This window comes from Sminthopsis crassicaudata, chromosome 3 (genome assembly GCF_048593235.1).
Source record: "Sminthopsis crassicaudata isolate SCR6 chromosome 3, ASM4859323v1, whole genome shotgun sequence".
In the NCBI taxonomy this organism is placed as follows: domain Eukaryota; kingdom Metazoa; phylum Chordata; class Mammalia; order Dasyuromorphia; family Dasyuridae; genus Sminthopsis; species Sminthopsis crassicaudata.
The window spans coordinates 457522995-457585247 of NC_133619.1; the positions used below are offsets into that span (position 1 = coordinate 457522995).

Genomic DNA, 62253 nt, shown 5'->3' on the forward strand with positions numbered 1-62253 from the left:
TCATCTTGATATCTAAGGTGGCCTTAAGCTCAACATACCTAGTGTAAAAGTCAATCATTAGAAGTTGTTTCTACTTAACAAAGTTGCAGCTTATCAGTAAACTTGCCCTTCATTAGGACCTATGTAACTCAAACAAATTATTCCTCAGGGATAATAACCTTACTCACAAAATAGTTTAAAGAAGCCTAACAAACTTACAATTTAAGAGGAATTCCAGAAAATGACTTCTCTTCACTTCTTGTCTATTTACTTTCTGTGATTGACATCTGGTTTCTTTTTTTTTTTTTTTTTGCCTCCCCCCAATTCAGAGCTGCATGCTTTCAGGTCTCCAGGCATTTAAAATACAAATCTGATCTAGATAAGGCTTGATTTTTTTGTTTTTCTTCCCAGATACAAACATTTAGTTACAAGCTAAATCTCAGTTCTACATTTTTAGAAAGAAACCATTACTTTTTGATTGTTTTTGCCAATCCACACAAATCTTTTTCTCTCTTATCTGTGAATCAGAAAAGGCTTGTGGACTAGTCTGTTTGCTGAGTTTTTAAAAGCAGTTAACTGCTTTTCTGTTTTCCCTAAAATTCCCAAACTGTTAAATCTTCTGCTAACACAGTCATTATAAAGAGATGACAATTTACATATAATTACTTTTACTATCATATCTCAAATAACAAATCTCACTGAACTGATTGAGTATATTTTCTTTTTATCCCTTTCTCTTTTCTCTATGCACTATCCTCCTTATAGAGGCCCTAATTAGCTGAATTTGCTTCCAGATTACTTTACACACACACACACAATCATTTATCTCAATAATGCATTGTATGTTGGTCATATCTAAAAACCCATATAAACTTATCAAATATGAAGCAATTAAATCCAATAGTGTTAATACTCATATAGCATTTGTTTTATGCTAAGCACTTTTGCAATCTTGAAATGAACAAATTCTCCAATCATTACTCTGAAAAATTAACTTTATTTCTGTAGCCCCCAACTTCCCCAAAGCTGGGGTCCACAGGAAAAAAGTCAGGCTTTTTTTTTTTTCCTTCTAAGGTGGGAGTCAAGGATGTTAAGAACTCTTTCCCGGTGTTTTAACTACAGCATAAAAGTTTTTCTTTTTTCTGACTGCATTTTAAATTTTCCCAGGTAACAAAATATAGCTCACAGAACAGACATAACACAGACGGACATTCTGCACAAAGACACAGACATAGACAAAAAGTACAAGGAAGAGGTCCATCCCTTCTGCACACAAAACAACAATATCTCATCAAGTGCACTCTGTGGAGGTATTTTAGGTTTTTGCTCCAAAGATTTGGGTTTGTATTGCTCCTTTCTCTTTCCCTTCTGGGGAGAGCAGCTCCAATCTCATGACTTATGATTCTGTTTTGGCTTGGATCCCCAAGCCCTGAGGGGTTGTCCCCATCCAGCAGTCATTCAGAGCAATCTTGCTGTTTATCAAGACTTCCTTCTGGCTTACTAGGCGGCATCCCTTACCTTGAATCACCAAGCCTTGGTGATCCCAGGGTCCTCTTCAGCCTAAGAACATCCCAAGGGCACAGGCAGTGCCCTTACCTCTGGATTATGTGTACACAAGTTACCTGTCTTGCTCTCAGGTTTCTTTGGACACTTCTGCTTCTGTTTCTATCTGGACATCTGTCTTCAAGCCCATACTTCACAGAGACAGAGGCTGAAAGTCTGATCTCAAGGTCAGTTAGAGAAAACCCAACCTGGTACCTCCCTTGCATCAGAAACCCAGCCATCTCTCTGGGAAGTCACAGATCCTGGACGACCCCCCTAAACGCTGTGGGATAGATGCTAGACCCCTTCACCCAAACTGACCCTTAAGAAGCTTCTTCAGATACAATCAGGAAGCATTTATTCAGTCCTTGCAAAACATATCAACTGAGCAGCCCAGCCTGGTGTGTGGCCCCAGGCCAGAAACGGGGGATAAATTAAAAAAGCAAAAGACTTGGGTTCATTAGATAGACTGAAAAGGAAGTAACCATTGACCAATGGTCAGCAATGCTGTCTACTTCCCATGGGTCACATAACTTCCTGAAGCTTAGACCTTTTCTGCCCTACAACCATCTGAGAATAGGGCTCACGTGACTTCTTAAAACTTAGGTCTAAAGTCCTACAGCTTCTAAGAAACCTTCACCTGCTTCCATTCATATTGAATATCTATTGTGTTAAGAAGTTCATTCATTAAATATTCATTCAACAAATATATATTAAATACTTCCTGTATTCTATGCAGGAGAAATATGACCGTTAGCTAAAATGTGGTCCTTCTCTCTTGGATATCATAGATTTTTGGTTCTATAATCTGAGAGAGAAAATATGAGGCATATAACTATAACATAAAATAATTCATGGAGTCTAGAGTTGAAAGTGACCTCATGGGCCATGAAGTCCAAACCTCCATTTTACAAGATCTACGGGGATAACTGAGTTGCCCAAATTTATGAAGGGCAGTAACAATTGCAAGATTTAAACCTGGTCTTTTAACTGTAGGACCAGTACTCTTTTCATTGTACTACATTGCATGAGAGACCGCATGGTCTAGTAGAGAGGTCATGCCCTCAAAACCAGGAAGATCTAAGTTGAAGTCATAGCAAAGTCCTTAATGACTCTACTTTGAGCAACTATCCAAAACTGATTGACTCAGAGAGAATGTAAATAGCAGTCATTTCTGTTTTGCCCCAAACCCCTGAGATCTCCCCCTCCTAGATTTATTTATTTAGATTTTCTTTTTTTTTGACTAGGTGAAAGAAGCCATTCTTTGCTTCAATTTCTACTTAGCCTTAATGGCTGTAGCCTCAGTCAAACTGAGACCTACTCAATACCTTAGCTTAAAAAGGCCAGGGTCTCCCATTGTCTCCAGGGCCATCCCTCCCTGGATGTCCTCCCAATCTGGCCACTGGACCCAGGTGGCTCTGGAGTGGAAAATGAGGCAGATGGCCTTGCACACCCTCCCTCACTTAAATCTGGTTCACTTGCATGTCATGACATTTCCTCCCTGGTATCATGGTCATCTTAGAGAACTAAAGACAAATAACAATACAGAGAAGGTACTAGCCTGCCATAGAAGAGTTTCCTCATCCTCATTCACTAAATCAATGAAATCACCCATCTGGTCCCTATTCCTAATAGAAGAGGCAAGAAAAATGCAAACAAAATGTGTTGTAGGTTCAAAGACGGTAAAGGTTTTTACTTTTAGAGAGACTTCTGGAAACTCAAAGAGATAAGTTCAGGGGACTCCTTAACAGTCCTTAACAAGTTGTACTTCAAAGGATGGACTTTTAGTAGGTAGGGGCCAAGAGGTGATGGGAGGATCTAGAAACTGGCTGTGGTAGGAACAAAGTCAGGCAGGAGTCCAGGAAAGGAGCTGGGGTGCTTATGGCTCTGCAGTATAGGAAGCTATTAAACTTTTAGCAAATTTGTCTGCAGAGGCTTCAATACTGACAAAGCAGCTTGCGTGTTGCAGAAGGCCCACCAAAGAAGAAACCCTTCTCTGCTGGTGGCCTATTGAATTTACACTTAACAGAAGGCAAGAGGGCCCTCTCTGAAATATTTTCTAGATGCCCCACGGTGTAAACCTATACCACCAATCCCATGAGCTTTAGGCTCCTGATTCCTAATTAGCAAAGCAGGAAAGGAAAAAAGATCCCATTTGTCTCATTTGAAATGATTCATTGTTTATTTTGGCTGGCTCTTTTGAAAACTCTTACCTTCTTGTACTACCGTTTTCTCACATTTGTTTCTCTCTCCTCACCTGCCCTTAAACGTTCCAGAAATAAGAAACAAAGGTTCAGTTTTTGGTGCTTCTGGCCTTGTGTCAGTATTAACACTCATACACTTAAAAAAAAATCCCTATAAAATGTTTTATTCATATTTGTTTCATATGAAAGCATTTCATGAATAATAATTCCTTGTGAGCCATTGTGATGAATTCTAGACTCTTGAGCACACAATCCTTTTTCTGGTCTTGAAGTCAGAGAATCTGGATTTAAATCCAAGCCTCAGTTTCTCCATTTGTAAAATGAGGGATTTGAGCTAGATGGGAAAAACTGTAGAGAAGGAAGATAGTGATAGAGATGTATTTTGAAGATAGTGATGGATTTTATGAGGGATTTTATTACCTTGGACACTTTTAGGAGTGATCTGAGATCTCTTGCCTACAGTCAAATCTTAGTTGTCAATAGTAACAGAAAATAGGGTCCACATTTTAGTATGTGAAAGACAGAGTTTACCAGAAATGAGGCCCCTTTGGGTCTTGTGCCTATTCTGTATTAATAATAGCTAAGCAATTAAAAAGCTTTTTTACTAATTTGCAAAACTTTTATTTATTTTATGTCCTTTGATCCTTACAACAACCCTGCAAGATGGAGTTGTTAGTCCCCATTTTACAGATGTGGAGTCTAAAAGAGATTAAATGACTTGCATAGCATCAGACCATTATTAAGTAGTTGAGTAAAGATTTGAATTCAGATTTCCTCAGGTACAAGTCTAGAACATTATCCCCTGGGTTATCTATATGCCACTTCCTGATTTAAATATGTTAAGGTGTGGGGGCTATAGGAAGAAGTTATGAAATGATACTGTTCCGAAACAGATTTTTTCTTTCATTTTTAAAAAATGGTTCACCATGAATTTGGATATATCATGGCATAAGTATCATGCTAATCTTGGTTTTTTCCTTTCTTTCTTTCTTTCTTTCTTTCTTTCTTTCTTTCTTTCTTTCTTTCTTTCTTTCTTTCTTTCTTTCTTTCTTTCTTTCTTTCTTTCTTTCTTTCTTTCTTTCTTTCTTTCTTTCTTTCTTTCTTTCTTTCTTCTCTCCCTTCCCTCCCTACTTCTCTCTCTCTCTCAATATACATTATTGCACATCTACTCTGTGCCAGGTACTGTTTTAATCCCCAGGGATTCAAAGAAAGTAAAAAAAAAAAAAACAAAAAAAAAACAACCCATTTGCACTCTCAAAAAACTCACAGTAGACTAAAAAAAAAAAAAACAAAAAAAAAAACTCAAAAAACTTCACACTGTAGAAGTGTAAATCTTGAAGCTGTTCTTGGGGGACTTTCAAGCCAGCCAACATCTGGAAAAGTGTAATAACCACATTATCAATTTCAACATTGAATGTGGTGATGAGTCCAGAGACATTCTGCAGCAGCCAGTCTGAGCTTTCACCTTTCTCTCAGACTATGCACAAATATTTAGTTACCATTCTCAAGCTGCATAAGTTGATTTTTGGCTTGTTTGACAGAACTTTGGGCCAGGTGCTGAAAGTCGTAAAAAAGAAGAGAGCTCACTGTGCATAGATTCACTAGCAATCAACATAGATATTATGCTGTATGTCTTCCACAGACTACTGTAGAAGGAAAAAAAAATATTCATTTGTGATTGACTGGATAGTTCAAGGAGTACATCTGCTTTCCTGGTATGGTCTGATTTCTTTCTTTCATGGACATTCCATTTGACTCAGAATAAATGTAAACAAGATTTAAAAATTTTGTTCCTGCTTATTATTTTCTACTGGGGACTTAAAAAACTAGACTACTGGTACCAAAAAAATAAATAAATAAATAAATTAAATCTCCCAAATTTTCATCTGAAAAACCAACCAAAATCAAACAAAAATGTTCCAATCGGCAGTTTACAACCACCTCCACCTGTTTAAAAATAAACTTTCCAAAGGCACCATTTGTTATTGTGTTTGCTGTGAAATAAGAGAGTGAAAAGATAGGTAGGTGAATTTATTAGAAAATCTAGAAGCATAATAGAAACATATTTAATGCTGTGGTCTTAAATTTCAGGACATTTCAGAAACATAATGAAATATGATCAACGTGCAGTATTTAGCATATGTTGGGTCTTGTATCACATTCACATGTCCTATATTTGGAGTTTGGGTGGAGAGACAGCTTAGTATGCTAGGTAGTGTGATAAACTTGGAGGCATGAGGGACTGGGCTCAAATCTTGCCTTTGATATTTATTATCTGGTGGTTATGGCTAAGTCACTTAACTTCTCTGAGTATGAATTTCCTTTTCTGTAAATTGGTTGGACTAGACTTGCTTGAAGGCCCCTCCAACTCTAAATCTATGACTCTATGACTAAATAATTGTAAGATCCTTATCCATGCCAAATTTCTTCTCTTATCAATCCTATTAGTGTGTCAAGTCTTCCACCTACCTGACGTGTAGATGCTCTGGGTTTATAAAAGTTACACTAACCACATGTAAAGACACTGAGTACTAACCTCGTGTGTATATGCATGTGTGTGGGTGTGGGTGTGTGTACCTGTGCATATGCATGTATACATTTATTTTGCTTGCTAAGTTTAGAAAGACTCATCACCAAAAGATGGACCAAAAAATGACTTTTCTTTTCTGTCAATGGCAATTCATGAATATCATCTATCCAAAAATAAAGGGATTACCACTATTGATGAAAAAGGTAATTTAATATATTTATTCTTATATATAAGATAACAGGTTTAGATCTGGGGGGACCTTAGAGATCGGAAACCACTTTTCACTTATGAGAAAATTGATGTTCAGTGACTTGCCAAAGTTCATATAAGGAACAAGTGGAGGAGTTGAGATTTTAAACCAAATCTTCTGGCTCCCAAATCAATATTCTTTTCACTATACTACCCTGCCACTAGTTGCCTATTTTGTTACAGAGCTCCATTTGTGCAAACCAGAAAACCCTCCAGGTTTCATTCCAAGTATATTGAGCTCCCTATGGGCAAGAAAATAGCAAGGTGTCCTGGCCCACAGCCTGATCTATCTGCCCATCCATCGGTGGCTCACCTGCCTTCAGGCTCCCACCCTGATCATACAAGACAGACTGACAAGAAGGGGCAAACATTCTGTTTTTATTCAGTCATACTCTCAGTGGGGGTAGCAAGTGGGGTTCTGCTCAAGGCTGTCTATTTATGCTGCTTCTCCTCTGGGATTGCCCTGCCCAGCCCACTCAGAAATGAGTAGGTAGAGCCCCAGGCAGGAGGCTTCTGGAGTTAGTGCTGCATCACAGGAGGAGATCTAGCAAGAGGATGCGCCCCTCGCCAGCTCAAGAAACCTATAGCAGTTCCTTTAACTCCTGCCAGACACAACCTCCTGCCTCAGAGGCCCAGCCCCTTTTTACCTCCTGGGCCCGCCCTACCAGCTGACATACAGGTTCCATGGCACATATGAAAGAGAGAGCAGTGCTCATTGTCCCTAACAACTCCCCCCCTTTTATTAATAATTCCCAGTGTTCTCATGTTGATGAATGAGAAGTTCTTCTGTAAGTACCTCTCTGGAATTTTTAAGCACTTATATAAAGCATCCTAGCAAAGTAGGCAAAAGCAAAAGAAGCAACAATCCAGAATTGCTACATAGAGCTCATGGGATACAATAGAAGGGGATGGGAGAGGAAGTATGTTGGGTCCAATCACTAAGCTGGTCCAGCAAGGGTAGTTATCTCCCCACTATGGCGCTGTTTCAGGCATTTCTTGGGTCATCTCCTTCTCTCTTTCTTTGACCCTTGTTTTAATAGGGGAAACTTTCCTTCTTCTTTCTGTAATCCAGTGGCCATCCCCATCAGGACCTGCAAGACATAAATATCCTGGTCCTCTCCAAAGTACTAAGGATGGATTTTGCCAATGTCCTTCCTCATCCTTCCAAAGGTCCTTTTGAATGTTTTCTGATGCTTGAAGCGCTGTCTTTATGGGGCCTAGTTTTATGTCCTAAGATTGTGCCAAATGTATCCTTCCTGGAAAGAGGCCGGTATCCCTATCCAGGCACAAAAATTATAAATATATAAGGCTTTATCCACATCCTCCTGTGTGGGCTATTGGGGATTCCATCTATTTCCTCCCCCTTTCTGTTTAATAACAGTAGCCTGCAAAATATGATGGGCCTGTTCCACTAGGGCCTGACCCTATGGATTATAAGGAATCCATGTAACATGTTTAATGGCAAATGTAGTGAAGAAGGTAGCCATCTGCTTAGAGGTATAAGCTGGACCAATGTCAGTCTGTAAAATCAGTTGCAATTCAGCAAGAAGGTTAGCAATTGAAGAATTCTGAGATTGTAGGACAGCATCCTCAATGCCTCTGAGCACTCAGACAGCATATAAGCTGTCTGATATATTGTTAATGGGCTCAGGGTATCTCTTACAGGCCTGAAGGACAGTGAAAAGCTCGTTTTTCTAGGTGTATTCATAAGGAGTCTCTAACACCAGACTCTCTTTTGAGCACTCATGATAAATTGAGGCCTTGCAGTTCTTAGTGGTGTCAGTAAAGACATTTGTGCCTTGCACAGGCTCATCAACCATTGTTTTACAAGGAGGCTGTACCAGAATATGGGGCAGCAAGGGAAGGAGCAAGCATGTAGAATGCTGGGTTAATGTAGCCCATTGAGCACAATACACCCTTGGTCAGTAAGCTTGCATCATGACTTCTCTAGCTCTTGGTTTAAAGGGTTAGACAACAAGCTCATTTTACTGCTTCAAAGGCAAGTTCTCCCAGCATTTCTTTATGGTTTGGTAATACTTTTTGTGCTCTTGTCATGTACATATATTTCAAAATTGTACTACCTTGATGTAATACTACAAAAGGACTTTTTTTGTCTACTAAAGAGACCTCTATGGGACATATGGAGTTCCATCTTGCTGTTCCAGATTTAGAAGTGAGAACAATGATCTTATAAATCACATCTTTCATGGAGGAGTCTATTTACGAGGGGAGTTAAGATCAGACTCTCCTTTCAAGATGTCATATAAAGGCTGCATCAAAGAAATAGAAATAGGGGCACGAGGCCTTAATCATTGTCCAACTACAAATTCAATAATTAAGGCCTCGTGCCCCTATTCAGAGTATTCACCTTGTCTAATTGTAAGTTAGGTATCTGATTAGTAACTGCAGAAGTCCCCATGCGGAGCCCCAGATAAATGATGGGATAGTTATGTCGGATCTTTTCTGGGGCTACCGCCAGTCCATGTTGAGTGAGTGCCTATGATCTCTTTAAGCAGGGCAAAAAGATCTTTTCCACTGCTCGCTGGTAACAGTATATCATCCATGTAATGCAGTATCATGGCATGAAGCCTCACCTTCCTAATTGGTTCTAGCACTTGCACTATGTATGCTTGACACAAAGTGGGGCTACAACACATCCCTTGTGGAAGAACTTTCCATTGGTAGTGCAGATCAGATCCTGCATTGTTCATAGAGGGAATGGTAAAAGCAAATATTTTCTTATCTTCTGGAGCCAGAGGGAGGGAGAAGAAACAATCTTATTTACTGTAACTGGCCAGCTGGTGGGTACTAAATTAGGAGATGGCATGCCAGGCTGTAGGGCTCCCATAGGTTCAATAGTAGCATTAACAGCCCTAAGGTCCACTAGCATTCTGAATTTCCCAGATTTTTTCTTTATAACAAATACAGGACTATTCCATGGGCCAGACGTTGGTTCTATATGTTCCGCCTTCAATTGTTTCCAATTTCACATAAGGCTTGGGCTTTCTCTTCACTCATGGACCTCTCAACAACTGCTTTTAGACAGGCCACAAAATCAGGAAAAGGTTCATTTGGGCCCTGTTTAATTGTAGTCATTGAGGGCTTCTGCTTTCCAGAAGCCTGAATGTTGTTAAATGCTCCTTGGGCGCATTGGCACATAGCTGCGTATACTGCTGCATCATATTGCATTTGAACCTCACTTCTCTCATACCTTCCAGCTCCTACTATTTTTTGGAAATATCTTGAGGAGTGTGGCTCTGAATATCCCTCACAAAGTTTTTTGCCAAGTCTGCAAGCAGAGTCATCCACTGCAGAGACTCCCCAGGTTCAAGGCAGACTTTAACCATAGTCTTCCAGTCATATGGGGTTAGTATATTGCTAGAGTCAACAACTCCTTAACATACCCCATAAGTATTCATTGTTTCAGTTCCTTAAATTTTCCTGTCCTTCTCTGTGGGCCTTCAAACACGGGGCAAACATCTAGCCAAGTTTTTGCTTCCTCGTCTCCTTCATCCACTGCTTTCTGTATTATTTGCCCTAAACTTGTCTGGGAATCTCCAAAGCCTCCATAAGGGGGTGCAGAGGGAGCATTTGAGAAATGTACCTCCTCAAAAAAGGTGGGGGATGGGGAAGAAGGCCATGCCTTGGAGACAGAGGCAACTTCTTTCTGTTCACTTTTTCCTTCCTCGTCTAATCACCATCTTTTCCTAAGGTCATAGTCCCTTTGTTTACTTCCTCGTTACTCATCTTATCCTTGCCTCCTCCTGTTTCATCCACTTCCTGCTTCTTCCACACCACAACCTCTTCCTTTTTCCTCACATCTACCTTGTCATTTTCTTGTTTACTTCCTGATTCTTTCCCACAGTTAACTTCCACCTGCTCCATTTTATGGGTACAGTTGGTCCCAGTGAGTGCTGGTTTATGGCCCTCATTTGTTTTGACTCTCCCTTTGCACTTCATTATCTACTTCTAATGGATTGTGAATTGCCTCTCTTAAAGTGCTTCTAATCACTTGATAAATGAAAGCCATTCTGGGATGGCTCCTGTCGTTTCCTTATCATAGGAAGCCATCTGATAACCTACTACCTCCCACTTAGCTAAATCAATTTCCAATCCTGCTTGCTTTAGTATTCTATAAACTTCTTTCCAAGTACCTCCTGGTTTGAGACCTTGACTATTGTTTGTCCCATACCAAACATTCCACTCACTAGAGCAGAGTTCTGTCTTCCTTCTCACTCTGTAGACCTGCTACACAGTGAGGTCCTAGCTGCATTGTCCCGGCTCATAGCCTGATCTATCTGCCTACCCATCAGTGGCTGCCACTCGGCCTGCCTTCAGGCTCCCACCCGGATCATACAGAGACAGACTGACCAGGAGGGGCAAAGATTCTGTCTTTATTCAGTCATCCTCTCAGTGGGGGTAGCAGGAAGCAAGAGAGCAAGAGAGGGAGTTCTGCTCAGGGCTGTCTATTCATGCTGCCTTCCTCTGGGATTGCCCTGCCCAGGCACTCAGAAATGAGTAGGTAGATCTATAGGGAGGAGGCTTCTGGAGTTAATGCTGCATCCCAGGAGGAGATCTAGCAAGAGGACGCACCCCTCGCCATCTCAAGAAACCTGCTAGTTCCTTTAACTCCTGCTAGACACAACCTTCTGCCTCAGAGGCCAAGCCCCTTTCTACCTCCTGGGCCCGCCCTACCAGCTGATGTGGTGTCCAGGCTTTGTGGCCCATCTCAAAGAGAGAGCAGTGCTCATTGCCTCTAACATCAAGGCTTTAATCTTGAAGACTTTGAGGCATTTTAATCCTTTAGTTAATAATTCCTTAAAATTTTATAATGTTTTAGACATTTAAGAACTCTTCAATCAATTAAATGTCATTTATTTAGGGCCTACTTTGTGCTATGTACAAAGATAGGACAATCCCTCAAGGGTGTTCATATTCTACAGGGGGAATATGACATGGCTACAGAGAACTGAATTCAGAATATATTCAAAATATATATGATAGGTACTGTAAATCTGGGAGATACAGTACTCCCCAGATACCATTCCTGCTTCCAGCTCATCGGGGGAACCAACTCTAATGGAAATGGGACCAGCCATGCCCACCAAATGCTAACTACCTTCACATACAGAGCAGGTGAGTTAACCTATCTGAAGCAGCAATGTACCCTAAAGGAGACTAGGAAGTAATGTGATCTTCCTTCAATATAAATGAGGACAGCCAAGAGTGGGAGCCCAAGAGCTTTGGGAATAGAAACGTTTTTCTTCTAGTGCTTTCAGTCCTTATTCTGGGAAGATGCAACCATGTGGAGACATAGCTTGGCCAAGGTTCTTGAAATACTATGCCACAACTACTGAAAAAAAAGTTCTGTCACCAAAGTCATTAGTTCCATCAAATGGCTCAATGTTGGAAAATGATAGATTTTTTTTCCCCAAGGGAAATAATATGAAAGAAGAGGCGTTGCCATCTGCTTTGTCGTTGTACCCTAACTGGGACTTTTCCATCTAACTTGAAGCTGAAATCTTCCATATTTGCTGACTCCCTCATTAGAATGTGAACTCCTTGAGATCAGGGACTGTCTTAATTTTTTATGTAAATACTAAGTAAATACTTATTTTTGATGTATTTAATAAGACAGTATTGTGCATAGCAAGTGTTAATAAACATTTTATTCATTCATTCGTATAAATATACAATACTGGGGGAGAGACATTAAAAGCAGGATAAATTTGAAAAGGCCTCTTATAGAAACTGACACTTGATCTAAAAAACTAAACAAAACAAAAAACAAAACTCCAAGAGGTAAGGCAAAGGAGGGAAAAATGTCTATGTGTAGATTCTGCCTCTGCAAAAGCAAGTAGCAAGACATGAAATGTTATGGGTGTACAGAAGATAGTATGCCATTTTGGACAGAATAAAAAGTAAGTGAGAATAACATGTAATTAACTTGTAAAACAACCTGAATTTGAAAGATTTTAAGTTTTAGAAAAGTTTATGCTTTATCCTAAAGGCAATGGGAAACCATTGAAGCTTGCTTCTTGAGTAGGAGAGTGACTTGGCTAGATTTGTACTTTAGAATTATCAGTTTGGTTGCTGTGTCAATGATAAATGCTGGGAAGAAGAGACTGTATAAAGGAGAAGAATTAGTAGGTTATTCAATTATTCAAGCAAGAGGTGATCATGTCCTGGGTAAGAGTGGCTATTACAATGTGAATAGAGAGGAGGGAGTAGATGCAAAAGATGGAGCGTCAATAAATGGAGTAAACAAGTCTTGACAACTTAGTGGATATATGAGGTGAGTGAGAGGGAAGTTGAAGATGACTTTTAGGTTGCAAACTTGGATCAGTAGGAGAGTGGTGATACTCTCAACAAAAATATAGATGTTAGGAGAGGGGAGGATTTGTGGAGCAAGATAATTAACTCAAATTGGATGTGTGGATTTGGAGATGACTATGGACATCCAAGTAGAGAGATCCTATAGGCCGCTGGAAATTCAGGCCTGAAGATCAGGAAAGAGAAGAGGGTGAGTCATCTGAAGAGTAGTGATAGTTGACTTTATGAGAGCAGATGAATTCACTGAAGAAAGCATATAGAGTGAAAAGAGAAGGAAGCCAAGAAGAGAGTCATGGCATATATTCACATATAAGGAGTGGGATATGGAGGAGCATCTTGTAGCTGAGACAAGAAAAGTCAGTGTAATAGATAAGAACATACAATATATGAGTGTCATGAAAGTCTAAGGAGGAGAAAATTTACAGAAAAAGGGAAAATGTAGGAATGCTCCCTACCCCCAAAATATGTCATCATGCCTACCCTATGTGTATATGCATGTTCATGGTGGCTCAATAGATATCATGTTACAAGGGGTTGAGAAGCAAATGATGGGTGAAAAGATGGAGGGAACTAAAGGTGCCAGCTACACATTTTATGTTCTTTAAAAGTGCTGGGGTAAAGGAAAAAAAAGAAATTTTACCTCCCCCCAATTTATTATTTTAAGAACAAGTAATGAAAAGCTAAATACCAACCCTCTCTGTCATTAGTCTTTTGAGGAGAAATAAAAAGTCATTGAAGTCACCTTTCTTTGTACTTCAAACCCACTAAAACTATTTTAGGAAGCAAATATGCCTTCTGAACTTCATCTTTAAAAATCTGGAGAATTGTGACTTTTTAGTCAAGTACAAAATATAAATAAAAATTGTTTTTAATTTGAACCCAGACTAAAGTAATAGCTTCAGGTGCAATTCTGCTCTTCCCACTTCCATTTCCATTTTTGTGAAATGAATCAGGAAAGGCAGCTGCTATGCCCACCTCTTTATCTGAATAAGCAAAAGCTTCCCTAAAATGATGACAGAAGGACACTAATAACTCTTAAGTTTATTACCCAGCCCTCTGAGAAAAGGCTCTCAGTTCTGAGCAAAAAGATTTCCTCTACAGAAACAAGGATGAAAAGTCAGGCTAATCTTAATAAGGAAGAGAGTTTCTCCCATTAAAATTGCTGGTTATCATATTCACAGCAAAGCAGCTAGAGGGAGAAAGAGCATTAGCTCTTCCAAGCAGGTTGCTTTTTCATTCTCCACCTTAAAATAGGTCTTTTTAAAATCCCCTTGTGGTTGGATTCCTCTAAAACGTACAAGGCAATTTATGGTCATACTCACCTGTGTTAAGATTCTAAATAATTTGGGGTGATAGTATGACTTATGATGCATGCTTCCATTGTATGGCTTTTGGATTTAGAACTACAAGGAATTATTTAGTTCGGTTTCTTCAATTTATAGATGAAGAAATTGAGAACTTGAGATGTTAAATGTCTTGCCTTAGGTTTATAGTAGGTAAGTAGTGGATCCTATCAGTTTCTCCCTCCAGCTGCCTTGGTATGAATAAGATAGTCAGGCAATTCCAAAGGGAGAAGCTTCCTTGGGCCTGGTAAATACAAAAATGCAAACGAAATGCATATATCTGGTAATACTGAGGATCCAAAAACAGAAGCAGCTCCCCCCAAATAAAATCATGTTGGACACGGCCCTGCCTTTACAACTTTTCAAACCATATAGATTAGGAGTAATACTCAGAATTTCTTTATCACATTCATTGATGTTAATCTACCATGAAAGTTTGGTTGAGAATGAAAAGCCCTGGTGAAGCTGGGGGGAATAGTTGAACTTCTGGGCTTTTGGCTTTTATGCCATTTGGATGTTGATTTGGTGAATGAAGATCTTTGTTAGGATTAGCAAAAATAAGGTAAAATAAGGATTATGGAAAAGTATAGGCTGGATGGACATCCAGATAGTTACTTGCTATGATTCGTTTCTACTATGTCTACTATGTCTATAGATATGTCTTTGTGAGCCCATTCATAGAAGCACAGAGGTATGAAGAGACAAAAGGAAGAACAAATAGGATGTGGGTGGAGCCATGATTTAATTTATGGAAATACCAAATCATTTCATAGGCAAGAATGTTAACACCATTCACAAAAAGCAGAATTCAAGGATGATCCAAGGAGAAATGACAACTACGTGTTCTGAGAGTCACAGGGAGTGTGTTTCTTATGAAAAAGCATTCTGGGTTGTTGAATAGTATGCACGAACATTCAAAAGATCACCTCCTACCTAGGACTGATTTTGGAACAGAAACAGTAGTCACACAGTGTGCTTTCACCGTTACAACATTTATTAATGATGGAACTCATTTGACACATGGACCTGAAAATTTGCCTCACAGAATTCTTTTCACCCTTCAGCTGTGTGTTTCAATAAGGGTGCTTCCATCTCATTTCCATTTACTATTGTGTAGGTCTCAATAAAAGGTCTTCCATTTGCTCACTGTTTGTGGCATTTGAATCATTGCCCAGGGGAGGTTCTTCATCTGCTCAAATCAGGCTGAAATTGAATCAAGCTGTTCATTTCTAAAAACCAACAGCTTCCATGCAGCGTTAGGGAACAGTTTCTGAGCCACCAAGGATTTGGTCGTGTTCTCCACGATCTGCGGTGGATCATCAGTACAGGGAGCATATTTTCTAACCCCAAACTGGGATGGTTTTTTTTTTTTTTTTCCAAAAAAATTTTTTTTCAAAGTCATCTTGAAATCAGAACTGTCTCTAAAAAAGAGGGATTTGGGACCACTTGAGAATGTTAATGGAAGACATGTTCTAATAAGAACATTTCCTGTTTTTAATCATATGGCTACAACCTTCTGGCCATTGACTATAAACAGCTTGCATAGAGAAGAGAGAGGAAAGGAGTGGGGTAGGGAGTGAATTTCAGGGGGCTAATCTTGTTTTCCCATAGTTAGGACAACCTCTCATTTCACTGGAGAAATGCCTCAGGCAAGATGGTGTCCAGCATGGATCCATTTTGGGGGAGCTGCTTCTATTTCTGGATCTTCAATATATCAGATGTATGCATTTCATTTGCATTTATGTACTTACCAGGTCCAAGGAAGTTTCTCCCATTGGAATTGCCTGGTTATCTCATTTATACCAAGGCAGCTCCAGGGAGAACCTGACAAGATTCACTATTTACTACTTGTGTAACCTAGGGCAAGACATTTAACATCCCAAGACTTCAGTTTCCTCAACTGTAAATTGAAAAGATGAAACTAAATAATGCCTTCCAGCTCTAAATCCAAAACTATGTGATGGAAACATGCATAAGATATTCTTATGAACTGAAGCTGGCTGTCACTCCAAGTTATTCAGGACCTCAACACATACTGAAATTCCTATTTCAACATTTTGGTCACTCAGTTTGCTTTTTATATATGTGGTCTCACCCACTAAATTATGTGTTCCTTCATCCTCTGGTTGGTATATTACAATAGTGCTCTCACAGCCCCTTTCTGTCTTATCTATAATTCAAATCTTAAAGAGTTGCTAGAACAATGAAAAATTAAGTGGTCTGCCTAAGGTCACACAGTCAGATGTCAGACAGAGGTGAGATCTTCCTGTCGGAAGTCAACCCTTTAACCATTATGCCATGCTACCACTCTTTAGATAATTTTCTAAGAAACAAAGTTTTTGTCAGTACTTTAATCTTCAACTTCATCTTTTCCATGCATATTCTAGTATATTTACCTAAATTGAGCTTTTATTCTTCCTTAACCTTTTCCTTTTTCTGTTACTTTTATTCAGTTTATACAAACTTGTTCTTAAAAATTCTCATTTTTTTCCTTGCATTTCTGCTCAAATTTCTTCACTTCTGTTATACCTTGCCCTCTCCATTAGTTACTTTTGCAGCTGGGAACATCTATTTTCTTGCTTAAAATGTTTGGCTTTGATCCTTCCCTGGAGAGCTTTCTTTATAGAATCTTCTTTAACATGTCCCATTACACTGACATCTTGAAAGCAGGATTTTCCTTCCCTTGATCATTCCTCTCACATTTTTAATTTGTTCTCATTTTAACAAGAATTTTTAAATTCTCCTTAGGCCTTTGCTAAATTTCTGAGATTTGAGAAATTAATTCTAGATATTATCAGAGTGTTAAAAAAAGAATATTTCTTCCATTTCATATGTCACAGCTTCTCTTTTTTTTATTTCATTTGATTCCTAGCCAATGCTTCTTTTTTTGATAAATATAAGAACAATTTCTTTTTTATATAAAAACTTTTTATTTTTCAAAATACATGCAAACATAGTTTTCAACATTCATCCTTGCAAAGCCTTGCATTCCATATTTTTTCCTTTCCCTTCCTATCTCTCCCCTTCCCTAGTAAGTAATCCAATAAAGGTTAAACATATGCAATCCTTCTAAACATATGTCCACATTTGTCATGCTATGTAAGAAAAATCAGAACAAAAAGAAAAAAAAGAGAGAAAAAACAAACAAGCAAACAACATTAACAACAAAAAAGTGAAAATATTATGTTGTGATTCACATTCAGTTCCTGTAGTTTTCTCTCCAGATAATAACTCTCTCCATCACAAGTCTATTAGAATTGGCCTGAATCACTTCATTGTTGAAAAGAGCCAAGTCCATCACAGTTGATCATCACATAATCTTCTTGTTGCTGTAAAAATGTTCTCTTGGTTCTACTCATTTCACTCAGCATTAGTTCATATAAGTCTCTCCAGATCTTTCTGAAATCTTTGTGCTTATCATTCCTTTAGAAAAATAATATTCTATAACATTCATATACTGTAACTTATTCAGCCATTCCCCAACTGATGGACATCTACTCAATTTCCAGTTCTTTGACACTACAAAAAGAACTCCTACAAACATTTTTGCACATGTGGATTTATTTCCCTTCTTTATGATTTCCTACAGATCCAGTTAGTAACACTGCTAGATCAAAGGATATACACTGCTTGATAACTTTTTGAGCATAGTTCCAAATCGCTCTCCAGAATGGTTGGATGAGTTCCCAACTCCAACAGCATATCAGTGTCCCAGTTTTCAGACAAGTCTTCAAACATTCCTCATTATCTTTTCCTGTCATTTTAGCCAATCTGACAGGTGTGAGGTGGTACCTCAGAGCAGTCTTAATTTGCATTTCTCTAATCGATGACAATTTCTTGATAGGAATAAACTCCATGCTTTTTTTTTTCTTCTTCTGAGTAATACTATTCCCACAATACTAAGGGGCCCAGAAAGCTAAGCTCTTTTAAAGAGGGTTCTAAATGTCATATCCCAGAGGGTCATGTAGGAGCCCACAGCAATGAGAGGTCTGAACATGGGAAGTATTGATGGAGGCTTGGAGGATATGAGTAGCTAATCCTTTCTGTCATGAGTGGAAGGAGCAACAAAGGCTTGTGAAAGATAGTAAGATGTGAGTGTAACGGGGAAACTGAGGACCAGAAGATTCCAGGTATATGGAAGGGAACGATGAACAGTATGGCTAGAATAGAATTGGTGGCTCACTAAGGGACATAATTCTTTTTTTTTTGGTTTTTAAAAATTTTTATTATTATCCCTTGTATTCATTTTTCCAAATTATCCCCTCCCTCCCTCCACTCCCTCCCCCAATGGCAGGTAATCCCATACATTTTACATGTGTTACAATATAACCTAGATACAATATATGTGTGTAAATACCATTTTCTTGTTGCACATTAAGTATTAGATTCTGAAGGTATAAGTAACCTGGGTAGATGGACAGTAGTGCTAACAATTTACATTCACTTCCCAGTGTTCCTTCTCTGGGTGTAGTTATTTCTGTCCATCATTGATCAACTGGAAGTGAGTTGGATCTTCTTTATGTTGAAGATTTCCACTTCCATCAGAATACATCTTCATACATCATTGAAGTGTACAACGATCTTCTGGTTCTGCTCATTTCACTCAGCATCAGTTGATTTAAGTCTCTCCAAACCTCTCTGTATTCCTCCTGCTGGTCATTTCTTACAGAGCAATAATATTCCCTCACCTTCATAGTATTAAGATTTTCAATGGACTCTAATAGCAGCCACAAGTTTTCTTACGACTTGCCATAAGGATTGTGCTATTCTCACAATGTTGGGGAGACAGGAAGACTATCCAATGTAAACCCCAATAAATCATTTTGGTCCTTCTATTGTGAAAAGTCAGCAAGAATGCATAGGAACTGTGAGGTATTCTGCAGGGGAGGTGGTTTGCTATAGGAATCTGTGGAGAAGTATACTTTTATGTATATGAAGAGAATTACCTTTTCTATCTACTTTGCTATGTAGCTGATATATTTGTTCTAAACTAATGTGTTCTCTTGCAATCTAGTAAAAGAAACATTGGTGGAGGGTTTTGAGTTGTGAGTTGGAGTGCATCCTCTCACAAAGTGTGCTTTGAACCTGGGGCAGCATGTGTTTCCAAACAAATAGAATCCTCTTAAACAGATTCTCAATACCATACTGCAGCTTTCTGAACTTCCCCAAAATGAAGGTGAAGTTCTGTCCCAACACTATCAATCTTGTTCTATTTGGGTAAAACATTCTATCTTCCATAAAAATCTTAATAAAAAGTGTCAGCATGGTATGGAGCTGATAACTGGTTCTTTCAGGCCATGTTCTGGGTTAGAAACTGGCAACTTCTGCCAAGCTATAAAGGCTTGATGTACAAATTTTGGATAATGTGTCTACCCTTTTATATATGACTGAATAGGTATAGTTTTTGGAATTTAAACCAGATATCTTCTCTGAATCTATTACTTTTGATATTTCTTATGGTACAATAATATTCTGTTTTATTGATATATCAAAATTTGTTCTCTCATTCCAGAATGAATACATATCTACTTTGTTTTCAGTTCTTCACTGAAACAGTGTCATGATTTATGCACTCTGAATATTTTTCAACATATGAATCCTTTCTTTCTATCTCTGATCTCTTTGGGTGGTATATGCGTAGTGATGGTATTGTCACTACTAATGGGGAAAAGCATGCATAATTTAGTGACTTTGGGCATAGTTCCAAATTGCATTCCATAATGATTCGATCAATCACAGCTCCATCAACAGTGCATGAGTGTATTTCTTCTACAGCCTCTCCAATATCTATCATTTCCTCTTTTTTGTTGTGTTTGGCAAAAAATAAAATGGGAGTGAAGTTTATATTACTTTCTACATTTAGTGGCAATTGTTCTTTAAACAAATGATTTGTGATAAATTAACTGGCAGCTAGGGGAGAAAGAAATAGGTCACAGGAATGGAAGTTGAGAAGTTAAGAGATTTGTTGAAGGATATTCTTTGTAGCAAATAGATGTTTTAGATGGGTGGAGATTAGATAGACATTCTTTAGGTCTGTATTTTGACCTGAATTTCCACCAGGTATCTGGAAACACAGGGTGTTAGATAAGCTAATAAAGGAAAAGGGATGTGAAAATGAAAAAATGGGTAGTTTTCCATACTGCTAGATGGGAAAGAAGAGGGATGGTGACCCTGAAGTTTTTAAAGAGTTCAGGACTAGATATTGATTTTCATTGGCTGCATGCAGATCAACTAGTGGGGTAGGAATGGGGAGACGAGAGGAAGATATCAGCTCCAAATTCCAACTTGTGATAGTAACACAGATAGTACCACAGATAGAGGAGGGTAGGATGGAGTACAGGTTCAGTGGTGTATAGAATCTCGGAACTCATTCACCAAGATGGCTTGCAAGTTTCCCCTCTTTATACCCCTTATATCAGAGATTTCTAAGGATTCTAGGCCAGTGACTGGCTAAGTGAGATGGGTCCAAGGAGCTCAACCTTTTTCTATCTTCTCAGGTTGCAAAACCAATTATTTATGAGAAGTAGGATGCATCAATCTCCCCAGAAATACAATTTTGGAAGCAGGGGATTTTCTCCATGGTTTAGGGATGCAAGGTGAGATAATGAATTGTTACAGGTAAATGGAAACAAATAAAATATCCTAATGAAATTTTTATAACCAATCTTTAGACTAAATTGAACCAAGGCAAAAGTCTTAGAACTTGCTTCTGCAGTATACATATATTTAATTTATACTTTAGCATATTTAACATGTATTGGTCAACCTGCCATCTGGGGGGGGAGGGGAAAAATTAGAACAAAAGGTTTGGCAATTGTCAATGTTGTAAAATTACCCATGCATATATCTGGTAAATAAAAACTATTAAAAGAAAAAAAAAAGAACTTGCTTCTCTAGGGAGAGCAATAGAGTCTTTGCTTTAAGGAATTAATGCTTTCTCCTTGGATCCTACAACTGAATAAGAAGGGGAAAGAGGATTCTAAAGTTAGGAAACAATAGGTCTCTATTTACTAATATAGTTTCATTTATACATACATCTTTTCTAACAAACAATATAATTTACATGCTTATAGGATTATGTTGGAAGGTTGGCACTTTTGTCATTGCAAGTGCCTACCTTCCATCAACCCTGTAAGCATGTGATTTATATATATATATGAAAGTTTGTTTTATTTTTATATATATTTACACATATATTATATACATGTATACACACAAACATATATATATATGTATATATATATATATATATACACATATATATATGTATATATATATATATATATATATATACACACATATATATATACACATGCATACATACACATTACCAGAGTGGTAGAGAACAACAGAGATCAAAAGTTATAGAAAGCATTGCAGCGATTAAAAACTCTTGGCTCTGCTGGCATGAGTAGGCAATGACCTCCCTTTCACCCTGGTCTCCCCTCTTCGCCATTCTTCATTTCCCTAAAGGGTTCATGTTGTGATACAGGAACCACCTGCCAGTGGCTACTGGAGATCTAACTCAGACCTGTAGAATGGATCTTTTCATGTGAGAAGAAGATGATGATGATACAAGGAGACTGAGAGGCAGTTCTATTCTCTGACCTCCCTCCTCTTCCTTCTTGTCTCCAATTTATTTCATTCCCAATCCACAAGGAACATCTGCATTAGTCAAGGCTGCTTTGCAACTCCTTCAAGTGTTATGATCCACAGCTGTGGAGGCTCTCAGAGAATTGACCTGCCCCTTCCCTTAGGTATGGTCCTTAACAGGTTCACCCTTGGGTTTTGGCTCAAGCAATGTCAGTTTGCTAAGATGAATAAAGATTTCCAGCCTTTTAAAAATGAAACAAACAAAAATAAGGACCCTTGTCCTTAAAGCTTATCTAGCTCTTATCTCACCCAAATGGACTGTCTGATGGGCAAAAGTCAGCCAGCCTCATAACAACGTTGAGCATTGATAACAACCCTTTCTTCTCCTTGGACATCCATAGGAATGTTAGCCCATACTTTCTCACAAGGGCAGTCCAATGTAACTGGTTGTGACAACTTCCCTGCTTTTCTTCAGCATTAATAGGTTTTTTAAAAATAATTTTTAAAAAATTTACACTTAAATACAAAAAGAGAGAAGGAAAAAACCATGCCGTGTACACAGCAGACCCTAAGAGATTCAATATAAAACAATAGATTTCTATTTCAAGAAAACCTATATAATAATACACATTGTTTTCAAATGTGTCCTGGTTTTCTTTGCTTCCTTGTCAGTTTTCTTTTGTTCTTATTGTGCACTTTTTACTTTTTTCCCCTCCTCCCCACCCCCATCCTAGAGAAGCCTGCAATTGAGCATGTATATAGGTATACACACATATACACATAAATAGATATCTATAAACATGCACACATATACTCATTTATATATAAGATCTTATTATGTTTATTTCCTCCTATCCCTTGTTTTTCTGAAGATGGATAACATCTTCCTTCATAAATCCAAGTCTTTCCATGTTTTTCTAAATCAACCAGTTCATCATTTCCCATACCATAGCAATATTCTTTTCTGGATTCAGACAGCATCTTCTTTCATAGGATCTTTGAGATTAATTTGGGTATTTATAATTGTCAGAATTACTTGGTTGCTTAAAGTTGGTCTTAAAACAATGCTGCTGTTTTTGTATAGAATATTCTCTTGCCTTTGCTCATTTTGTTCTTTATTAGTTCATGGAGGTCCCTAGATGCATTTCTTCAGCATTAGTCTTGATTCTAGCCCTACCTGATACAGTGGACAGAGCATTAGGTCTAGAGTCAAGAATATTTGAGTTCAAATGTGGCCTTAGACACCTTTAGCTGTAACAACAAGAAGAAAGGAAGTCTTAAAAGGAGAATACTATTCATGCAGATTATTTTTTTGTTTTGATTAAAAAAAGTTGTGTTCAAATCTTTGTGATCTCATTTGGGGTTTTCTTGGCAAACATACTGATGTGGTTGGTCATTTCCTTCTCCAGCTCCAGACACAGAGTTTAGTGACTTGCCCAGGGACACACAGCTGGTAAGTTTCTGCTGGGTTTGAACTCAGAAAAGATGAATTTTCCTGACTTCAAGTCCTGTACTCTATTCATTCTAAAATATAACTGCCCGTGTGTGTGTGTGTGTGTGTGTGTGTGTGTGTGTGTGTGTGTGTGAATGAATGAGTGATTTGTCTTTGTGTGAACCTAGAGAAAACTAGTTGACATTTGCCAGGCCGCAGTATTACTTCATAATACATCTGCACTGGCTGGTCCCTATTTATGGAATGTGCTTTTTCTTTACCTCTTGCTGTTTTTGCTTTCCTTCAAATCCTAGTTAAAACCCCACTTTTTTGATCTCTTTAAAACTGTGCCTTCCCTTTGTTGATTATCTCCAATTTATTCTGTACATAACTTGTTTGTTGTAGTTTGAATCTTGTCTCTCCCATTAGATTGTGAAATCCTTGAAGAGAGGGACTGTTTTTCGCCTTTCTTTGTATCTCCAGAGCTTAGTACAGTGCCTGATATAGGCACTGACATAGTAGGTGCTTAATAAATGCTTTTTGATTTGGTTTGACTTGTTATACCATATGCCTGTGTTTCTAAAATAGCTATTTATTGGTTAAATATTGATATCTATAGTAATTTTGAATGTCTCAATGTTTCCACATCAAACTCTCCCTCTCTTTAGCTTTTCCTTCTGGTCCTTGACTGATGCTAATAGTCACTCTCATTATGTACTAGATCCACTGATATTTCAGGATTCTGACAAAAGAGGTGCCTTTTCCCATCTCCCCACTTTTTTGCTATACTTTTTCTACCTGAGATGGAATCTTGAATTTTAAAAGTTCCATACTTCAAGGATTTTTAATCCTCCATTATAAAGAAGATTCCCAGAACTGTGTTTGAGAAGCAATAATCAGGTAAGTAGGATGGTGGATAGAGTGCTGGATCTGGAGTTGGGAAGGTTCATCTTCCTGACTTCAAATCTGGCCTCAGAACTTTACAAGCTGTGTGACCCTGGGAAAGTCACTTAACCCTGTTTGCCTCAGTTTCTAGAATGTAAGCTAGAGAAGGAAATGGCAAGCCACTTCAGTTTCGTTGCCAAGAAAACCCCAAATGGAATCATAAAGTGTTAGACATGACTGAAAAATGATTGAATGACAAAATAGATAGTAGTATCCAAAGCAGACTTTGAACCCAAATCTTCTAGACTCCATCTGTAGTGCACCATCAACTTGTGTTGGAACCAATCCTGACTTGTTAAGGAAAGCCTTCATATGCTTTACAATGTATTTAAAAAACACTCATTCTAGTTTCCCTATTGTCTAGATTTATTCTCTTCCTGAAGAACATTATTTGAGAATACATTCATGAATATGTGCAAGATAGATGAGAGAAGATGGAGGCTCATTGCTATTTACTCTTGGCCAAGTCCTTGGGCTTCTAAGAATTATGAACACTGGACATCATGTCTTCTCTCTTTATAGTACTGGGCTTTCTATCTCTGTAATTTGAATGTGCAGAGTGTGTAAGGAATGAAAATGAGTACTTAGCCATTATTTTCCATTCTCTACTGAATAAGAGGGCAGGTTAGACATCTGATTGTGACCTGACCATAGATGACCATGATATTTGAGTTGGAACGTATCCTAAATGGTATCTGGCCCAAACTTCTCATTTTATAGATGAAGAAACTGAGATGTACAGAGATTGTGGTTTGCTCAAGATCATATAGTAGCTGGCAGACTTAGATTATGAACCCAGGTCTTCTAATTTCAAATCACTGCTCTTTCCAATTCATTGCATTCTCTTAATCTCTGGCCACTAACTCTATATCTACATGGCATATACCTCTATGTAGACTCAAAACTGGTAGCAACTGAAGGGAGAAGAATTATGTTCTCTGTTCTGATTCAAATGAGACTTTACACCATCTTTGCCATGGATAATGTAAGCTGCTAACCCATATTCTATGGCAAGCTCCAGCATCATGGAGCCTGTAATGCCAGAGTAATAAATTTTCTATAGTTCCTGAGTAAATGGCCTGATGCCACTATAATTCTTTCCTAAGTCCTTGCATGATTTGAAGGTGAAGGAAAAAAAAAACCTGTTAACCTCACTCTTTAGTCTTTCCTGGAGAAAAGTTGAATGACATTTGTTTGGGAAACTGGAAAGATCCATCTCATTAACTTAAGCAATTAAGGATGCCTGCCATAACAATAATACTTTGTATATTTGTGGAATAATATATACATTGGAAAGAATAACCTACTCTTCTTTTTAATTTCTTTCTCTCAATTTCTGTGTAGTCCCTTAATCTGTAAAAAAAAGAAGATGAAATTGGACATAATAAAAAATTTTAATTGTCACAAAAATGAAATTATAACATTATAAAAAGCATATTATAACAATGGAAAATGTTTTATTAGAGTACAAAACTATGACATAGTCAAAATACACAAAAAAAGAATTGGATTTACATTTACAAATACTTTGTTGTCTAAAGTCAAAAGGGAAATTCCAAAAAACACTTTTGTATGCTTAAATCTGTGGGAAGGTTTATTTATTTTTTTATTTTTATTTTTTTTAGGTGAGATACCTGTGAGCTTTGAGTACAAATGCTCCATGCTGATAGAAAGACATAAATATTTTACTTCACAACTCAGCATTTTCGAGGCTGTTGAATAATATAGATCCTTTTCGGTGGGACGGTTTTTTCCAGGCCAGGTCTCGGCTTTTGATGAGCCACTTGAACTGCAGCTGGAAATTTGTGGCTGATCTACAAGGTAGGAACAAAAAGAAAAATGAAATGAAAGAATAATCCAAACTGAATTTTTCTCTGCCTTGGTCTTTGGGGAAAAGTTTTTTGACTATAAAAAATGTCAAAACAAGTAGAAACTCATCAGGTCACATGAACCAGCACTGTTGAGTTTGGCTGCATTTTCAGTAGCTTCCCCTTATAAGCACCAGAATATGTATAAGTCTGAGTCTTCCTTATGACCTCCACCCTGTGCAACTTTTTTTAAAGACATGGATGACCAGTCATGCCAGAAATTAGTCAGTTGTGCCATTAATGAACTTGACTGTAATAATTTTATGACTGTGAATCTTTTTGAAAAGGAATGTGAAAACAGAAAAGTATTTTGAGAATAAAAACCAGAATGGATAGGATCTTTGAAGAAAGATTAAGACATTTTAGATTATTTAGTTAAAGAGAACATCAAGGGATGATTTAATAATTTAAGCACAGAGAAAATAACTATAAGAAGGGTGATGGCCATCTTGAATAAAGAAAGAACTAGAGGAAATGAGCTTGAGTGGTATTAGGGCAAAGAACAACTTGTTGGTAGGAAATTCAACCCTAGATCAACTAAGGTATATTACACAATTTCCATCTTTTAAAATACCACCAATGATGTCAAATAATTTAGATCAACAGTTCCCCAACTTTTTGGTCTTTGGTTCCCTTTATAGTCTTAAAAATTATGGAGAATACCCTCAAATTTTTTCTTATTTTTGTGGGGTTTTATCTATTGATACTTATCTTGTTGGAAATGAAAATATCTTAGTATTATTATTATGAAAGCGATTTTGACCTCCTGGATCTTTTGCAAAAGTTCTAGGGGCCCTCAGTGGATCCTGGAGTATGATTTCAAAGCATTTCAAGTTTAGATAATTTTTTTTTCTAGAATTAAGAGGTTATATGAGCTATATATCAAGAGGCAATTTGATGGGGCAGCTAGATGGCAAGTGGATAGAACAGCGGACTTGAATCAGGAGGACCAGAATTCAGATTGGACCTGAGATACTTAACACTTAATAGCTGTGTGACCCTGAGCAACTCACTTAACCTCAATTACCTTGTTAAAAAAAAAAAGTGGGAGACAATTTGATATGATGGAAAGAGCACCAGATTGGAATCAAAGGACCTGGATTCAAATCCTATTTTGGGATGCTTGCTTCCTATGTCACTATGGACAAGTCACTTAACTTGGATGGCCTGTTTCCACATTTGTAAAAAGAAGGGATTATACTTGGCTGTTGAGATCCTCCTGACTTGATCTATAATTACTGGATTTGGAAAAAAAAACCTTCAAGGTTACTTAGTCTAACTGTCACTTCTTACAGACTAGAGAACTTGGGTCAATGTTCAGCTCTCCAGTATCCTTTCAGTTTCAGGATCCCAAGCATCATAAATAAAATATTGATGGTGCCTAAGGGCACCTTCATCTCCCAAAAAGTAAGGCATTCTCCAAATGTTAGGGAATTTCTCTAGTGATATTCATTGTAAAATTCTAAATCAAAGAGGGAAGAGGAAAAAAAGGATTCTTTTTGAATCTCAATATTAAACTACTTTGGAACCAAAGCATGAGAATTGTCTGGGGTATTTGGGGGCCATTCAAAATCACTGCAAACATATGGGTAACCTATCTACTAATTAATGTTTTGTTTTTGGTTCTTGGAACAGAAAATTCTCTATCCTGGGAACTTCACTCAGGGGGAAAAAAAGTTTCCTCCCATTCTTAACAAATGAAGCCCAAATGATGAGTCCTTGCTCAATGTTGGCAGAATTGTTTTAATGTAATTGAGGAAAAGACTGAATTTCTAGGTCCTCTTGACCTCCTAAAGAGAAAAAAAAATGAACACCAGCATTTTCATTATTCCAGTTGGGATCAATTATTATCAGAAGAGTAATGTAATACCAGAGATTTGGATTGACCCTAAGAAGTCGCCTACTTTGGTCGGTTCAGTGGCTGAGCAAATTCTGCTTTGAGAAAACCCTTTTGAATTAACTTCATATTAGATTCATAGCTTGCTTGGGGGTGATGGGGAGGCCAAACAGGAAAAAAAAAGAATAAAGTAAATAAGGTGTGCATCAGAGAACAAAAGAAAGATTTACAAGAAAGTAAAGAAAAAAATGAACATTCATTAATATAATTTCTTCTACTAATACACACACACACACACACACACATACACATATATACACACACATACTTTTTTAATCTGGTAATGTGTTATATATTTTAAATCCTCCCTAATATTCTGCTAGGCACACGACAATGTTCTCTTTTGTTTTATTTTGGTTTTGTATTCCTTTTCTGTTTTTCTTTTTTTCTTATTTTTTTTAATAAAATAAATATAAATAAAACATGTTTTCTATAAAATTAAAAAAAAAACTTTATATTAGATTTAAGGAGTAATAAACAGGAGACAATTTGACAGGTTATCTCACCAGTTTTAGGAGATAAAGTTATGAAAACTTTCTCCAAGGTAGATTATCTATTCCATAATAATTAATAGCTTTAGAAAATTTCCTGGGAGGTTAAGTAACTTGGCCAGGATCACACGGCTAAGGCCCAGATTTGATCCAAAGTCTTCCTGACTCTTGAGGCTGGTTCCCTATCACTAGACAGCCAAGGTCCAACTTAAGGTTAATAAAATTATTTTTAAAACAAACAAACCCCAAACCACAGTTATGTAACTGAAATCCGGGCAGTTAGCCAGAGGAGAGTTGGTACAACATGCAAGAACTAGAAAGGGAAAAGGACCACAGGTAATATCATATTTAATTGTGGAATTGGAGGAGGGGAAAGGAGGTAAAAGCTGAGAATCTGAAAAGGCAAAGATAGAAAGAAGGGGAAAAAACCTAAGTTGGAAGCATATATTGCTCAATATTATTATAATAATTGTTTTCCATTTGTGAAGCCTCAGTATTATGTGGGAAACCTATAAACTGGTAGGTATTGTTAAGTAACTAAGGAAATGTTATCATAATATTATTCAACCCCTTATCTAGTTATTAAACTAAGAGGCTGAGTCAACTTCCCTATGCTTCTGTCAAGACAACAACCTGACCAGAAAAAAAAAAAAATCATCAGGATTCAGAAGGAAGTGGAAATAACTTCATTTAGGAAAACAGCTTAATAATCCCGAGCAGGTTTGGGAAACTGAAGTTTTAGTTCACATATAGGATTTTTAATGCCAGATCTCCACTGGAAGGTGCACAGCAGGCTTCAGTGTTCCTTGTCCTATTTTCTATCTAAACTCCATCTTGAAATTGCTTGGTGGAGTCTAAGAAGCTCAGGATAGAACTAAATTGAATATAAATTGAGAAGACTATTATAAAGCAATTATGAAGTAGGTTCAGAGAAACCTTGGAAAACTTATATGATCTGATACAGAATGAAGTAAGCAGAACCAGACAAAGAGTTTGATATTAAAAAGATTTTAAAAAAATAAATTACTTTAAAAAACTTAAGAACCTTGGTCAGTGTAATGATCAGCCATAATTCTAGAGGAAAAATGGTGAAGCTACTGACTTAGATGATGGACTCAAGATGAAGGATGAGACATGATGTTTTAGCCTTGGCCAAAATGAGAATTTATTTTGTTTGATCATGCAATTTATTACAAGGGTCTTTTTCTTCCCATTTTTAAAAAGTAGAGATGGAGAATGGAAGGAGAAAAAATACTTGATAATTTAAAAAATAAAAGTTTAAAAAAATTACATTTTTAAAAGAACACAAATTGAAATGACCTACATATGTGTCGGTAGAATGGAGCAGAGGCCAGAGAAAATCTATTCACTAAAGGCTGACCAAACAATAAGAACAGAGAATATGCAAACATATAATTCACAGAGAAAGACAATATGTGTGTTCTATAGGCAGAATTTGTTTTTCAGTGGGTATTTGGCATCTAATCTAATCAGTGGGAGCTCTCAATTATTCATTATCATCCCTTGCAAAATAATAGAATCATTGGCAATTAAGGTTTTTTTTTTCCCTTCCACACCTGGTCTTAGGATAAGACAGTCTTGATTTTTGGTGGCTAAATTTATAAAGCAGAGATATACTTTTGATTCCATGTGAAAAAGGAGTTCACGGTAAGAACTAAATGTATACCATTCAGCCTCTATGACAGAAGACAATGATCTTGACATTTCAAAGCAAATCAACAGGAAAAAAATTATCTTTTAATTTTTTTTCTTTTGGGGACTTAATAGTCTTAATTAATAGAATGCTTTAAGATTCATGGTTACAAACTCTGAGAGGCAGTCTCAGGGTTAGAAAGACAGGGGTTCAAGTTTCATTCTAATACACATTGTCTGGACAAACCAGGACATATTGCTGAATTCCGCAGTGCTCTTGGCAACTCAGACCAAACTGCAAGCCATTTGCAGACTCTACAGTGGTAAAGACAGCACCCTCTAACAAATAAATCTAGCCCAGAAAGAAACAAAACAAAATCGTCTAACTCACAGAGTTTTGGGAGAGAAAAGCCCTTTGTAAATGTCAAATGTTAGGAAAAATATGAGTTGTTAAACCAGTTTGGCCCTGTTTTGGGGGGACTAAGATTGATACCTATGGCTTCATCCATGTAGAAAATTCCCAGGAAGGCAAGTCCCTCCAGAGATGTCTCTCCAAAACCTGATTTTAATTAATCATCTTAATGCCTAGAGCTTCTTGTTCAGGAGCAGCACTTAAACTCAGGTTTTCTTGCCTTAAAGACCAAGACTCCATCTACTCTGCCATACAGCTTTTCTGGTTATAACTAGCCTATTCAAAAGAGAAAACTGGGAAGAGTAAAAGTCTTCCTGGTTTTGGTTGTGAAAGCCACTTTGGAGGCATGAAGACAGCTTAGTTCTCTCCTTTAGAGCCCAAATTTGGATGATAGCACCAGACAGTTATTTTTTCTTATTCATCTTTACAGGGTGTTTAACTTCAAAGTCTACTGTTGGCACTTCAATTTCTACACACGGTTAAGTAAAGTGCTTACAACAAAACATCCAGACAAAGTCAGTGAAACTCAAAGATACTCCCATGACAGGACCCTCATCTATAAAACAACAAAAAGCTTTCTCTTGAGAGCTTTCTGCCAATTCCATTTCACAAAGAACTCACTGACCTGTCTGGTAACTTGGAAAATGGGCACAACTTTATCCTCAATTCTACCCACATTCCTATATATAAATAATGCCTAGCATTTATTTAACACACTATCTCTTTTTTTTAATCATTTATTTTTAATATCCTTTTTAAAAATTTTTGAATTTTGAATATCCATTGAGAAGACAAGCAATATAATATCAATAATATAACACATTTACTTTTCAAGTAGATTATTTAAGGTCATTGATGTAGAAAAAATTTTAGTATTCCCTTACATTTTACAGAAAATTGAAGTTCATGGAGATTAAAGGACCTGCTTAATGTCACAGAAGTATTGAAGCATCAAAGTGAAATTTGAATCCATGACTTCAGACTCCAGAATCAGTGTTCTTTCCATTGTGCCTAGCTTCACAAGCAAGCCATTGAGTTAATAAATCAGGTATTATTGTGCTTAAAAACTGAATTATGTTTTTATATTCTTAAATAAGTGAGGACTAAGAATTGGCAATTGATGTTTCTTTTTTTCATTTCCAGAAAGAGGACTATGGAGACCAAATATGGATCACAGAATAGTATTTTCACCATTTTTGTTGTTATTGTTTGCTTGCTTGTTTTTTTTTTTCTTTCTAATTTCTCCCTCTTTGATCTTATTTTTCTTGTGTAGCATGATAAATGTGGAAATATGTTGAAAGAACTGCATATGTTTAATTTATATTGGATTATTTGCTGTCCAGGAGATGAGGGAGAAGGAAGAAAAATTTGGAACACAAAGTTTTGCAAAGGTAAATGTTGAAAGCTATCTTTGCATATATTTTGAAAAATAAGAAGCTATTTTTATGAAATTAAAAAAAAAATTTAGATGACTTCTTCAAGGCAAAAACAATAATAGGAAGCATTTATGTTATGTTTTAAGGATTGTAAAGCACTTTATAGTTATTATCTCATTTAATCCTTACAACAAGCCTGTGAGGAAGGTGCTATGTTCCCCATTTTTATCAGTGAGGAAACTGAGGCAGAAGCTAAATGCCTTACTCAGCATCACACAAGCTGGTAAGTGTTTAAGGATGGATTTGAACTTGTTTTCTTAATGCCAGGAATAATCTTGATGTGCTATTAGCAAACAACAAATATATATGGGAGGTGGATTTGATTTCTAACCCAGTCATAATGTATTTTCTAAAGAGATATATTGTTATTGTTGTTCAGTCATTTTTCATCTGTGTTCAACTATTCATGACCCATTTGGGGTTTTCTTGGCAAATCTGGAGTTGTTTGCCATTTCCTTTTCCAGCTTATTTTATAGGTGAGGAACTAAAGCAAACAGGGTAACACAGCTAGTAAGGATCTGAACTCACAAAAATGAGCCTTCCTAACTCAAAGCCTAGCACCCTGTACCACTTAGCAGCCTAGATATGAAGATAATCACTAACCCTAAAGGCTGGGAGATAAGATCATACAGCCTGAGGGCTATAGACATGAATTAGGCCCGAATTCCCCATTTCATGGCACTAGCTGTTCTCTACTACAAGGATTGGTAGTATAAATCCATTTTATCCTCATCCTTTAGGGATGTACAGACAGTATCTGTTAGAGGGTGAAATTAGATATGTAACGAATATACAGGATGGGACAGAACACTCTGCACAATTCAAAGGCCATAGTCTGGACTCTAGACTCTGCCACATACTAGTTGGATGATCATGGAAGAACATGTTACTTATTCTGAGACTCAGTTTCTTTATCTACAAAATGAGGATAAACATACTTGTATTGACTGACAGGATCGTGATGTGGAAGTGCTTTGTGAAACAACATAATAAATACAATAATGGACTTAGAAAGATTAAATGGCTTTTTCTTGTTCATACAGCTAGTTAGTTTTAGAGGTAAAGATTTGAATCCAGTCTCTTCCTAACTGTCCAACACTGAACCCACTGCATTTTGCTAAAAAGACAATCAGTGAACAGAGAAAAAAATGTATGATTGGAAGAAGAAATGAAGGCTATGTTATCTGGGCTGGACCACTGAAACTCTGCACTACTGGGAAAAGAAAGAGGAATGTTTGACATGGCAAATAAGAATGTTGCTATCATAAAATATTTGAAGGGCTGTGGTGCAGAAGAGGGAGTTGACTTGTTTTGGTCCAGAGAGCAGGAATAGGAACAATGGGTGGAAATTGCTGAGAGGCAGATTTCTATCTGATATAGGGATTTACTTTTAGAGTTGTCAAAAAATTGAATGGGTTACATAGAGAGGGAACTCTTCCAGGGTTATCAAAGGAGCAGGTACTTGATAACCAATCACCATTCTTCCTGTGTTACAAAAGAGATCCCAGATCAGGTTTGGGTTACAACAGATGACCTCTGAGGATTCACACAGCTTAGAAATTCTATGGTTCTATTTGAGGGATCTAAATGAGTTGTCAAAATTGGAAGGCTGTTCTTTGTATCCAAAGCCTATGTTTTTCTCCTTTTAATATTCCAGATGGTGTTAGCACATTTTCATTTTATTGCTACAGGAGAAAAAAACCCCCAACAAAACCCAGAACAAAACAGTTGAACAGACCCAGAAATTATAGCCAATAAATGGATGATGTTTTAGAGGGGAGCAGGGAGATGGAGCAGTGGAGACTCATTTCATTCAATTTGACAGTAATGTCTTGTAGACTACCTATTTAGGTCTCTTGTCATTGATTTATGGAGACCATAGGGCCCTTAAACAAGGAAGGAGAGCAGTTACTGTAGGACTTTCTATTATAAAATTGAGAAGTCTTCCTCAGCCCTTCTCCCCTTGGTTGATAGTAAGTACCTAATAAGTGTTTGTTGACTTGACTATAAATGTAAGAACAGGAGGAGAAGTAGCTCATTAATATCTGTGATAGTTATTTAGGATGAGAGATTTAGTACAAAAAAGACCCCAGAAGCCCTTTAGCCCAACTCTCTCATTATGAGTCTAGAGAGATCATAGTGACATTAAAGTGGAAAAGCCAGGTGTCCTTATATTTAAGGTCACTAGATGGTGCAATGAATAGATCACTGGTCCTGGAACTAGAAAGACCTAAGTTTAAATCCAGCCTGAGACACTTACTAGTTGTGTAACCATAACCATAACCATAACCACAGGCAAATCACTTACTCCTTCTTTCCTCATGTATAAAATGAGCTGGAGAATGAATCCATTCCAGTGTCTTTCCCAAGAGAAACCCTCTAAAAGGTCACAAAGAGATAGACATGATCAACAACAAAGCTTCTTACTTTAGTGCGTATGTAATTTCTACTCTACACTTTGTAGGAGGATGATAAGGAACACTTATTACCAACATTTAAAAATATTAATACTAGCTAATATTTATGTGGAATTTACTATGTGCCAAGAATTGTGAAATGCTTCACAATTATTCTCATTTGATCCTCACAACAATCCTGGGAGAAAAGTACTATTATTAGTGCCATTTTGCATTTGAAGAAACTGAGGCAAACAGGTTAAATAATTTGTCCAGAATCCTACAGCAATTGAGTGTCTGTGACTGCATTTGAACTCAGGTCTTCATTTATTCCAAGTCCAGGTTCTCTATTCACTGTGCAACTTAGCTGTTCATATCAGATTTATGTTGTCAGGTAAGAGCTTATAAAGGTCTTTGGAAGAACTAAAGGATATTAGAATAACATTGTACAAGGACTATTGTACAAGCCCTGAATTTGAAGAGGGGACCCCAGAACTCTGAAAATCCTTGAAGGAGAAAATCTCCTTCAACTCTGCCTCAATAAGGGACACTGCCCCAAGTCTTTTTCCTTTAAATGAATTTAAGTTTTGACTGCTTGAGGGGAGAACGAAGAGGGAACCCCAAAACTGAAAATCCTTAAAGGAGAAAATCTCCTTCAACTCTGCCTCAGGGAGGGGACTCCACCCAAAGCACAAACAGTTTCATCTTTGTTACCTGGATGGGGACCGCTCAGCCATGAAACTCATTGAATTCAATTCAAATTCTAGCCCTAGCTGAAACCCAGAGAGGAGCCACCTGGGACTCCACCCACAAGCCCCCTTCAGCTTATAGCCAAAACCCTTTATTATAAAAGACCCAAACTAAAACCCTCTCTTTGCAGAGGTTCCAAACATGCCAGCCCTACGCTTGCACGCCAAGGGTCTCTGCCCACTGGAATACTGTTTCCAGTGTCCTCTTCTCTTTACCTATATCTATTTCCTTAATTAGACTTTAACTTTACTTCCAATCCCCATAATAAACCTCTTTTATCAATTTAGGTTTTTGGTTCTGTAAATTCCTTTATAGAGAACTGCTTGTGCCACTAAAAGGGAATCCTCAGAACTCCCTACCCTTGTACCACCACTAAACCTTATTTAACTCCCTGATCACCAGAAACCCTAATTTTATTTGGGTACCCCAAATCTAAACCTCATCAAATTGACCTGAGTTGGATCACTTCCCCCAGTCTAAATTCCCAGATCTCAGCTCAGTCTCAAACCTCAACTCCTATTTTCCTTTCTGCAGTGAATTTGGAAAACAGTTTGAATCAACAAGAAAATCGGGGGGAAATTCCTTTATTTCTAGGGGACAAAGAACACACTTTTTCTTTCTTTCTTTAAAAAAAGATAAATATTCTTAGGGATGAATTTGAATTGTAGAGGTCTGTTTTGTGAAGTCTGCTACATGGTTTTGCTTTTGCTTTCCATTCTATTTTCAAAGGGATTTATTAAGCACCCATTTTAGGAATTTGACCTTGAAAAGTGACCTCTCTTAGCTAAATTGTTCTGTGTTTCATTGTCATTAATGGAAAATGATTTTTTTTCCCCTAAATGCTGATTCCTTTGTTAGGTGAGCCAGAGATGTGGCTACCAATTTTGGTGCCTGGAGCAAATAGGGCAGAACATACACCAAAGCAACTGTTTTCTTTTTTTTTTTTTTTTTAACACAAATTTTGGAGAGGAAGAGGAGAGACTTTGAGACACAAGTGCCAATGAGTGAAAAAAGGAACACATTCAGGGCCAAGCTGGAGCTTACCAAAGGTGCAACTAAGAGACAATACGAGGACCACAGAGTAGTGTTCAATTTTAACTTGTCTTACTAAGTAGATGGTAAGCAAATTTGTTTCTAGATGTTGAAGGGGTATACATTATTTTTTTCTTTAGGGGGTATACATTCTGCAGCCTCCCTCTAATTTTTAGTGATCTGGGAAAAGTCCCAATTGCCCTGTCCTGCTTAGATCTCTGAGGTAAATGTTTTTGTCCCTCTGTGTGTATTCCTTCCCCACACTTACCTTCTCTAGAGTATCATTCAATATAATCATACTTTGCATTTTAGCAACATTGGCAAGAGTACTGAAAAACAAACAAAAAAAAATTTCATGTGAGATTTTTGTTTTCTTCCTTTCCCCTCTAAAATGTTCGCATATGGTATGTGGACTTCATTTCCTGCTTTGGCAATGTCTGATACAACTTTCTGCTTTGCATGCCTAAGTGATATGGGAGAGAGAATCAGAAGGAATCGAGTTCAAGTTCTGACTCAGACATTCATTAGCTATTTGATTCTAGGAAAGTCACTTCATATCTGCCTCAGTTTCCTCAACTTATAATAATATTACCTACCTTGTTTTGAAGATAAAATGAGATATTTGTAAAGCACTTAGCACAATACCTGGCACCTAGTAGGTGATATATAAATACTCATTTCTTTTCTTTTTTGTTTCATGCCTATAAGGCTAAGAATCCTGTCTCTTGGTGGCCAGGTAGCCAGCCACGCTTTGTAAGCAGAATTTTGGGTTGTAGGGCAGTTTGTCATATCACATCCTAGTATAATCTGACAGTACAATTTCCTGAGGGAGACCATGCATTTGGCATCTGAAGGGCTCATATTTGTTAGCCTAGTCACTAGGATTAAAGACAACGATTTATTACATTTAGTTATTTATTTACTCTAAAGCACTCTCCATTTTTTTTAAAAGGCAATTTTCCTAGAAAATGTAATGAGAGTTGTTCACCCACGAAAATGCTGCATTGGAGTGATTAAATACATTCATTCGAGAAGTGAAGGTAGGTCTGTAAGTGCTGAGCTACTGACATACCGCTCTCTGAGATTTCCAAACCAATTCCTGTTTTTTAATAATCATTATTCCTGTACTTTAGCTAAAGTTATTTCAGTTACCATTTTCTCCCTCATTTCAATATTCCTGTAGCACAAATCAGTTTTAATATTGTGTCTCCATTTTCCTGAGGTCCAGAGAAAGAAATATTTTGGAAACTGAGAACAGGGGAGGCTTCAGACTGTATGGAGTTCCCTAGGCACTGAGAGAGATTTCTAGGCCTGTGCAGGAGTCTCTGGGAGTCAGCTGCAACTGAGCTGAATGTTAAATTTCCAATATGAGCATTTATATTTTGTAAAGTGGCAAACACTACAAATCAGAGCTTGATTTATTGTTTTATTGATTGTCTAGACTTAAGAAAGTGATGGAGAAAATGTTAATAAGACATATTAGATTTAAGGAGGTGTCATGTCTACATTTTATTTATTTTATTTTATTTTTTGCAGAGAGCAGGTTGTCAAACATTTACCCGAACACTTTTAAGATAAATCTTGAAAGATCTTTCAAGATTTATCTTATCAAAGACAATAATAATAATTAGAATTTTTAGTGCTTTAAAGTTTGCAAAGTACATTACATGCAATTATCTCATTTGATCCTCATAACAGTCCTGGAATGTGGGTCCTATTATTATTACCATTTTACAGGTAAGGAAATTGAGAGACAGAAAGGTTAAACAACTTACCCAGAGTCACACATTTAATAATTTTCTGAGGTTAAATTAAATCTCAGGCCTTCCAGACTCCAATTCTAGCACTTTATGTACTGTGTAATCTAACTACCTAGATTCAACCTAGTATCCCAGAGAAAAAAAATATATATGTATAATACACACATACACACATATACATCTTACAAAATTTAGAAAAAGGAAAACATACTTTAAAAAATTATATATATATGAAATAATCTTAATAATCTTAAGATTTAAAAATATAAAAAGTAAGCTAATAAATATAATAATATGGCTTTATTTTTAGGCCATCATAAGGTCTTAACAAAATTATAAAAGAAAATCTGGATTCAGAAAATGAAACTGACTATAAACCAAATAAAGCATATATACATACACACACACACACACACACACACAAATATATATATATATATATATATATATATATATATATATATATATATACATATATATATATATAAAACTAAAGAAAAAAATTTGAGGAAAGATAAGTATTAAATTTTTAAAATCTTGGTGAAATAGCATATTTTTCCAAATAATATGAGAATAGTATATTCATATATTAACTATAACTAGACAATAAAAGAAAGACAAAGTGTATAATTATGAGTTTATTAAAGGCAATTCTGGACATCATGTTTTTCAATGGTTTCTGAGAGCAAGTGAAGTTTTCTCAAAAAGTCTATGAGATGAAGGCCTAAGTCATGTGATTCCTATCCCCAGAGGTCTGCAGAGCTGGAAGACCGGCCTTGGACTCCAGGTTACAGGAAATCACACTATCGTTAGGCCTAGGGGGTCTCTAAAGGTCAGACCCTAGGTCAACTTTAGGAAGTGACATTACCCACAGGAAGCAGATAACAATGGTGACCATTGGTCAGTAATAATTACTTCCTTTTTAGTCCATCCAATGAAAAGACTTGGGTTTTGCGGTTTAATTAGCATTACTACTTCTTGCTTGCCAGGTCAGGTACATGTTGGGAGCTGACATACTTCCCAGGTGTGTGAGGGCCTCTCCCTAAAGAGACTAAATAAATGCTTTCTCTTTGTAACTGAAAATGTCTCTGATTAGTTAGTTTGGGAATGGGGGTCTAGCACCCGTCCCACCCATCTTCATGATACCATCTGTAGTTTTCTTGGCAAAGATACTGGAGTGGTCTATCATTTCCTTCCCTTTCTCATTTTACAGATGAGAAAACTAAAGCACACAAGATAAAGTGACTTGCCTAAAGTCACACAGCTACTAAGTATCTGACACAGCTACTAAGTATCTGAGGCTGGTTTTGGACTCATGAAGATAAGTCTTTCTAACTCTAGGCACTCCATCCCCTGCACCATTTGGCTGCCCTGATAAAGAGAAATATAGTAGAAAGAACACTAGCTCGGAGGGAATCTAGGTTCAGATCTTACATTTGATGTTTACTGGATATGTGATCTTGGGCAAGTCATTTAAACTCTCTAGGTATAAAAATGAGGGTATGTGGGATAGACTAAGTTTACTCTAAAGTTTTTTCCAAATCCAAAGTCTGTGATTCAATTTTATAATTAGGAAATTGGAGGGGGAGGCACCCTAAGAGCTATTCCATATGACATGGGTGGGGAGGGTAAACATAAAAAATGATTATTTAGGTACATGTAAGTACTGTTTATATTTTCTACATAGATTTCAAAGAGAAAAATATTTCCTTCTTTTGGATTAGTTAAAATCTCTTCAATTATCAGAGCAGCCTCAGCTCTTGGGAAAGAAACAACTCCACTGGAATCAAAGCTTCTAGTGATTCTGAAGGAGGTGCCAGCAAGATAAGCTTGAGGACAAATAAGGGAGGTGCCAGAAACAAAGCCAGTGTCAACAGGAGAGTCAGTGAAGAAAAATAAGGAAGTGCTTATGTTGCATTTGGGTCACTAGAGTGGAAGGATACCCAAGCATTTTCCAGCAGGACTAGACAAGAACAATGAGTTTGCACTGCAGGGTGTCAAAAGGGCTTCAGAGCTTATCCAAACCATATCTGGTTAGGCTGAAAAGAGTTTTGATTTCTCTTTCTGACTCAGTTGCCTGGGATTGATTATGTTTTTAAAAATGTATGTATGCTTTCTGTGTCTTATATTCCTGTACTATCCCAGGTATCACTCTGTGCTTCCCTCTCTAAGAGCCATTCTATATTACAAATAGGAAGTTGGTTTTCTTGTGGTCATTTTATTTTTTTTTTTGGTCTGTGTGTGCGTTTCTATTTTTCTAGAGTCAAAAAAAAAGTCAGCACAATTGATTGACACATTGAGAAAAGTCTAGAAACTTGCACTTATGTAACACCTGTGGATCTTTCACCTATACAAAGAAGTAGTTTAGAAGTGTCTTCTTCATGAGATTTAGGTTTTGGGGTTCCCTTTAGTAGGGAACCAAATAATAAGGTCTAGATTTATGGAACCAAAATGAAATTAGGGTTCCTGATGGTCAGGGAGTCAAATGATAAGGTGTAGTGGCAGGTTTGGGGTTCAGGGAACCAAATGGAGAGGTTTGGCTCTCCTGCACCCCATTGAGATTTGGCACAAGGGTAGGGAGTTTTGGGGAACCCTCTTATGGCGGTGCAAAGATTCTCTGGAAAGGAATTTATAAACCTGAAAACCTAGATTGATACAAGAGGTTTATTATAGGAATTGGGAAGTAAGGTTAGAAATCCTGACAGAGAGGCATGAAGTCTGGTTAGGGAAATAGGTGAAGGTAAAGAGAGGATAACACTGGAAAAGAATATTATTCCTGCGGGCAGAGGTTTCCGTGGCATAGCCTAACCAGCATGTTTAGAACCTCTCTAAAGAGAGGATTTTAGTTTGGTTCTTTTATAAGAGGAGCTCTGGCTACAGCTGAAGGGAACTCATGGGTGGAGTCCCAAATTGACTCATCTACTTGCTGGGTTTCAGCTTGAACTGGAATTCAATGAGTTTCTTCAATTCAATAGGATTAGAATTCCTTTTGCTAGATAACAGAAGGAAACTCTCTTGTTTGCTTTCCCTCCAGCGGGGTCCCTCACTGAGGCAGAGTTGAAGGAGATTTTCTTCTTCAAGGATTTTTAGAGTTTCGGGGTCCCTTCTTCATTCTCATATCTCTTCATTTATATCTCATTTGTTCTTTTTAAAAACTTCTTAAATTCCCCCAAATTGCATGTAAGAACAATTTTTGACATTTATCTAAAATTTTTTTTGTTTCAAATTTTCTTTCTCTTCTCCCCTCCAGATAAGTAATTTGATATAAATTATACATATACAATTATGCAAAGTATATTTCCATATTAGTAATGTTGTAAAAACACCCCCCCAAAAAATGAAGTGAAAAATAGTATACTTCAATATGCATTAAATTCTATAAAAAAACAAATCTGAGGTACAACCTCACACCTATCAGAGTGACCAATATGAAAGAAAAGGAAAATAGTAAATATTGGAAAGGATGTGGGAAAATTGGGACACTAATACACTGTTAGGGAATTTGTGAATTGTTCCAACCATTCTGGAGAGCAATTTGGAACTATGCCCAAAAGGCTATAAAATCAATGCATACCAGGGGCAGCTAGATGGTTGTACCATTTCATAGCAATGTATTAGTGTGCCATCTTCCCCAAATCCTTCCAACATTGCCTGTCATCATTTTGGGATTATTTTTACTCATTTGCATCAGGTGAAACCTCAGAGTGGTTTTAGTTTACATTTCTCTTATCATTGGTAATTTGCAGCATTTTTTTTTTTTTAATGTGGTTGTGGATACTTTGCAGTTTTTTAAATTGCCTGGGATTTAGGAAGATGAGAAAAGTGGGCTGAAGAGTCCTAGAGAAGTGGCCCATTTGAGAGATCAGTAGGTTTGGCTAGTCTCTAGGGGGTCTTAGTTTACTGAATGTAGCAGATAGAGGCAAGTTTTTTTCCCAGCTCATATTTCTTTACCAGGCCTGTTACTGGTTTTGCTGATTTTTACTGTGACAGTGAATTGTTGATTTTGTTAATCCCTTAGATTTTCAGCATTGTAAGAGATGTCTAGACATGGAGAACCTCTAGCAACATATCATTTTCCCAAGCAAACAGACAATGTTTTGATTGCCTTTAATCTCCATCATTCCTAATCGATATCTGCTGACTTCCATCACTCCCTGTCCTATCATCTGTAATCCTTCCAGAGTTTTTCCTCTATAATATGTACCCTCCCTCTGCCAGCCCATTTCATTGTGACCTTCAAAAACACACATCCATTTTTAAGAACCTTCCCTTTGTCCTATATCAATTCACTTTACACTCTTTCTATATTACTGGGCTAATTATTGGCTACCCTCTCCAACACTGGATGCTTTTTCTCTCATTCCTTCTGGGTCAAGAAGAGGAGCAGACATACTCCTTTCTTCTCATCCCCATTTATCTGTCTCATTTTTATGGAACTTTCACCCAGTCCAACTCCCTGTGTCACAGTTATCTACTGACTTCTAGGTCTCTTTCTTGTCTCAAAGAACTCTACCCCTGGATGCCAGTTTTCCTTCTCACTCTAACTCCTGCTTTCATAAATGGGAATCTTAATATTACAATGGTTTCCTTTCAAACATGTTGGCCAACTTCCTCAACTTCTTTGAGTCCATCTTAATTCCAATTCATCTACACACAGGGACGATTATATGATGATTTGATAATTATCTATAACTGCTCTGCCTCCATGACTGAGAACTCTCCAATTCTTCTCTAACCACCATCTGTTATCTCTTATTCTCTCCATTCTTCTCACATGCCTTCAAATTATTCTCTTTGTTCATCTTGACTAGAAATCCCTCCAGCCTTCAAATTCTCCTACTCCATTACCCCTATTCTGGCCTTATTTTTCTCCTCTCCAAGTCTTGACCTATGTTTGACCAACTCAGTCACATATTATCAGTCATCCTTGAAATTCCTGTTTATATGTTATTGTTGACATGTTGCCAAACCCCAGTCTTACTTCATCCTCACAATCTAATTTTTGTGCTCCTATGTATGTCCTATTGAATGCTGTTAGAGCATTCAATGCTATAAGACCATGCTGAATCCACTACAGATTTATCTAATCTACTCTCTTAAAATTTTTTTATTAATTTCATTTTTATTTTTAACAAATTTTTATTCATTTTAAACAAAGTGAAAAAAAAGAAAAAAGTTCTATGTATACACAGCAGAACATGAGAGGATTCAATATGAAACAAGAAATTTCCATTTCATAAAAGCTTACGTTATAAATTTTACAAAGCAACCCAGTTTTTCTGTGCTTCCTTATGGATTTTTTTTGTTCTCTGCTATGTAATTTTTGTTTTATTCCCCTCCCCTCCTCAGAGAAGGCTACAGTTAAACACAAATATATATATATATATATATGTGTGTGTGTGTGTGTGTGTGTGTGTGTGTGTATGTATGTATGTATATGTGTATGTGTATGTAATATGTATATTCATATAGTACACACATACTCCTTATATGCATATATACACATACATATATTACATATATATATATATGTAAGATCAAATTATGCATATTTCGATTTGCCAGTCCTTTCTTTGGAAGTGGATGCTATCTTCCTTCATAGATTCCTTGTAGTTGATTTGAATATAACCCTCAAAATAGTTTAATCATTAATAGTTATTCTTTGAACCATATTGCTGTTATAGTATACAACACTCTCCTGGTTCTACTCATTTCACTTTTTATTACTTCATGCAAGTCTTTGTTTTTCTAAATTAAACAGTTCATTGTTTTATGTATCCACTTTCAATTGGATCTTGTGGTTGGCTTTATCTGTTCCAAACCTTTTCTTGTCCTTAGTCTTCTTATATCAACTTCTCTTTTCCCTCTCAGCAGAAGATCTCCTGGTTTATTCCGACTCTACATCTCACACTCCTTGTTTTTCATCATTGTCTCCTTCTTTGCTCTAGTCTCTGATAAAGAAGTGGTCTTCCTAACACAGATCCTTCCTCAGTTTCCATTGGGAGAAACTTCTAACATGTCCCACTCATCCGTGGCAAGCTTTTGAAGAACAATATGTACATCATTCTAGCTAGGAGGATAGGCTAGCTTCAGCTTGTAAACCACAGTGTGAAACCTGTGCTGGCGTGCCTATTTGGGAGTCCAGCATTGACTGACAATGATGACTCAGAAATAGTTTCTAGCATGTATTACCATGGAGATGCCACCTAGGATCCATCAATCAGTCCATGTTAGAATGGATTCCCTTAGCCATCTTATATTAGTTAAGTACTCTAAGTACCTTACATAAGTAAAATATAATGGAAAGAATAGTGGTTCTGAAATCAGATGGTCTGCATTCAAATCCTAGTTCTTCTAATTACCATTTGGGCAAGCCGCTTGAACTCTGTATTTTAGCTTTCTTAGCTCCCAAAAGAGGTTGTTAAACTTAGTTGATCTCAAAGAGTCTTTTTTTTTTATGTTTAGATGCTCTAAGACATGGACTTTTAATTTTCAGACTCCAGGCCTGGTCAAATAAACAGCTTATCATAATTAACTTGTCCTATATTTGCACCAGTGATTTCAGCTGAAACAGGTTTGAATTTAATTACTTGTTTTCCCTATATCATTATTTTTCTTTTATTATCTCTTATTAAATAGCTATTGCTAATGAGGCAAACAGGTACTTTATTTTAAGAATGTGGAAAACAATCTTTAGCATATTTCCTCCTCTTCAAGATAAAATAGAACAGAGGTTGGGAGGTAAACAATTTTAGAAGGAGTAGGTTTAAATAATTTTCTTTTTCCAAACAAAACAAGAAAAGCTATACTCAATGTTCCATTCCATCCTATATTTTGTCTCTGACGGTGGTAAACTTTCATGAAGCTGACCTAAAAAGATTTAAGGATGCACCCTAAATACCCTTGACTTTCTTTTAATGCCCCATTACAAACCTATCATCCATAAATTTAATAAAACCTTTCTTGAATAGTTTCTATAATGATGTCTTCCTAGAGTAACAAGGTCTATGTTTCATTATCTGCTGAATTCACTATTCCTCCCCTAACCCCTTTTCCTTAAATGGTGTTTAGAATTATTCTGGATGCACAGAATTAACAATTTCCCTTTGCTTAGCTCTCAGCATAGTATAGTATATCAAGGATGTGACAGAATCAGCAAGGGAAAAACAAATTCAGAGCCTTCCGGGCATGCCAAATATAGTGACCATTAGTTTCTAAATAATTGAGTGGTGAATTTAAAACCAAAAAAGTCTTCATTTTAAATTTGGGAGTCTTGTTCCCAAAAGCATTTTTCAAAAACAGGTCAAGCTTGGGACAATATTTTAAGAGGTGACCTGAAAATAGTATGGAAGGAACTGCATTTGCTTTGAATGGAGGCAATGGAGAAGAGGTGGATTGGGAGCTGGGGTTTTAATTCCAGTTTTTATTGCCTTAGACATTTGAGCAAGTGACTTAATCTTTCTGGGGCTTTGCAAAATGAATGAAACTTGGACTACCTAGGTTAAAGGGTTGTAGAAAGCACCACAAGTAACTGTAAATACTGAAGCATTGTGTCAAGTTTTGGAAGGGAGACACTACTTGAAGGTGACCTCATCTTTAAATCTCATTTTCACTTTCTAGCTCCTAGATAGTCCTATCTACCATTGGGTCTGGAGTCTCAAAGATCTGAATTCAAACCCAGCCTCAGAAACTTACTATCCTTGGGGAAAAAAATTAATCTCTGTCTGCCTCAGTTTTATCAACTGTAAAACAGCCACAAATAATAGTACCCATTTCACAGGGTTATTGAGAGAATCAAATATTTGCAAAGCAATTATTTGCACAGAAAAAGTAGGTGCTTATTCCCTTTTCCTTCTCCCAGTCCTGTGGACATCACATATCAAAGTTTCCTAAATTCTGTACCAGTTGTATCTCTGTCTCCTTGTTAGCCAACTCTCTTCTCTTTTGTTCTGAGGAGGCTATTTCCCTCCCTGATCCAGTACAAAAGGAGAGGCCTGATGTCCCTCTGTACAATCTAGAATTGCTGCTGGTGGGGGGGCGAATTAGCATCCTGACAAACAAACCTTACCTGGTCTTCTCTGGTCCTCCTTTTTTGGCATTTCTCTCCACAACTGCATTTTCTTGTTTTTTGGAAACTCGCCTTCCTCCTGCTTTGACTATAAAGAAAAGGAACGGAGACGTGAGAGCTTCCCAAAAGAGCTGCAGGGTGGTTGGCTTTCTTATTGACAGACTTGGGGTTAGTTATTGCAATTTTAGAGAGATATATTATTTTTTAAAAGAGTTTTATTTTTTATTATTTTTTAATTATAGTTTTTATTTACCAGATATATGCATGGGTAATTTTACAGCATTGACAATTGCCAAACCTTTTGTTCCAACTCTTCCCCTCCTTGCCCTCCCCCAGATGGCAGGTTGACCAATACATGTTAAATATGTTAAAGTAGAAATTAAATACAATATATGTATACATGTTCAAACAGTTGTTTTGCTGCACAAAAAGAATCGGACTTTGAAATAGTGTACAATTAGTTTGTGAAGGAAATAAAAAATGCAGGCAGACAAAAATAGAAGGATTGGGAATTCTATGTAGTGGTTCATAGTCATCTCCCAGAGTTCTTTCGCTGGGTGTAGTTGGTTCAGTTCATTACTGTAGAGCGATATATTCTTAAGAATTACATAAATTATATAATAAATGATATAAAATTAAAGCAGGATGCTTAAGAATTATAGGTTTTTAAAAAGATCACTTATTTGTATTTCTACTTAAAGTAGTAAAATAAAAGTTGCAGCACAATAAAACCCCTTTCATTAAAAAAAAAAGTCTTATAGCCTACTTATTTGTTTTCTCCCTGAGATATGGTCAGAAGGAAAAAAAAAAAAAAAAAGACAAACGTCAGGTTTTGCTGCAAGGCAGCCCAGTAAAATGGAAAGACTCCTTACTAAGAAATGAGGATTCAAATCCTTTGTGATTTTAGGTTAAGTCCAAGGATTGGACAAACTGGCATCTGAAATCTTTTCTAACTCCTAAATTTATGCCCCTATATTTGGGGAGTAGAATTCTAATTAAGCATAAGATAACTTAGTGACTCAGTAGGTAGAATATTGAACCTGGAGTCAGGATAATAGAGTTCACATTATGTCGCTTACTAGCTATATAGGTAAGGCCTTTCACCCTTATGCACTTATGTTTCCTCAACTATAAAATGGGGATAATAATAGCATCTTACTCCTAAGATTGTTGTAAGGATCAAATGATATAATATTTATAAAGTACTTAGCACAGGACCTGGTACACAGGAGACTCATGTAACATCTTGTTTACTTCCTTTCTTTAGAAGACCATAGGTATTTCTCTCCTCCATGATGATTGCTAAGGTAGAACTGGAAGAAGGGAGTCTAGCTAGGTCAGAGGTGTCAAACTTAAATAGAAATGATTCTTGTGGGGTCACATATTGACTTAGAAAGCTACAAATTAACATTATTTATATTTTGTTGCATTTTTATTTATTATGTTAAAACATTTCTCAATTACATTTTAATCTGGTTCAGCCTTCACTGAGTGTTGTTGCTATTGCATGGAGCAATTAGACTAAATTTCACCTATGATCCAGACCAAGGATTCTTAAACTTTTTCCATTCATGACCCCTTTCTGCCCCCAAAAAGTTTTATGCAACTTCAGGTATACAGTTATATAAAATAAGTACATAAATAAAACATTTACTGATAATAAATCATAATTTCTTGACCCCCTCATTCAGTTACATGACCCTATATATCAGGGGTGGGGAATGTCTATGGGCCACCAGGCCTGCAAAATCATTTGCTAAGGCAATTGCAGGTGATGATGAGCTGAAAGCTAGGTACAGCAACCTCCTACTGCTTGAGTTCTATAAATTGATAATTTTATATGACTTGTGCATGATGTTATAAATATACAAATAGCTCTTGGCAGAAAAAGATTCCCCACCCCTGACATAAGGGAATGTGACCCATAGTTGAAAAAGCTTTGATCTAGACCAATTCCATTTTACAGATGAACAACAGTTGAAGGAATGAAGCCTAGAGAGATTAAATTTGACTTTTGCAAGCTTACACAGATAATAACCAAAAGAGACAAGCTTCATTCACTCAGATTCATATAGATTCACTCAAGGCTTCTATTTAAAAGTAAATGTTATCTAACCATGTTTTTGCATGGTAGCATTTGGGAATTATATTGTGATATCATTTCTAGTTGGCAACTTTTTAGCCAAGGTTTCTGAAGGCCAAATAAAGTGGGATGTACTCAAAGCCATGATAACATGGGTTTCCTTCAGCATGGGTGCCTATAAACATAAGGAGCACCTCTCATTATGATGCAGACCTGTAAAATCTCAAATATAAATGTTCTAAGTGAATCACATTGCATTAATAATCTTGACATTCACAAAACCAATTAGCACTAATTGGGCTACAGATGACCTAACAACAACAATTCAAGTGTTGAACAGTGTCAGATGAAATTAAATTTTGAGAAAGAATAACCTATTTCAGTGAACATGTCAAATCAAATTCTTTTTTGCTCAGGAAATCTATGAATTCAAAAGTGGTCAATTGAAAAAAAAAAACCCTGAATGTATAAATTTGTTTGAACTCATTAATTCTTCTTGTGGATATGTAATACCTGTAGTTTCCTGTAAGTATTTAAAAGAGAGTAAAAAAATGAAGAAAACTAGTCTATCGTTGAAAGCACTTCTGAAAAGACCAAGGAATTTTTGACCTATATATCTATATTTTCATGTTGGCATTCTACTAGGTTCACGCAGAAGAAAAGAAGAAAAAAAAGGGGGCTTTTTCTACATTAGATTCCAATTAGATGTTCATTTTTTTAGACATTTAGATTTAAAAAAACTCAAAGGACAACAATAAAAGTCAAGTATGAGTAAAATTATATCTTCTGATATAGTTTTAAAATCTAGAATGAAACTTTTTTCTTAAAAGAATCTAGAAATAGGGCAGGCAAGTCAGCCTAACTAAAGTAGCAAGGCACTTTGAGGGAGAGACAAAAAGTGGCTTTATCCAGGTGAGTCAAACCATTAGTACAACCTTGACCTCAATCTTGCATCCTCATGGAACCATCCCAAGGCCCCAGGACCAATACTATAGGAGTGGCCCTCAGACAAGCTAACTGTCTTCCAAACTCACCTCTGGAGACATCATGGAAGAACCACTTGTAGAAAATGGAGCTGCTATTCTCTAAGGGCTGGGAGGTGGGAAGGGAGGCTGACTCTTGATCTTTTTCAATAATAAGAACTTTGATAATTCCAGTTCCCAGCTCTTCCTTGACTCTCAAGTGCTTCACTAAACTCCAAAAGGAGCCTATACCCTAACTATTCTTTTAATGGATATCAGGATTTATTTCTTCAGTTTAGTGGTGTGACCTGTGGACATTTATGAAATTAGATTCTTGACCCAGCCACCACTCATTAAGAAAACTTTTCCTTTTCTTCTTTTTGCTTTGTTTCAATGGAATTTAAATATAAGCATGGCATAAAATTTGACTACACAAGTGAGAGAAATGATTATTTCTTTCTTGTATTAATAACTAATTATTGAATTAGCACTAAAATTTTCCTCCTTTTCTACTTCCTCATCCAGAAATCAACCAGTGTAGAAAATTTTGGGCAAAGAGTTACTCAGCTAGGAAGACAAAGATGCTAATCAAATACAGTTAAGAAATTCCAAGTTTAGGTGAATGGGTAGATTCTTGCTCATTGTATTTTACTCAGACAGGTCTGGAAAACTGTGGATTCTCTTTTTTTGTCAAATAGGTGAAATGAATATTGATGTCTCTGACCAAAACTGGGTATTAATCTCTTTAATTAAGACTGGGTACTCATTGTTATGTATTTCCAAACCTTTACTGTAATAAATCTATAATATTCATTCTCTCATTACTTGTTAACCAATCAGTTGATTTCCACCATCAGGTGTACCTCCTTTTCAAAAGACTATCAATGTTGAAGGTTTGACAAGCCTGTGCTCTTTGTTCACTACAGGAAACAATGAGCCATTTTTGTCGACTGCTTTCTAGATATAGTTAATACAATTGGTTGTAATTCACCCAGAAACTCTGAGTCTCAGAAATTTTCAATCATCACACAACTATAGTTTAGCTGTTGACAATTCTTTATTCACAAGCATAAAAGGAAAAAGACTAAAATCTATTAAAACAACACATGACATGACAACTCTAAACCACTCTATGATGAGAGGGTGCTAGAGGAGGCAATCTGTGTAAGGAAAATCATGGAATGGGATCCTAATTAACCTTATTTTATGAATCAGAAAACTGGGATTTTTTTGCATATAATCATGTAATTAATATGAGATTCCAGCTCAGTCTTTCTGACTCAAAGTCTACCATTTTTTTCATTATTCCATGATAATTTTCCAGAAGAGTCCCTAGATATTTTCTATAATTTTAGAAGTCAGAACTAGCACCAATGGATAGAAGTATTAAGGATATAACATGATTCAATATTTAGAAGAATTTTCTAAGAATCAAAAATGATTTTTTTTCATGAGGTAAGGCTCAAATGAGATAAAGGATGTAAAGCATTTTGCAAATCTTAAAGTACAATATAAATATTAGCTATTATTATAATTAATTTCTAGTTACTAGGGTTTCAGTCTGGTGACATTTCATTTTCTGAGCTTTCTATTACAATTCTGCTGACCTTAGACAATATTTATAGAGCAATGCAGGGTTGTGTGTTGATAAATGTTTAACAAGGGAAGGAGACAGGTGAATTCACACTTTTAAATTTAATCTTCACTGTGACACTTTCTTAAGTCCAGACAATCAACAAAACACCAAATTAAGCCTTGATTGAAGCAGAAATACTGATTTTTGAGGTGCTGTTGCTGAGTATTTTTAGTTATATCCAACTCTTCATGACTCCATTTGACGTTTTTTTTGGTTTGGTTTCTGATTTCTGTAGATCTTCTTCAAAGGAAGAAACTGAGGCAAATAGAGTTAAGTGACTTGTCCATGGTCACCCAGTTGTAACTATCAGAGGCCAAATTTGAATTCCAAGCTTAGTGCTCTGTACCACCTAGTCACCCAAAGTGTAAACACATTAAAATTTTAATAATGGTCTCTTGTAAGCTTGTTAGAGCCGGCTCCAGCACACCTCTGGTTCTCTGCTAATTTAAATACATGTTCCCTGCCAGAAAGCTTGTAGACAATAGAATGTTGAACTAAAATTCATCTAATGTCTCTTCCTGTATAATATTGTATTATCCTAGTAAAGAATTTCCCCTGCTTTCTTATTCCTCATTCTCTCACATCTTCTTCTATCTCTTAACAAAGTGGGGCAGAGGATGAGCAAACAGTAAAAAGCAATTGAAGGAAAGCCATTTCTATGAAACCCTCATGAGAATGTTCTGTGTATACATAGACAGTCTTTGAAGATAACACAAAAAAAGAATAATCAAGTAGTTACAGGCAATTTTCTATAATGGGCCACCAAGTTTTAAAAGCTAACAAACTAACTGAAGAACCGAGAACACAAGATTCTGTTGTGTTTCTTATTTATTGACTTGAAGAAAGCATTTGATTCAATAGAATAAATAGCAGCATTGAAAACTCTTTTCAGATAAGATAAAATCATCCAAGGTTCCGGGGTTTAATAAATACTTGTTGAATTTAATGAAATTGATAGATATCATTTCAGAGAAACCTTTAATAATCTGTAAACATATCAAGTGAAGTATCATGTGGTAAAGATGTTTTCCTCAATGTTGTGGGAGATAGGTAAACAAAAAAAGTTTTCCTATTTATTTCCTAAGATTCTTTAAATGTTCTTATTTGAAGGTAAAACCATAATAATTGGACAAGTCATGGAATACTGTAGACTCTTATGTGAAATTTATAGTATTTCACATGGATTTCATTTAACTATCCACATTGAAAAAACAAAATGGATGAAGAATATATATATATATATTACTTATATAATAATACGCAGTTTGAAGGAAAGCTTGCCATATTAATCCATCTATATATGTATTTTGGATGTGCTGCATATAGATAATGATCTGTGCTTATTAAATAGAAAGGGGAGACAACCATGAAAAACTTCCTTGCTTTGACTGATGCTAAAATCTTTCTGTCATAGGTGTTTCTACAGATAGAACACTGGGCCTGCAGTTAAAAAGCCTGAATTCAAATCCAACCTTAAGTACTTACTGTGTGACCCTAGACAAGTCAATTAATCTCTGCCTAAATTTTCTAATTTGTAAATGAGGGTAACAATAACACTTACTTCCTTGATTGTTGCAAAGATCAAATGAGCTAAAATTTGTAAAGTGCTTAGCACAGAGCCTGGCACATAGCAATTGCTTTAATAAATTCATTTCCTTTTTCCCCTTTCTTCACAGAGATTCATAGTTAATAGCAAGGAAGTCTTAGACACAATAATAACTTTGTTTTTATAATATTTATCTTCCAAATTTTTCAAAAATGCTTAACTACATAATTATATTTGCCCTAAAAATATCTCTTTAAAGTAAACATGTTAGAAAAAGAAGAAAACACTGGGCATTGAATGAGGATTTAGGACACCTGGGTTCTAATAGCAATGTTAATAGTCCCTGCCCAATCCTAAACTATGAGTGAATTTAGTTCATTAGGTCCCTAAAGGCTTTCTTAATAGTGGGAAGAGTGTGACTCACATTTTTAGCAGCTTTTTATAAAAGAACCTTACCAATTCAGAGAGGAGAGCTGCAATTCCATTTAATTCAGTCACCCATATCTCAATCTCAATCTATCCATCTGTAACATAGAAATAATACTTAGGTCTTCTGACACTTACTAGTTATGTAACCCTAGTTTGCCTCAATTTTCCCCATCTGTCAAATGTGCTGGAGAAGGAAATGGCAAACCAATATCTTTGCTAAGTAAATCCCAAATGGGTCATGAAGTCAGATATAACTGAAATGACTGAATGACAACTTCTGGTTCCAATTCCAGGATTTTTCCTATTACACTTAACTCTTATAATGAATTGTCCAATAGAATTTAAGCTTATTGTAGACAGTGATAAGTGCTGTTCTTGGACTCTAGAAGTCCTAAGTTTGACTCTTGTCTCCGATAATTAGTAGCTATGTGATGCTGGGCAAGTCTCTTATCCTTTTTTTCACATTAATTTCCTAATCTATAAAATGGAGAAATAAACAATTCCACTGACCTCAAGGTTTTTTGTGAGGACCAGATGAGATAATATAGCTATTGCTATTAACACTTGTATCCCCAGTGCCTGGATGCAGTAGGCACTTAATAAATGCTGGTGAATTGATTGATAGTTCAAGATTATATAGAAAGTACTTAAATGACAGAGAACCCTCAGAATCTTTATCTTTCCATCCTACCAAAAGATCTTCTAATGATATACAGGACTCTGTTTGTTTAGGAGTTTAGTGGAATAACCCTCAGCAGGTCTCTTATTCAATACCAAACCAAACAGTTACTTAGCTATGTAACTATTCACTGACTCTATTCTTCTTTTCCCTTTATCATGTACTTGGCCTCCCCAGGACGCTTTCTAAGTACAATTTTAGTTGCTTTTGATGTTGTTGAAGTAATGTGGTTCTTTTGAAACTAAAAGCAACAGAGACAGGAAATTCAAAGCTAAGCTTTACTGAATACAGCCTGGCCCTCCTAATGTATTCACATTTAATGTGTTCCTGTTTTATAACATAAATTTAACTGTGGTTAGCTGTAGTGCAATATAAGATATTTATGTCTATGTAAAAGTGAAACCACCCAGCCCTTAGCATCTATCAGGAGAAGAGAGTTACAGTCAGGCTGTCTTCCCTGTAGAGTTTATTTTCCATTGTGCATTTGTGGGTGTCTTTCAGGTTATTGAGTTTCTTTTTTTCCCTTCTGTTTTAATGTAGTAGAAACTAACATTCAGATCTTGGTGCTCAGTGATATTGAAGTCTTAGTTTGAGCATAGTAATGAATTTATAAAGTCTCCATTTCAAGTCATTATTTTGAAGATTCCATCATTTAATTCTCACTGATCAGGTCAAGAATTCCAAGAACTTTCTTGGCCTCTGATAGGTTGTTAGGTGACCTAGTGGATAGAATGCTGGACTTGAAGTCAGGAAAGTGTGAGGTCAAATCCAGACTCAGACAACTCCTAGCTGTGTGACACTAAGTGAATCACTTAACCACTGTTTGCTTCAGTTTCCTCATCTGTAAAAGGACAAAATAATGCTACCTACCTCTCAGGGTTGTTGTAAGAATCAAATGAGATTATTTATATATATATATCTATGCAAACATATATATGTATATATGTGTGTGTAATTTAGCACATGGCACATACAAGGTACTTTACAAAAGCTTTCCCTTAAAGCTCTTTGCATGCCTTAAAGTGCTTGTTGTTATTGCAGCTATTATGTGATCCCATCTGTTACTTCTAGAAAACATCATTCCACAATAAATACCTTCCAAAAGACACAAACAAAATCACAACCTCATAAGATTAGTCCTACAAAGTACCTCAGAGGTCATGTAGTCCAAGAGGCTTATTTTACAAATGAGGAAACTAAGGTCTGCAAAGGGTAATACATGGTAAATGACAGAGTAGGGATTTATTATAAAGTAACTGCCAAGCTAAAGGATGGTGGCTTTCCTGAAAAAACAGAATAACAAGAGTTGGCTTTTCTGGAGTGTTTCAATCTTATGAAATATATGTTAGTGATATTTTCACTCTATTATATGGATAGGCAAACTGAGGCTCCAAGAAGTTGCCTCAGATCACACATCTAGTAATTTGATTTGAACCTAAAGCTTTTTGACTACAGTTCATCAGTGTTCAATGTGCTTATTTATACTATTGCCCTTAGGAAAATATGAGGATTTTCATCAAATCTTTATTTTGTTGTGTTTATAAAATCATAAATTTGGAGTTAAGAGGAACCTTAGAAACCAACTAATCCAAGCCACTCATTTTACAAATAAGAAAACTGAGACCCAGAGAGGCTAAATAAGAGTCCCAAATTACTAAATGGCAGAGCTAGATTCTGACCTTAGATCTTATGAATGTTTCATTGCATTACAATGCTTCTAATAGATATACTATAATTAGTCAATTCCAATATTTTACTTTCTATTTTAAGGATACTTTTATTATTAAAGGGACTCTTGGTTTTTAAGGAGATGGTTGCATATATGAAAGTAATCTACATAGTCCATGACTAAATTAGCAGCATTATCTTCTACTATAAAGATATGTTGATTATTATACATATTTAAATAACTTTACAACTATTAATACTTTTTGCCTGGAATTGGGACTTTAAGAATCAATTCAATTTTAAAAACATTTATTAAGTACTTACTTTATGCCAAGGTCTGTGCTAGGAATGGGGATGAAAAGGACCAAAAACGAGGAGTTTATGTTCTTTTTGTAATCATTTCAGTTATATCTGACTCTTTGTGATCCCAGTTGGGGTTTTCTTGGCAAAGATACTGGAGTTATTTGCCATTTCCTTCTACAGCTCATTTAACAGATGAGGAAACTGAGGCAAGCAGGGTTAAGTGACTGGCCCAGGTCACATAGCCACTAAGTATCTGAGATCCCAATTTGAGCTCAGGTCTTTCTGACTTCAGGCCTGGCACCCTATTCACTGTGCCACATTGTTGTACTTATATTCCGGTAGATCTCGGAAGCAAAAGTTTTAGCACTTGATTCTGCTATTTGGGTGACCAGTAGCAAGCCCCTGAACCCTAGTCATTTTGCTCCTTCATCTTTATTGTGGTCATACATTCTATGGTGCCATTTGATGATCAATTTATAGAGGACTGCATCAAGGAAGGAAGGCATTTCCAGGCCTTAGATGATACAACAAAGCACATAGAGGTTGAGCTTTTCAGAATTTTCTTTTAGAAGAAAATAAGAATGCCAGCACCACGAGGAAAGAGGCCTCTCTAAAAATAGACGTCTTGGCTGTTGCCCATCCATATGCACATGCAGATGAGTTACAATAGAACTGATTTTCATGCTTTCAGCAGGTTGTTATAAATAGCAGATGTGGAAAAAAAAATGAGGATGCTTTGCAAAATACCTAGGGAGCTATCTTTTCAAGTTGGCCCCCTCGTGCTTGCATGCTCATCAAAAGACATTTTCACAGCTTTCTATACTGTTCCTAACTTGGCCCACCCAGAGGCTGAAGAAGAGAAACACATGTGCCACTTTTGGGGTAGAGCTGCTTCTTAAGTGTACAAATCTCAAGCCTGCAGGATTTAGAGCCGGAAGGAGGCTTCTGAGGTTGGTCTAGTCCAGCTCCCTTAAATAATTACTGTCCATACTGGTGCCATAAGGAGATATGATTCAGGAAAAAGGGCACTTGTTTGGACCAGAGAGCCTAATACCTCACATGGAAGCACAGTTATTTGCACCTTCTCTCCTCTAATAGAATGTAAGCTCCTTGAAGATAGGGGATAGATTTTTACCTTCCTTGGTGTCTCCCACATGGCATAAGGTTAAATGCTTAATAAATGCTGGTTGACTGACAGAGGTTCATATTCTACCTCTGATATTTGTGTGATCTTGGGTAAGTTATAATTGTTTTCCTGAACCTCAGTTTCTTCAACTCAGAAATGAAGGGTTTGAACCAGACAGCTTCTGAGCTCTCTTCCAGTGCTTGATCTATGAGCCTATGGAGTCCTATACTCTAACTCCAGGGAGGAAGATTTCCATGGCAACAAACCCCTTTGGCCAGTTGGGGATGCTCTTAACATACACTCAGAAAGGGTCAGCAGGGAAGGGAAGGTTCAATCAAACTAACTCATATTCTATATTCCCATGACTTGCCATCAAATTTCCTTTGAAAAATAACCAGGATTTAGCTTTTTAAAAAAGAACCACCTGATACTAGTTTCATGTAGTTGCCAAGAAGCCTGAAGCCACCAGAAGAAATAAAAGGGCATGAAATTTTTAAAAATCCTCTGAAAGGTTCAGAAGTCTCTGCTTCTGTGGGTGAAGTTCTAGATTTGAAATGAGTAAATGAGGAAACCCAGTGCAGCAGCAACAGTAGTCTGTGAGCTGCTTTTAGGACAGAGGTCAGGCCTACCTGCAGGAGGATGGCCCCCTTTCAGGGGCAAGAGGATGACTTTTACTTCATTTGCCATAGTTTGGGCTGCAGCTGCTGCTCCAGTTGGTCCTATTGCTTCTCCTGAGTGCCAGGGTAGCACTTTTTCCTCCTTTTATACAGGCAGTGGAAAGGGCCCTTTAAGGGCATTGCAGAGCAGCAACAGGGTTTGGCCGCCGGGTTTTCTCAGGGGGAGGTGGGGCCTTACAGATTTCCTTCAGGCTTGCAAATTTTTATTGCCAGCTCTTTGGAGAAGCAGGGAGAATAGAAGTCTAGTAGACAAGAGAGCATTCTGCTCAAGGGAAGGGGAAAGGAAGAATAGATGGAGTTCCCTGGGCTTCTTGAGAGAAAGAATATCTAAAGACTCTATCCTGTTGTTGTCAAGGTGGCATCAGTGATTTTATAGGTAGGGACAGATTTGGGTTTGTAGGGAAGAATTTCTTTCTTTTTTTGTGGAAGGAGGTCTGACCTTGTGATTTCAGCAATGTGGAGAGTTCTATGAAACTGATCACAAACTTGCCTTAAATTATATTTTAAAAATGAACAAGCATTTATTTTTTCTCCCTCCTCTTGTTCCTCTCTCTGCTCTCCCTTTCTCTCAAATGAATGATAACCACAATAAAAATAAAATGCTCAAAACAAATGTGTTTTCCCCCTTGGTCATGACAAAGAATTATACTATTCTGTATTTTGTACTTATCACTTCTCCATCAGCTAGTCCATAGCATGTTTTATCACTGGTCCTCTGGAATCATGGTTTTTCATCACACTGATATTGACTTTGGAATCTTTCAAAGACTATATTTTTCTCTATGTTTCTAATAAATAATATTAGAGATTGGTCTGTGGTACTGCATGGCTAAGTGAGTTGCCCAGGGTCATACAAATAGTATTTGTCAGGAGTAAGGCTGAACCTAGGCCTTCCTGATTCAAAGATTGATCTTCTATCCTCTCTGCCAGGGGTTCTTAAACTTGCTCTACTCACAACCTTTTTTTGTCTGAGAAATTTTCATACATATAGATGTTTAAAGGGAATATAGGTGTACAAAATAGGCATGTAACTTAAATATTACTGATAATGAATTATAATTTCATGATCCCTATATTCAGTTATGTGACCCCATATGGCATCATGATGCACAGTTTAAGAAACTTTGTTCTATCCCATACTGTTTTTTGGAAAAGACTCTTGTCTGATGTTTGCCTCTTAATCTAGCAAGTTGCTTCCACATGGGTGGCAAAGAATTAAAAATTAAAGGCATGATCATCAGTTGGAGAATAGATGAACAAGTTGTAGAATATGATTGGGAGGGAATATTATTGTGCTATAAGAAATGATGAAAGAAATAGTTTCAGAAAAACCTGGGAACACTTATATGACTTGATGCAAAGCGAAGTGAGAAGAACTGGGAGATCATTGCCCATAATAATAACTATGCCATAATGATGATCAACTGTGACTTAGCTACTCTGATCATTATAATGATCTATGACAATTTCAAAGGATTTATGATGTCCCTCCAGAGAGAGAACTAATGTATTCCAAGTGCATATTGAAACTTTTTTTAACTTTCTTTTTCTTTTCTATTTTTTTTTGCAACATGGCTAATAAATATGTTTAGCATGATTTCATATATATAATGTGTATACTATTTCTTGTCTTTTCAATAGGAAAATGGATGGAAGGAGGGGGAAGATATATATTTAAAAATAAAAAACAAACAAACAAAAATATTGCCTCCACTAGGAGATTACATCAGTTATAGTCTTCTTATTCAAATGAAGCTAGGCAGGAAAGAGAGCAGAAAAGTTTAGGACATTTTGTATGCTTAGTTCTGATTTAGGAGCCAGTGGAAAAGCTTTTCCTTATCAGGTAGTACACAGATTGGAAACAATTATAGAATATCAAAGCTTGACCAAAGTCTACATAGGGGTTTGCAGCATGCCTATGCATGCTCACAGGGCTTGGGTTCTCATTGGCAATTCCTTGTTACACTGAAAATATCTTTGTATTTATACATCTTGTGCCAACCACTGCAGAGTAGGAGACTAATAGATATTTGCTGATTGTCTCCTCAAAAGGGATAATTTCTTGGTCTTGTTATTTATTTTTGCACTTAGGAAAAAGGAATTGTAATAAAGACAACTCCTCTTTAAGGTGATCAATCTATATTTATTTCTATATTTATTATTTATAATTCTAATGGGAAAAAAGCAGAGAGTATGTGATGGAGTAGAGGGATAGAGGAGTAGGGAGCCCTGAGAGTTAAATGAGAATGAGTAAACTCAGACTCTTCAATTTTACACAATAACTTTAACTTTCCCTTTCACTGAACACTTTAATCAAGGCACTAACAAGGAAGAATATGGACTGATTGGACTTCTATTACCTTTCATTTTCCCCGCCTTCCCTCTGAGGGGCAGTGAAACGATGAAAAGACTGGCAGCAGGAATATGAAAGAGAAGCAAAGGGCTTGTACAAAGAGGAATACATCCCTCTTTAATTATGGAAAAGAGCCATGGGGAAAGGGACTAGTGTCTTTTTGTTCTTTGACTAGTTCCTTGAGAGCTATCTTTTCCTCTTCAAGAACAAGACTTAACTTTTTTTTCCTTTTTTATAATGAACTTAACATGCATCAACAAACAGGAGCTTTTCAATAAGCAAAGAAGAAGAAAGAAGAGGATTATCTACAAAATGATGAACTTATGTGCTTTTTAAAAATATATATGTAAGGAAGGTAGGAAATTGATCAGGTTTAGACCTTCCAACATTTGTACTATACTCTGTCTCTCCCCATCCAACCGCAGAGTCTGGGTCAACTTGTTTTTGGAAATGGGCAGTGGCAGATAATAGTTCCATTTCAGAGTGTTCAGATATTGTGATTGTTTCCTTTCTGCTTTCTTCATGGCATAGAAGGCATTTTCAGTGGGTGCTGAATAAGAACTGAATATGCATACAAAAGGTTTCAACAGAGGAATTTAACTTTTCTTTTTCCTGATGATAGATGATGATGTTGTAAGCCTTTAGGAAGAGAGAGAGACAGCAGATGCTGCTTCTGGTAGTCTTATTTCCCCATCTAGGCAGCTATGAATTCATGGTAGTCTTGTTTTGTCTCTCTGTGTTATTTTCCTTATCTTAGATGAAAGAACATTACAGAAATGTTAGAAATAGACTAGGTTATGACCTTGTAAGCTTTACAAAGTTGGCTGAACACTCCCCAATTGATAAATGGTCAAATGAACAATTTTCAGATGAAGAAATTAAAGTCATCTCTAGTCATATGAAAAAATGCTCTAATTCATTATTAACACTCCGAGGCACCAATTCCCACCTTTCAGACTGGCTAAGATAACAGGAAAAGATAATGATAGATGTTGAATACGGGAAAACTGGGACACTGATGAATTATTGTTGGAGTTATGAAATGATCCAACCATTCTGGAGAACAATTTGGAACCATGTACAAAGGGCTATCAAACTATGCATACTGTTTGATATCTCTACTGGGTCTGTATCCCAAAGAGACCAGTAAAAAAGGAAAAGGACCCACTTTGCAAAAATGTTTGTAGCAGCCTTTTTTTGTAGTAGTAAGGAGCTAGAAACTGAGTGGATGCCCATCAATTGGGAAATAGCTAAATAAGTTATAGTATATGAATGTAATGGAATATTATTGTTCTATAAGAAATGATGAGCAGGAAGATTTCAGAAAGACCTAGAGAGACTTATTTCAACTGATGCTAAAGTGAAGTGAGTAGAACCATGAGAACATAGCACACAACCACAAGATTATGTGATGATCAACTGTGACAGAATTGATTCTTTTCAATAATGAGATGATTCAAGGCAATTCCAATAAACTTGTGATGGAAATGCCATCTGCATCCAAAGAGAGAACTATGGAGACTGTAGATAAAAACATAGTATTTTCACTTTTCTTTTGGTTGTTGTTTGCTTGATTTTTTTCCTTTATCATGTTTATGTTTTCCTTTTGATCTGATTTTTCTTGTGCAGCATGATGAATATGGAAGTATGTTTAGAATAATTATACATGTTTAACCTATATTAGATTGCTTGCTATCTAAGGTGGGAGGAGAAGAAAGAGGGAGAAAAAATTGGGACACAAGGTTTTGCAAAAGTGAATGTTGAAAACTATCTTTGCATTTATTTGGAAAAATAAAATATTATTTAAAAAAAAGTTGGAGCAGCTAGATGGTGCAGTGGATAGAGCACCAGCCCTGAAGTCAGGAGGACCCGAGTTCAAATCAGGTCTCAGACACTTAACACTTCCTAGCTGTGTGACCCTGGGCAAGTCATTTAATCCAATTGCCTCAGCAAAAAGAAAAAAAGAAAAAAAAAGTTGACTGAGTCTTCAGGAGCTCTTATACCAATCTGATGTGGTAATTGCTTCAGGAAAAGCCATCTCTGAGGAATAATCTCCATGATCTATTCCTTTAGTGGATAGTCTCAGCTGCTGAGACATATCCTGCAAGGTAGAGAGACTTATCTATCTGCTCTGTCAGAATTAGAAATAAACTTAGTGCTTTGGGGGGTTTTTTTGTTGTTGTTTTTTGCTTTTTTGTTTTTGTTTTTTGCTTTACTTTTGAACTCTCTCTTTCCAAGAACCAAGGTGCTAGAAGACAGTATGTCTTGATTTGGGAAGGATGTTTTATAAGCCAACACTTTACATTTGAGTCCATTCTTCCCAGGGACAGAGGGAAAGAGAGGAAAGGGTGCCCTAATATGCCTACTGCCCTAAGGATAATTTTTTGATACTTTGTTTCTTGCTGTATCTTCACGGTAAATATCCCCTTTGTAAAAGCTAATTGATGTTGTTTACCATTGATATTGATGAGAGAACTGGCAAAATCATATAGGAGCAATAATTTCTGGTTGGACACTATTGAAAAGCTATTTACTAGGGATCAATATTGGTGGGGGAATTATATCAAATTTACCTAGAGAGCAAAAATATTAGAGAAAAATCCCTTAACCTCTTAAGGTTACTTCTAAAATCCTAAAGGGAGATGTAACTAAACTCTGAGGACCTAGCAACCAATGTGAGTGGAAGTTACAATGATATCCCACCTCCCCTCCCAGAAATGGGTTTATATGTATGTTAAATTTAACATTCTAGCAACAAAACTGACCTACTTTTCTGTTTTCTTTTGAACTCCCTTCTGTTTTCTTCTTTATATTTAAAAGACATTTCATTGAAATACTTTTATGTTTTCTTCTTTTCTATTACCAATTCCAGAAGCTC

General features: G+C 36.6%; 1 protein-coding gene across 2 annotated transcripts; it reads right to left on the minus strand.

Moving 5' to 3' along the window:
- Window positions 1–25525: 25525 nt before the first annotated feature.
- On the minus strand, window positions 25526–57112 carry DAPL1 (death associated protein like 1). Of its 2 annotated transcripts, XM_074303390.1 has the most exons (4): window positions 56975–57112; window positions 45914–46001; window positions 36354–36414; window positions 25526–25964 (listed from the first exon to the last, which is right to left on the minus strand). In XM_074303390.1, the coding sequence occupies exons 1-4, from the start codon at window positions 57030–57032 to the stop codon at window positions 25848–25850; spliced, it is 324 nt and encodes a 107-aa protein (XP_074159491.1). In that variant the 5' UTR covers window positions 57033–57112; the 3' UTR covers window positions 25526–25847. The 2 variants fall into 2 exon arrangements, with proteins under 2 accessions (XP_074159491.1, XP_074159492.1); XM_074303391.1 differs by lacking the exon at window positions 36354–36414.
- Between the last annotated feature and the right edge of the window lie 5141 nt (window positions 57113–62253).

What these genes read in the sequence shown, in the direction of transcription:
- DAPL1 (XM_074303390.1), bottom strand. Translation starts at nt 57,032, where the DNA reads ATGGCAAATGAAGTAAAAGTCATCCTCTTGCCCCTGAAAGGGGGCCAT. An exon ending in AGGGGGCCATCCTCCTGCAG is followed by an intron (nt 46,002 to 56,974) that starts GTAGGCCTGACC and finishes TTTTCTTTATAG; the next exon opens with TCAAAGCAGGAGGAAGGCGA. An exon ending in GGAGGACCAGAGAAGACCAG is followed by an intron (nt 36,415 to 45,913) that starts GTAAGGTTTGTT and finishes TTTGTTTTTCAG; the next exon opens with TACTCTTGCCAATGTTGCTA.